This window comes from Rana temporaria, chromosome 6 (genome assembly GCF_905171775.1).
Source record: "Rana temporaria chromosome 6, aRanTem1.1, whole genome shotgun sequence".
NCBI classification, from domain to species: domain Eukaryota; kingdom Metazoa; phylum Chordata; class Amphibia; order Anura; family Ranidae; genus Rana; species Rana temporaria.
In genome coordinates this window covers 4,143,790-4,215,561 of record NC_053494.1, presented here as the reverse complement: position 1 = coordinate 4,215,561, position 71,772 = coordinate 4,143,790, and the positions used below count along the sequence as shown (strand labels likewise).

General features: G+C 45.2%; 3 protein-coding genes across 3 annotated transcripts; 2 read left to right on the top strand and 1 right to left on the bottom strand.

Moving 5' to 3' along the window:
- Window positions 1-3,803: 3,803 nt before the first annotated feature.
- On the bottom strand, window positions 3,804-9,988 carry LOC120942565. The gene is made up of 5 exons (XM_040355544.1): window positions 9,950-9,988; window positions 8,004-8,284; window positions 6,773-6,964; window positions 5,931-5,950; window positions 3,804-4,197 (listed from the first exon to the last, which is right to left on the bottom strand). The coding sequence occupies exons 2-5, from the start codon at window positions 8,257-8,259 to the stop codon at window positions 4,018-4,020; spliced, it is 648 nt and encodes a 215-aa protein (XP_040211478.1). The 5' UTR covers window positions 8,260-8,284; window positions 9,950-9,988; the 3' UTR covers window positions 3,804-4,017.
- An 11,874-nt stretch (window positions 9,989-21,862) lies between these two features.
- Window positions 21,863-44,322, top strand: LOC120942917. The gene is made up of 4 exons (XM_040355869.1): window positions 21,863-22,486; window positions 38,885-39,008; window positions 40,520-40,593; window positions 43,659-44,322. Exons 1-4 carry the CDS (start codon window positions 22,171-22,173, stop codon window positions 44,183-44,185), a joined length of 1,041 nt encoding a protein of 346 aa, XP_040211803.1. The 5' UTR covers window positions 21,863-22,170; the 3' UTR covers window positions 44,186-44,322.
- A 10,540-nt stretch (window positions 44,323-54,862) lies between these two features.
- Window positions 54,863-63,589, top strand: LOC120942564. The gene is made up of 4 exons (XM_040355543.1): window positions 54,863-55,318; window positions 57,794-57,917; window positions 60,668-60,741; window positions 63,060-63,589. Exons 1-4 carry the CDS (start codon window positions 54,952-54,954, stop codon window positions 63,566-63,568), a joined length of 1,074 nt encoding a protein of 357 aa, XP_040211477.1. The 5' UTR covers window positions 54,863-54,951; the 3' UTR covers window positions 63,569-63,589.
- The last annotated feature ends 8,183 nt before the right edge of the window (window positions 63,590-71,772 follow it).

Genomic DNA, 71,772 nt, shown 5'->3' with positions numbered 1-71,772 from the left:
TGTGCCCATGAATTGTCGCTACTATGCCCCATCAAATGCCAGTGTGCCCATATTTAAATTGTCGCTACTGTGCCCCATCAAATGCCAGTGTGCCCATATTTAAATTGTCGCTACTGTGCCCCATCAAATGCCAGTGTGTCCATATTTAAATTGTCGCTACTGTGCCCCATCAGATGCTGCCAGCCAGTGTAATTTGCCCCTTTTTGCTCACCTTTTAATACGATTTGGAGTGACCCCTCGTCTGGTGGTGGTGGAGCAGGGCAGTCTTCAGCCAGCCGGCTGGTCTTCTCTTCTGGTTCCGAACTTCGGGCCGCTCGGGCGGGAGGAGGAGGAGCCGGCATGGGCCCTGGAGGAGGTCAGACTGTCTGAGATGTCGCGGGCGGCGGGCCTGAAATTCGCTGCAGTGCAGGCAGCGGCGGGAGGTCGGGACGGACCGAATCCAGCTGGTGCTGAGCAGCCGAGGTCACTCACTGTCGCTGCTGGCCTGCGCTGGGCAGTGGGCTGGAGCGGGCTAGGAAGAGGTCGGAGGGCTTGGTCGTCTGCGCCGCGGTGGTAGGTGAGTGACTCACTTGTCTGACTCAGTCTGACCGTGTCCTGACGATGCTGAGCTGCTCTCTCTGCTGCGCTGCAAGAACCGCGGCTGGAGGAGGAGGAGAAGAGGAGGAGGTGGGGGTGGAGTCGGAGCCTCAGAGAGAGGGACACGGTGATGTCACTGGTTGCTACAAGCGGGGCGGCCCTAGCAACCAGTGATTTCAAACAGCGGCACTGCGGTAGTGAGTGTGGCAGGCTGGCAGGCAGTCCATGTTTGATTCCGGGACGAACTATTGTCCCGCATTGAAGGCTCCCGGGACACGGGACAAAAAGTTAAATTACGGGACGATCCCGGGCAAACCGGGACACGTGGTCACCCTAGTCTGCACCCTTGTATTTCAGGGGTGGTCTATCTCTTAATCTCTTCCATATCTCGGCCTTATCTTCATATAGCCAAAATCGTACTATGATAACCTTCTTGATCCCCTTCAGTCTGGATTTTGCCCTCTACACTCCACATAAACTGCTCTCCTAAAAATCACAAACAACTTATTAACAGCCAAAGCCAATTTACACTATTCTGTACTCCTGGAACTCTCTGCTGCCTTTGACATGGTGGACCACATCCTCCTCCTCCAAAAACTTTACTCCTTTGGTCTCTGTGGCCCGGATTCTCAAACGAGTTACGCCGGCGTATCTCCAGATACGCCGTCGTAACTCTGAGTCCGAGCCGTCGTATCTATGCGCCTGATTCTTAGAATCAGTTACGCATAGATTTGTATTAGATCTATTGTATTAAGTCTCTTACGCCATCTTAACTGCATATTTACTCTGGCCGCTAGGGGCGTATACGCTGATTTACGCCTAGAAATATGTAAATTAGCTAGATACGCGAATTTACGAACGTACGCCTGGCCAACGCAGTACGGATACACCGTTTACGTTAGGCTTTTCCCGGCTATATGAGGCATACATGCGGCGTACCAAGGTTAAGTATGGACGTCGTCTCCGTGTCTAATTTTGAAAGATTTACGTTGTTTGCGTAAGTCGTCCGTGAATGGGGCTGGACGTAATTTACGTTCACGTCAAAACCAATACGTCCTTGCGGCGTACTTTGGAGCAATGCACACTGGGATATGTCCATGGACGGCGCATGCGCCGTTCGTAAAAAGCGTTATTTACGTGGGGTCACATAACATTTACATAACACACGCCCACATCTTCCACATTTGAATTAGGCGGGCTTATGCCGGCCTATTTACGCTACGCCGCCGCAACTTACGGAGCAAGTGCTTTGAGAATACAGCACTTGCCCGTCTAAGTTGCGGAGGCATAACGTAAATAGGATACGTTACGCCCCCTCAAAGATATGCCGCTGTACGAGAATCTGGGCCTGTGACTGTACGGTTCTAATCCTACCTATCCCACTGCACCTTCTGCGTCACTTACAACGTTACTTCCTCCTCAGTTGTTTCTTTCTCAATCGGGGTTCCCCAAGGTTATGTTCTTGGGCTTCTCCTATTCTCGATCCACACCTTTCATGGCTTCAAATTCCATTTCTACGCTGATTACACCCAAATCTATCTCTCTACCCCTCATTTCACAACATCCGTCTCCTCACGCATCACCAATTTACTAACAGACATACAGTATCAGTATAATGTTTTATTCATTTTATTTTGGTATAGGTTTAGGTAAAAAAAAAATTGTGCCCAAGACATTTACTTAAAGCGTAACTCCATTTTTGTTGAGAAGAACACATTCCCCTCTGGGTGATCTCTGTACACTGCAAGGATTATAACAAACTTTGTTGTAGATTACTATAATTGTTACTCTGAAGTAATCCCTGTGTGTTTCTCTGTGCCTCTGTACTAAGTGGGTATAGTGGGAGTGGTTTCATAATTAACTGTCAGGTGTGCAGCTGCAGGGCACTAATGAGGAAAGCTGCTGGGCCTGCATCCCTTTATACAAATTTTATGCAGGGGGATGCAGGGGGATGCCTGAAATCTGACTTGTATCTAAGCCCTCATTCACACTGGGCGAATCCGTTGCCACCTCAGTGGGAGATCTCTTAGTTGATCTCAGGTGAGCCGGCAGATGACAGGTCCCTCCTTGCTCACTGAGCAGGGAGGGGTTTGGCTAGCTTCCGCTGATTCCTATGGAGAGATCGGACGAAAACGGACAGCATGTCCACTTTCATCAGATCTCACCCGATCCGATCCACCCGGACAGATGGCGAACATATCCTCATATGTCTGATTTTAGCGCATCGGACCGGATCGGATGTCAGCGGACATGGTCACCACTGACATCCGTCGCTCCATAGACTTGCATGGAGCGCCCGTTCACGCCTGCCGAAAAAACTGACAGGCAGACCTGAGCGGTCCGCCCGTGTGAAAGGGGCCTTAGGCAGACTTCTGGGAAAACTGGTGAGCCACACAAGCAGGAAATGATATTTTTGGGGAGTGGTCAGGACACACTCTGGGCCAGATTCAGGTACGACTTACGCTGACGTATCTTCTTATACGCCGCGTAAGTCCACGGATGCGCCGTCGTATATATGCGCCGTATTCTTGAAACCAGATATGCCTGAATTCTGGCTCCATCCGACCGACATAAGTCTCCTACGCCGTCGTATCTTGGGTGCATATTTACGCTGGCCGCTAGGGGCGCTTCCATTGATTTATGCGTCGAATATGTAAATGACCTAGATACGCCGATTCATGAACGTACTTGCGCCCCTCGCAGTAAGCTACGCCGTTTACGTAAGGCGTACGTCCGGCGTATAGTTATCCCTCATAAAGCAGGGGTAAGTCATGTTAGGGTATGGACGTCGGAACAGCCATCGGATTTTACGTTGTTTGCGTGAGTCGTACGTGAATGGGGCTGGGCGTAGGTTATGTTCACGTTGTATGCATTGAGCTGTCGTATCTTAGGGAGTATATGCAACGTGATTCTGAGCATGCGCCGTTCGTTCAGCCATTCATTTACATGGGGTCACACTTCATTTTAATACAACACGCCCACTACCTTCCTAATTTGAATTAGGCAGGCTTACGCCGGCCCATTTATGCTACGCCACGGTAACTTAGGGAGCAAGTGCTTTGTGAATACTGGTCTTGCCTCTCTATGTTACGTCGGCGTAGCGCAAATGAGATGCGCTACACCCGCTCAAAGTTACGCCGCTGTACCTGAATCCGACCCTCTGTGTACAGAACAACTCCAGGTAGCCATATTGCATTGCATTCTCAGAAAATTACAGTGGCTGCAGATTGAAAAGGAAAGGTAATTTTTAATAACATCCAATTACAATATGATTAGTGTTGCAAATTATATGTGCTGTATTATTTTTCCTTTATTTGCATTTTTTTCCCATGAAAGTGGAGTTACCCTTTAAGTTTATTTTCCTCCACCTGTTACCCATTCTAAACTTATATATACTGTGCATTAGTGTAGGACTTTCCATGGCCACCCATGTCTGCGGGTTCACGTTTTGGAGGTGGTGTTGGTGGTGAAATTCCAGGGACTCGCCGTAGTCGGAGGTACAGTACTCTGTTGGATCCCAAACGCAACCAGCGATATGATGAGAATAAGAAGGCCACAGGTAATTAAGGCCAGTATAATTAGACGATGGTGTTTGATAAGTATTTCTCCAAAGCGTGTGCACTGAAAAATAAGAAGTTTAATTGGGGTAAAACAACATGGATGGGGGAAAAGGGATCATGGGATGCCAAACTTGACTTGATAGAACAACACAGCTTCCTTCACTGAAAAATGGCAAATCCTTGACTGTATTCCCTCTGGAACAATATCAGTCTCTTTGGAATTTGCAGTAAAAGTTCCTCTTGTCGAAGCTCTGGGTACCCTTAGGCCCTGTACACACGACCGGATCTGTCCGCTGGGATTTATCCACGGATCCGTTCCAGCGGACAGATCCGGTCGTGTGTAGGCCCGAGCGGACATTTGTCCAGCCGACGGTTTTCCAGCGGATAAACATTTCTTAGCATGCTAAGAAATCTGTCCGCTGGAAACCTGTCCTTCGGACTTATCTGGTCGTCTGTACAGACTCACCGGATAAGTCCGTCCGATCCCCATCCCTCGCATGCGTCGAAATGATTCCAGGGTCGCGCACGTCGCCGGGTCATCGTCGCCGCGACGGCGCGGCCACGTCACCGCGGATGTTTTCCACTGGGATTTTGATCTGATGGTGTGTACAAGCCATCAGATCAAAATCCGGAGGAGAAATGTCCGATGGAAACGGTCCAGCGGACCGTTTCCATCGGATATCCTCTCGTGTGTACAGGGCCTTAGTGGAATTTAGCAAAGTCCCAAACATGAAGGAGCTCTATGTCCCCTTAACCTGGCTCCCTTGTAAAGTATCCCTGAGCAAGGGATTCGTTTTAGCTATGACACTGTCCCTGGAAAGCTTGCTGGATATTGTATCTGGCAGCCTTCTCCCTTGTTGACCCTGTAGGTGTAGAGGTTCTCAAACTGTCCCTTGAAACCTGCTGCTTTGGATAAGACTGCTGTTCAGGCCTCCTGCGGTCCAGGTCCTTCCATGCTTGCCAGAGTATCTTTTGGATGAGTCTGAAGGGTAGTGGAGATCCCTCTCTACAAATTCTCCCCTTCCTCAGCTCCCATCCTGGAGGCAGAGTCCTCTCAGCTCTGGGGTCCCCTCCCAGGCTCCATGACACAGCCTTAGCACTCCATCTTCCACCCAATCAAAGCACAACCATCCCAACTGGCCAGGCTCCACAATATTTATGGGCTGACCCAACCACCCTGCCGGGTCTCCTGCCTGGAGATTGGTCCGATTTCCATCAATATGCAGATCTCAGCCTCCTCACCTCCACAAACTAGCTTCTAGAATCTTCTCCAAGCTTTTAGAACCAAGTGAAGGTACCATAGGCCTGACCTGTTGAGCCCTCCAGCCTGACCTGGATTCTGAAGGGAAATTACACTAATCCTAACCTGGCTGGGTTGGGGCAGGGGATGAAGTCGCCCCCCATTGTCAGAGAGGAACTGACCTCCTCCATGTAGCACATGGCAAGTGACCTGGGCCCCCTTGTCACATTAGGTGTTCATTGGCTTGTCAGAGGCCTATCCTGTAAACAAGGAGAAGACATAGGGCCTTTCAAATGGAGGATCCCCAGCCATTAGCGGGTCATTGCTAATGGAGACCAGGAGAATGATGACCGAAAGATTTAGAACCTGCCATTCATTCACATTAGGCAGAAACAAAGTTCTGCCTGGGCTGTGGGCTGTCATTGGCCGGTGTGTTTAGGCCTTAGTCAGCCCTGTTCTGAAGAAGACCCCCTAGTGGCGAGTGTGGGTAAATCTGCCACAGTTGGCCCTACTTTCAAGCGCACACCTTGTACTGTATATTCTGATGTACTTACCGGCAGTCTTCTATTATGAGCTGTAACAAAGAAAAACAGACAATTAGAAATCTGTATCACAGAATATTTAGGAATATAATGGTCAGTGTCAGAATAACCACCATAACCCAATTCCAACCCAGATGAATGTCTTTTACTTCCCACATATACAGCAAATGTATATAGAATGCTGAATACTTGAGCAGACTGTTTAGCCATTGTCATAAATGTTAGGCTAAATGAGGATAAGCCGGATAATTGCTTAAATTGTTAGATAGATAGGCATGGCCTCTGGCAGCATTGTAGAGAAGGATACTTGCTCTCTCTGTGCAAGCAGTGGTCTCTCTGCAAAGATCACCCCTACAGCTATCCAATAAGCAAAGCTCACGTTGCCTGCTGACTAGAGATCTCCAATATGTCAGTCCTTGCTCTTGAGCGAGGGTTTAGCACAGGGGTAGGCAACCTCGGCACTCCAGCTGTGGTGAAACTACAAAACCCATCATGCCTCTGCCTCTAGGAGTCATGCCTGTGATTGTCGGGGTCTTGCAATGGCTCATGGAACTTGTGGTTTCAAAACAGTTGGAGGGCCGAGGTTGCCTACCCCTGGTTCAGCATCTAGGGAGGGACCAGGGTTTTATACAAAAGATATGGCTGCTTTCCAAAAACAAAACAATGTAAAGACTTTGCACACCTTTTGTTTTGAGGCCCCTTAGAATCTATAATGATATTTTAAACTGCAAATTTAATTGGGATTTACATATGAAATGTCATTAATTAATATGGAGCAGCAAGCATGTAAAAATGTGCATTGATCTGAGATGATGACCCAATAAAGCCCCAATGACCGGTTGATTTTGCTTTACCATTTATGATTCTTTTGATCTCTTTGAGATTCTTCTGGGAGTTTGGTGAATTTCTTTTATCGTGTGTAGAGCTGAATAGGAAGAAATCCCGGGCATATTGTCCAATGCTGGGCTGATTCTCCAGAATCCGGACCTTCTCCTCATCGCTGGCGTTTTCTACATCGTCAATTACCACAATCACATTCTCCCTCCCTGGAAATGCACAATACTTGATTACCACAATTGTACTTCATTCCCTGAACACAATTCATGGAGGTACAACAACGAGAGCATCACTTCTTCATTCGCATGCAAGCACTTTTCATACACTAAGCATTGGAAAGAACAAAAATGTGCCACTTTGGGCCTTCCATTAATTTGGATTGGGGCAACAACTGGGGTTTGCCGTTCACCTAAACTATTATTTATTGTAGGCTACCCCAGTCCCTAGCTGCTCCTGATGAGTGGAGCTATTCCACGAAACGCGTTGAGCATATGAACATATAATATAGCTGTCATGTCACAGTGAAGATGTTTATTACTATGGGCTTGATATTTTCTGAATCATCAATTGTATTTTACAGGGCACAGCGGCGAAGAAGGACACAGTGACATCAATGGGCATAGTGGCGACAATAGGCACAGTGGGGACAATGGGGACAATTGGCACAGCGGCATGAATGAGCACAGTGGCGACAATTAAAGGGCACAGTGACATCAATGGGCACAGTGGCGACAATTAAAGGGCACAGCGGTGACAATTGGCACAGTGGCAACAATTAATGGTACAGTGGCTGTGTTTGATGGCATGGCACAGTGGTGACAATTGATGGCACAGTGGCTGCGTTTGATGGCATGGCATAGTGGCTGCATTTGATGGGCACAGTGGCTGCGTTTGATGGCATGGCATAGCGGCTGCATTTGATGGGCACAGTGAGGCTGCAATTTTTTTTTTCGTTTTCGCCCCCCCAAAAATTTTGAGCACCAGCCGCCATTGGTCTCTGCCCAAGAATTGTCAAGTGCTGGTCGACATCAAGTGCCCGGCACAATAATCACAGCAGAAGGGGGGCAAGTGCCCCCTGCAGGCGGAAGTGTCAGATCACGAATATATACGTGATTCGGCACACAGCTGCCACTCTGCAGCAGTCAGCAAGTGGTTAAAAAGTGGTATTAAAAAAAAAAACTTTCTTAGAGTTTTCCTTGTTTTTGCCAAGACTACAGGAAGACTTTAATTAGCCGGATGTCGTCTCACCTAGTAAGATCGATAAAGCCTCCAACTCCTCGTCATACAGAGAGTCCCTCACGTCGGTCACATTCAATCTTCCTCTGTTCTTGGTGTGGTAGAGAACAGCCAATGAGCATTGACGGGCCTCGTGAATGTAGTCACAAGGGATGAAGACCGGACGGACATCTTTCACCAATGAGGAGTCCAGGAGGAAAGCAATCAGCCAATCATAGCAATCCCGGTGATCTCTGGAGAAGATTCCAACTAAAGCCTTCTGAAACATCCTCTGTCTGCTGCACAGAGACTCCCTGAAACCCAGATGTGGATGTTATTTAATTACAAAGTCCATAAGAGATGGTGAAGACAGAAGGCGTCCAATCACAGCGCCTGTCGTTTCAGCCAATCAGGTGACAGGTAACAGACCTGAGCACCTGATTGGCTGAGAGGCGGTTCAGTGTTAGGAAAGTGAATATTCATTTGCTTTCCTAACACAAAGCTGAGTTAACTGCGAGCGCCCAGCATGGCGCCCGCTGCTCACCTTTTTGAACGCCTATGAGAGCCTATGGCTCTAATCAGGTGCTTCCAAAAAATACCCCGCCGCTGTAATTCAGGTGCCCGGCGCCCGAAAAGGGGCCGGGCACCAGAATGGGGGGTGGCAGCGGCGACCTATCTATCTATGGTAATAGAGGGGTGGCAGGAGAGAGGTAAGTATAATTCTGAAAAAATACAAACCCCATACTTCTCTTTTAAAGGGGTTGTGTTATTTCACCTTAAAGCAGAGTTTAAGCTCTCCTCGTCCCCTTCCATGCCTCCTCCTCTGCCCCTAGGTGGCCCCTCCCTCTGGGCGATCTCCTGGGAGACGTGGCAGGTCCCAGGAGATCGCCTGTCCACTCCGACTCACGCCCGGCAGGTGAAGCCAAAAGCTGTCACGGCCGGGTGCCCAGAGTGGCAATGGAGGCGCCGGCGGAGAGGAGGGGGAGAGGAGCGACGCTCCAGGCGGCCGCATCAGTGGACCGTGGAGCAGGTGAGTGTCGGTTTTATGAAACGTCAGCAGCTACACTTTTTGTAGCTGCTGACTTTTAATAAACATAAAAAGCCTGGAACTCCCCTTTAATCAACGCTGTATCCCAGGCCTAGGGCAGCACTTTGCAGGGGGGCAGCACGGAAAGAGTCCCCGCCGGCTTGCGCTACACTATTAGTGTAGCGCCAGTCTTATGGGGTGGACTGGGCTGAGGGACAAATTAGTCTAGCGCCCCCAGAAAGTGGCCGCACTGCTTCCGGTATGCAGGCGGCCAGCATTCTGCAACAGTTTGGTGGGTGGGGGGGGGGCTGCTTCTATTTTTGACCCCCTTCGGCCCTCAGTCCCCACTCAAAAATGTCAGTGTCCCCACTTAAACAGCAAGGGGTGTGGCCTTGACAGGAAGGGGTGGGCCATCTTTAAAGTAGGGGGTGCACAGGTTTAGTCAGGCCTAGGGCAGCACAAAACCTAAATACACCTCTGCCTTTAATGAATCCTATGCATTAAGGTGAAAAAACACCTTGCAGTGTCCGGCCCCCCCAGCCCCCCCCCCCCCGTTATACTTACCTGAGCACCGAAATCCCATGGGCGCGATCCTGCGTCGCTCTCTCCATGGGTTCTAGGCTCTTCATTGGAATGATTACTAGCAGCGCAGCCATTGGCTCGCGGTGCTGTCAATTAAATCCAATGACGCGGGCGCCAGGGGGGCAGGGCCGAGTCATATACTATGGACGCCCAGTGTATGACACGGGAGCACGGCCACAAGGTAACCCCCTCGGGAGAGAGCTTACCAGAGGAGGTCATCTAATGCGGGAAGGAGCCACAAGAGCCACCGTGGGACCCCAGAAGAGGAGGATCGGGGCCACACTGTGCAAAATCTACTGCACAGAGGAGGTAAGTATGATATGTTTGTTATTTAAAAAAAGTCACAAACTATTAATATATCTTTACTTACCTGTCCACCACGGGTCGGGTTGTGTATTCTCTCCAGGTTTTTCTTCTTTCTTTCTAGAGATGATGACTTTTTTATCGGCGGTCTTTAATCAGAAAGTGAAAGCGGATCCTATTGGCATTATAGAAATAAAAAAACAGCGGCCAGTTGTCTCCCAGGTGTTCCTCCTACGACTCTACATTCTATTCCATCCTCCAATCACAGCACAGATTTACTGACATTTTGAGGCTGAAAAGAAAAGAATGTGGCTGGTGCGGTTCCCTCCCAGAGATATTTCCTCTATGTAAAGGGTCACAACGACTGCCGCCGTCTCATCAATACGTATGAGGAATGTCCTATTATTATAGCTCAGTCCTAGCTACGGAGGGCATTTAACCACTTTACCACCGGGTCAATTTTTGCACTTCTCTCCTTCATGTAAAAATCATATTGTTTTTGCTAGAAAATTAATCAGAACCCCCAAACATTATATATTTTTTTAGCAGACACCCTAGGGAATAAAATGGCGGTCATTGCAATTTTTTTTCTCGCACGGTATTTGCGCAATAATTTTTCAAACGCCTTTTTTTGGGAAAAAAACGGTTTCATGAATTAAAAAATAACAAAACAGTAAAGTTAGTTGTATAATGTGAAAGATGATGTTACGCCGAGTAAATAGATACCCAACATGTCACGCTTTAAAATTGCGCACACTCATTTAATGGCGCCAAACTTCGGTACTTAAAAATCTCCATAGGTGACGCTTTAAATTTTTTTACAGGTTACTATTTTCGAGTTACAGAGGAGGTCTAGTGTGAGAATTGTTGCTTTCGCTCTAACGCACGCGACGATACCTCACATGTGGGGTTTGAACGGCGTTTACATATGTGGGCGGGACCTGCATGCGTGTTCGCTTCTGCGCGCAAGATAACGGGGACAGGGGCGTTTTGAAAAAAAAAAATTGTATTTTTATTTTACTCAATTCTTTTCATTTTTACACTTATTTTTACATTTATTTTGTGATCACTTTTATTCCTATTACAAGGAATGTAAACATCCCCTTGTAATAGGAATCAGTGTGACAGGTCCTCTTTATGGAGAGAGGCGGGGTCAATAAGACCTTCCCCTCCCCCAACATCTCTCCCCCAGGTTTACAAGTATGAAATCGGTGAAAAAAAATCACAGATCACATGCTGACAGCCGCGATTGCGGCTTTGTTTACTTTTGGGTACCGGGCGTGACGTCATAACGTCGCGCCCGGGCCTCTGACCGTCATAGAGATGACTGGTGACCATCTGGTCACCAGTCATCTCTATGCTTCCCAGCCAGCGCCGACCGATTCGATCTCCGGGCCCCCGATGGCACGGGAGAGTCCGGAGAAGCACCGGGAGGGGGGGACGTCCCCTCCCGCTGCCTATAATAACGATCAAGTGGCGGGATCGCCACTTTGATCATTCTTATCGTGCGCAGAATCGGTGGCTGAAGACGGCGCTATCTGAATGATGCCTCTAGCTGCTCCCATCATTCAGATATCACCGCACAAAGCCGAGGACATCCCAGGGACATCCTCGGTTGTCAAGAGGTTAAAGGGCATGTACCCCCCAACAACCAACTTCTCATGTTCTCTCCCTCTTGGTCTGTTACAATCTACACTCACCGGCCACTTTGTTAGGTACACCGGTTCAACTGCTCGGTGACGCAAATTGCTAATCAGCCAACCACACGGCAGCAACTCAATGCATTTAGGCATCTAGACGTGGTGAAGACGATTTGCTGAATTTCAAACCGAGCATCAGAGTGGGGAAGAAAGGGGATTGAAGTGACTTTGAACGTGGCACGGTTGTTGGTGGCAGACGGGCTGGTCTGAGTATTTCTGGGATTTTCACACACAACCATCTCTCGGGTTTACAGAGAATGGTGGGGGGGGGGGAGAGAAAATATCCAGTGAGCGGCTGTTGTGTGGAGGAAAATGCCTTGTTGATGTCAGAGGCGAATGGGGCAGACTGGTTCCAGATGATAGTAAGTAGGATAGGGGTTAATCCGCGCTTAGGATCTGGCCAGGCTAGTATAAATGACAGTAGATACTAGACAAATGTCTAATCAAGTCCGGGAAAACCGATAGATAAATTAATCAAAATAATCAGAATAATCAAAATATTCAATAATCAGGCTGCAGCCCCCCAAAAACAAATCCCCATAGGAGATAGTAAAAGATTAAATGAACGTATGGAGGGGTGGTGGCGCTGCCCTACCTGCAACTGGGCACAGCAATAATTGTGAACAGTAACCCAAATGGGTGTGAGGTAACGTGTAGTGATCAGTACAGTAAGTGAAAACAGACCTGTATTCCGACAAAATATTAAGGTGAAAATACAGTATTAAATAAAATTAAATTAAATAAAATGCCCACCACATATATATGTGTTGTGGGGTGGGGGTATATAAAAATATCACTAGTAGGCTAAGAACTAGCCTGTGAAGGTTCCAATGTGCTATAAGTATAAATAAATAATACTAATAAAATACATAAGAATTATACATGTGACAAAAAAGAAGAGCATATAACAAAAATGCAAAATTGTGGTACTTGTAAAAAATATATATATATTGTAATAGTCCAATATTGTGCTTATATAGTACAGAAAAATATAGTCCAGCAATATGTATGCGGTGAAAAAGCTTATTGCAACAAATTTTGCAAAATATTAAATTTTCTTCATAAATTTTGGCCACAATTTATACTGCTACATGTCTTTGATAAAAATAACCCAATTTTTTTGGAAATTATTTGGTCTGTGTGAAAGTTTTAGAGTCTACAAGCTATAGCGCAAATCATAATAAATTATCACATCTGATCACACCTGATGTTTTGAAGGCCTATCTCATTTCTTGAGACCCTAACAAGCCAGGAAAGTACAAATTCCCCCCAAATAACCCCTTTTTGGAAAGTAGACATCCCAAGGTATTTAGTAAGAGGCATGGTGAGTTATTTGAAGTTGTCATTTTTTCCCAAAACACTTTGCAAAATTAAGATTTTTATTTTTTATTTAAAAAATTTCTCAAAAGTGTCATTGTAATTGCTTATTTCTCTCACATGGCATGTGCATACCACAAATGACACCCCAAAATACATTCTGCTACTCTTCCTGAGTAAAACGATACCCCATGTGTGAGACTTTTCCACTGCCTGGCCACATACCGATGCCCAACCTGCAGGGAGCGCCATCAGGGGTTTTAGGAGCATAAATTGCACATCTAACTAGTTGACAACCTATTACACGTTTGAAGGCCCTGGAACACCAGGACAATGGAATTACCCACAAAATGACCCCATTTTGGAAAGCTAACACCCCAACGTATAATCTATGAGGCATAATGAGTCTTTTGAACGGTTCATTTTTTTCCAGAAGTTTTTGGAATATGTGGAAAAAAAATGAAAACGCATTTTTTTTACACAATGTTGTCCATTGATAAGATATTTCCAACACATAGCATGTACATAGCAAAAATGACACCCCAAAATACATTCTGCTATTCCTCCTGAGTAAAACGATACCCCATGTGTGAGACTTTTTCACTGCCTGGCCACATACAGATGCCCAACATGCAGGGAGCGCCATCAGGGGTTTTAGGAGCATAAATTGCACATCTAACTAGTTGACAACCTATTACACTTTTGAAGGCCCTGCAACACCAGGACAATGGAATTACCCACAAAATGACCCCATTTTGGAAAGCTAACACCCCAACGTATAATCTATGAGGCATAATGAGTCTTTTGAACAGTTCATTTTTTTCCAGAAGTTTTTGGAATATGTGGAAAAATAATGAAAACGCATTTTTTTTACACAAAGTTGTCCATTGATAAGATATTTCCAACACATAGCATGTACATAGCAAAAATGACACCCCAAAATACATTCTGCTACTCCTCCTGAGTAAAACGATACCCCATGTGTGAGACTTCTACACAGCCTGACCACATATAGAGATCCAACATGCAAGGAACACCGTCAGGTGTTCCAGAGACACATAGCATGCACATACCAAGAATTACACCCCAAAATACATTATGCTGAGCAAAGCGTAAACAAAAGATTACCTTGGTAATAGTAGCGCAGTTCTACAGCAGGATAGCACTGGTCCAGGCAGCAGGCAGGGACTTGGTCAGCAACGTCCAGGCAGGGATACTGCAGGTGGTCAGTTCATGCAACAGGCAGAGGCATGATGGCATAGGTCCTACAGGCAGAAGGAGGGCCTCGTTCAGGACAGAATGGGGACAGGGGTAGAGGCTTCTCCCACCCAAATCTCTTTGAAGCCTCCGGGCAACCAGACCCTAATCTAGCATGAGAAAACAAAAAAGTTTTCTTCATCCAGAAAAACTTTTCTGGCGCCCCTCACATATGTGAGACCCCTGTGTTGAATCCCACTAGTCCAGTAGCAGGGTACAAGATCAGTCCAAGAGGCAGGCAAAAGGCATGGTCAAACAGTCCGAGGTCAGTTCCAGATCAGGCAGAGGCAGTACAGAATCGTTAGGCAGAAGAATGGTCGAAAAACAGTCCAGGGTCAATTCCAAATCAGGCAGCGGTATTGCAAAATCATTAGGCAGAAGGGTGGTCCAATAACAAGCCGGGGTCAGTTACAAAAGCAGGCAGTGGCATAAGGGGTGAGAAGGCAGGAACGGAGGATTACGTTTACCATACTAAACTAATACTTTAGTTTAGTATGGTAACGTTTGAAACAGTCAATTATACAGAGGCCTGGTTGCGAAGGACACTCTGCACAATAGTAAACTGTGTCCCGTCTGATTCCTGCACTGGTACACACTCTACATTTTTTTTGAGCTCGTCGGCCTGATGCTGTGGGAGGGACCTTATCCGGGAAGTGCCGTTCGGAGAGCCGACTTAGGACATCTGATCGGATGTGTTGGGGCAGGTCGTTCGGGAATATCAGGGAAGTGGTAATTTCCTCCAGGTAGCCAAGGAAGGGTAGGGGGTTTTGGGTTGATTTGCGGTAAACAACATGGGAGTTGTAGACGGCCAAATGAAAAAAATAAATTGCTACCTTTTTGTACCAATGGTACGTGCGTCTTGTGGCAAGGTATGGTTCCAACATTTGGTCGTTTAAGTCGACTCCCCCCATGAACAAATTGTAGTCCTGAATGCAGGTGGGTTTTTGGATGGTGGTGCCACGCCTTCTGCGGGTTTCAACAAAAGAATCGTTGTGGATGGAGGACAACATATATACGTCTCTTCTGTCCCTCCACTTCACTGCCAGAACCTCCTTGTTCCGCAGACTCGCCGATTCCCCTTTCTTCAGCTTTGTATTTACAAGGCTTTGCGGAAAGCCTTTCCGGTTCTTTCTGGCGGTGCCACATGCTGGCGTCTTCTTTTGGTGCAGGTTGTGGAACAGAGGAAGAGACGTATAGAAGTTGTCCACGTACAGGTGGTATCCTTTATCAAGGAGGGGGTTGATGAGTTGCCAGACAACTTTCCCACTTGATCCCAAGTAGTCTGGGCAATCGGGGGGATTCAGCTGGGTGTCCTTCCCTTGGTACACCAAAAAGGAATAAAGGTACCCTGTGGCTCGTTCGCAAAGTTTGTAGACCTTCACCCCATAGCGGGCCCTTTTGCTGGGTATAAATTGTTTGATTTTAAGTCGGCCACAAAATTTTACTAGGGACTCGTCGACACATACGTTTTGTTCCGGGGTATATATTTGGGGGAATAATTGCGAAAAATAATCTAATAAGGGGCGAATTTTGAAAAGCCTGTCAAAATTGGGGTCATTTCGGGGAAGGCACTGTGTATTATCATTGAAGTGGAGGAACCTCATGATTAGAAAATATCGGGATCTGGGCATTGTTGTGGAGAAAATTGGCATGTGGTAAATGGGGCGTTTTGACCAAAAGGAATGTTTTTCATTTTTTGGGTTGAGTCCCATGCAAAAAGTGAGGCCTAAAAAAATCCTGAACTCATCCACTGTAAGGTCTCTCCACTGGAAGGGACGGGCATAGGACGATGTGGGCTTGTTGGTGATAAACTGTTGGGCATATAAGTTGCACTGGGCCACAATGCTAGAAAGCAGTTCCTCAGGGAAAAATAAATCGAAAAATTGAATTGGGGAAAAATTGTCCGTGTTTACCTGGACTCCTGGCTGGGCAGTGAAGGGGGGAATGTTGGCTTCTCCGGAATTTGGAGGAAGCCACAGGGGGTACTGAAGGGCATAGGGAAGGCTGGCATGGGTCCTTGACCTTTGTTGCTGGGGTACTGCGGTGCTGGTGGATGGCAATTCGGTAGAGGTGGATGGCACGACGGTACTGGTGGATGGCACTTCAGTATCGGTGGATGGCATGTCGGTGCTGGTGGATGGCATGTCGGTGCTGGTGGATGCCACTGCCTCCTCACCAGAGCGCCTTCTTTTGGCGGGCTGACCATCTTCCCCCTCTGAGCCTGTCGCTGTTCCACTGGTGTAGATTGGCTCATAGTCTACGTCCGAATCCGATTGGGAATCAGAAACAGGGAGCTCCACATTGCTCTCATCAGGTGCAGAAATAATCTGAAATGCCTCCTGTAAGGAATAGCGACGTTTTGACATTGCTGGCGGTGTGTGTGTGGCACAGATGTACACTGAGGTGGCACAGATGGGCAGAGATGGGGACTGAGGTGGCAGAGATGGGGACTGAGGTGGCAGAGATGGGGACTGAGGTGGCAGAGATGGGGACTGATGAGGCTGCACAGATGTGTACTGATTGCACAGATGTGCACGGATGAGGCGGCACAGATGTGTACTGATTGCACAGATGTGCACGGATGAGGCGGCACAGATGTGCACGGATGAGGCGGCACAGATGGGCACTGAGGTGTTGCAGATGGGCCCTGATCACAGGTGGGCACAGGCGGTACTGATGGCACAGGCGGTACTGATGGCACAGGCGGTACTGATGGCACAGGTGGTACTGATGGCACAGGCAGTACTGATGGCACAGGTGGTACTGATGGCACAGGCGGGCACAGGTGGTACTGTGGCACGGGCGGTACTGATGACACGGGTGGTACTGATGGCACGGGCGGTACGGACGTTACTGATGGCACGGCGGTACTGATGGCACGGGCGGTACTGATGGCACAGGCGAGCACAGGTGGTACTGTGGCACAGGTGGTACGGTGGCACGGTGGCACGGGCGGTACTGATGGCACGGGCGGTACTGATGGCACAGGCGGTACTGATGGCACAGGCGGTACTGGTGGCACAGGCGGTACTGGTGGCACAGGCGGGCACAGGCGGTACTGTGGCACGGGCGGTACTGTGGCACGGGCGGTACTGTGGCACGGGCTGTACTGTGGCACGGGCTGTACTGTGGCACAGGTGGGCACAGGTGGGCACCAGGTGGGCACTGGTGGTACTAGGTGGGCACTGGTGGTACTAGGTGGGCACTGGTGGTACCAGGTGGGCACTGGTGGTACCAGGTGGGCACTGGTGGTACCAGGTGGGTACAGGTGGGCACTGATTGGGCACTGATTGGGCGCTGATGGGCACTTTTTTTTACTTTTTTTTACTTTTTCACTGTACTGTAAATAACTCACTCACTCTCTCCACACACGCGGCGTCTGTGTGTGGAGAGAGCGCCGGCAATGAGAGATGATCTCATATGTTTACATATGAGATCATCCGTCATTGGCTGTCCAGATCGCGCTGTAAATAGCCGCTGTGATTGGCTATTTACCGCGATCTGCGTGCGGCTGTATCCAGGGGACGCGGCGATGACAGTAGTTCCCCGCTGCGCGCTCGTGAGCGCGCGCGGGGAACGAGCAAAGGGGAGGCCGTAAAAACACGGCCTGTTAGGAATTTAGAGCCGCGCTGAGGCCGTACAAAGTCGTACGGCCGTCAGCAACTGGTTAAAAAAAAAATTGGGATATTTATTATAGCAACAAGTAAAAAAAAAAAATTTTTTTTTAAAATTGGCGCTCTTTTTTTGTTTATAGCGCAAAAAATAAAAACCGCAGAGGGGATCAAATACCACCAAAATAAAGCTCTGTTTGTGGGGAAAAAAAAGACGTCAATTTTGTTTGGGAGCCACGACGCACGACCGCGCAATTGTCAGTTAAAGCGACGCAGTGCCGGAAGCTGAAATTTCGCCTGGGCACGAAGGGGGTTTATGTGCCCAGTAAGCAAGGGGTTAAACTGATGATGGGGGGCGCTGATCTTCTACACCCACTGGTCACAGTCCGGCCCCCTAAACCCTGAAAGGACAGAAAACTGGCCCTGTGCTTGGAAAAGTTTGGGGACTTCTGTCTTAGGTGATGACAAATTTATGAATAAAAAGGACAATGGTGGAAATTTAAAACGACTCTGGTCCATAAGGGTTGTTCAGATTAGAGCGCTGGATGGTTTATTTGTGAAATCAGGCTGTCGCTGCCACCGTGTGGGGACCAAAGGTATTACTCAGGAGATAACATTGTCTCTTGTGGAAGATCGGAGAGCCGGGGAGTTTGGAAGTAAATTTAGGATAAATGATGAAATTGATAAATCCCAAAACAGTAATATAACTAGAGCAGGTTACTGTTTCGCAGCAGCAGTGTACATGAGGTCTAATGCCGCGTACACACGATCATTTTTCCGCATGTAGAAAAAACATAGGGCCAGATTCACAGCAGTAATACGCCGGCGTATCTACTGATACTCCGGCGTATTTTCAAATTTGCCGCGTCGTATCTTGATTTGGAATCCTCAAACCAAGATACGACGGCTTTTGGCATAGATCCGACAGGCGTACGCCTTCGGATCGTAGGTGTAATTCTCCGACGGCCGCTGGGTGGAGTTTGCGTCGTTTTCCGCGTCGGGTATGCAAATTATCTGTTTACGGCAATCCACGAAGGTACGCACGTTCGTCGCATTCTCTTACGTCGTCACTAGTCGGTTTTTCCCGTCGCAAACTTAAGCCTGCTATTTCATGGCTTAGATTTAGACCAGCCATGTTAAAGTATGGCCGTCGTTCCCGCGTCGAATTTCAATTTTTTTTTTTTACGTAAGATGTCCGGGAATACGAAACGACGTAACGCACGTCGCCGTTCAAAAAACACGTCGGGCGCCGTAATTTTGCGCAAAGCACGGCAGTAAATTTCCAAACAGAGCATGCGCAGAATGTTTGGCGCGGGAACGGGCCTAATTTAAATGGTACACGCCCCATTTGAATTAGGCGGGCTTGCGCCGGACGGCTTTACACTACGCCGCCGAAAGTTTACACGCAAGTGCTTTGTGAATCAAGCACTTACGCTGGAAACTTGCGGCGGTGAAACGTAAACGGGATACAATACGCCGCCGCAAATCTACATGAATCTGGCCCAAAGTTTTTCCAACTTCATCATTAAAACGACGTTGCCCACACACCATCGTTTTACAAAAATGCTCTAGCAAAGCGCGGTGACGTACAACACGTACGACGGCACTATAAAGGGGAAGTTCCATGCGGATGGCGCCACCCTTGGGGCTGCTTTAGCTGATTCCGTGTTAGTAAAAGACGATTCGCGCTTTTCTGTCAGTTACAGCGTGATGAATGTGCGATCTCCATTACGAACGCTAGTTTTAAAAGAAACGAGCGCTCCCATCTCATAACTTGCTTCTGAACATGCGCGGGTTTTTCACATCGTTTTAGCCCACACATGGTCATTTTTTACAACCCGAAAAACAACATTGTTTAAAACGTTGTTAAAAAATGCAGCATGTTCGAATTTTTTTTTTTGTCGTTTTTCAGAACCCAAAAAATGATGTGAAGCCCACACACCATCATTTTTAATGACGTTTTTTAAAAACAACGTTTTTTTTCATGCCGAAAAATTACCGCGTGTACGCGGCATAAGAGTTTTGAAAATGGGGGGTGGGACTTAAGCCTCGTAAACGCGTACGGGATTCCTGGCGGTAAAAAGAGAAACCCGAAAACCGGCTCGGTAATGTTTTCCCCCTACACACGGCCGTGTGTATGCTCCATTGCAGTGTTTCCCATAGGAAAACTGCCGGGTTAAAAACCACCAGGAATCCCGGCGGGAAAACTGCGATAGAGCATACACGCGGCGGGTTTTCCCGGCCAAAAGCTCTCATAGCAGTTTTCCCGACAGGAAAACCGGTGGTGTGTATGAGGCTTCACAGTAGCTCAATGTAAGGCACAATTTATGGCCTTCTATAACCCATGTGACCAAGATTCAATGGAACCCCCAAACACGCAGAACTCAAAGCGGAGTTCCAGGCTTTTTGGGCCAGATTCTCAGTCGAGATATGACGGCGTATCTCCAGATACACCGTCGTATCTCTGCGTTGCGCCGTCGTATCTATGCGCCTGATTCATAGAATCAGTTACGCATAGATATCTGTTAGATCCGACAGGCGTAAGTCTCTTACGCCGTCGGATCGTAACTGCATATTTATGCTGGCCGCTAGGTGGCGCTTCCGTCAAATTCCGCGTTGAGTATGGAAATTAGCTAGATACGCAAATTCCCGAACGTACGCCCGGCCGACGCAGTAAAGTTACGCCGTTTACGTTAGGCTTTTCCCGGCGTATAGTTACCCCTGCTATATGGTGGCGTAAGTGCGGCGTAACAATGTTAAGTATGGCCGTCGTTCCCGCGTCGAAATTTGAAAAAGTTACGTCGATTGCGCAAGTCGTCCGTGAATGGGGCTGGACGTCATTTACGTTGCGGCGTACTTTGGAGCAATGCACACTGGGAAATTCCACGGACGCGCATGCGCCGTTCGGGAAAAACGTCAATCACGTCGGGTCACACAACATTTACATAAAACACGCCCCACTGTTCCAAATTTGAATTAGGTGGGCTTACGCCGGCCAGATTTACGCCACGCCGCCGCAACTTACGGAGCAAGTGCTTTGAGAATACAGCACTTGCCCGTCTAAGTTGCGGAGGCGTAACGTAAATCAGATACGTTGCGCCCGGGCAAAGATACGCGATCGGACGTGAATCTGGCCCTTTATGTTTATTAAAAGTCAGCAGCTACAAAAGGTGGACCTGCTCCACGGTCCAGCGATGCGGCCACCTGGAGCGTCGCTCCTCTCCCCCTCCTCTCTGCCGGAACCTCCATTGACACTCTGGGCACAGCTTTCGGCTTCACGGCTGGGCACACACTGAGCACGCCCAAGTCGCGCTGCGCTCTCCTAGTGTACAGGCAATCTTCTGGGACCTGAAGATCGCCGGGAGGGAGGGGCCACCTAGGTGGAGAGGAGGAGTCGCCTAGGCAGCCTTTAGGCGTAAGCGAGGAAGTGGGACAAGAAGTCCCACCCAAAATGAAGCCCCCACTCCCCCCCCCCCAAAAAAAACATGACATGCCAAATGTTGCATGTAAGGAGGCAAGGAGTGCTTAAAGCGGGAGTTCACCTGAATTTTTTTTTTTTTAACATTAGATTGAGGCTCATTTTGTGAAGGGGAATCGCGTAGTTTTTTTAAAATCTAAGCCGTACTTACCATTGTAGAGAGCGATCTTCTCTGCCGCTTCTGGGTATGGGTCTTTGGGACTGGGCGTTCCTATTTTGATTGACAGTCTTCCGATAGGCTTCCGACGGTCGCATACATCGCGTCACGAGTAGCCGAAAGAAGCCGAACGTCGGTGCGGCTCTATACGGCGGCTGCGCACCGACGTTTGGCTACTTTCGGAAAATCGTGACGCGATGGATGTGACCGTCGGAAGCCTGTCAATCAAATAGGAACGCCCAGTGCCGAAGACCATACCCGGAAGCGGCGGAGAAGATCACTCTCTAAAACGGTAAGTACGGCTTAGATTTTAAAAAACTACCCGATTCCCCTTCACAAAATGAGCCTCAATCTAAGGTTAAAAATTAGCTTTTCGGGCGAACCTCCACTTTAAAGTGGAAGTTCCACTTTAATTAGCAGACTATCAAAGATACCAGTTGCATCTTGCCAGGTTTTAGGAGCCTGTTTTTCTTGAGTTGCCGGTGGTACTTTGCATATTATTGCTGCTCTTTGTCCTCTTTTATTGAGTATCGCAGCTACTAGTCCTCCTTCTCTCAGCAGGATACGAATCTACTTGTAGTTGTTAGTTACAAGATATTGAAGACTTCCCTAATCTTACACATTCCCTCAGTGCAAGCTTTGAAGATTCCTTTAATGCTCTGGGTAATAAACATTGGACTGCTGAACTTTTCCTGGTGTTCACAATATTTCACTCAGCTTCAGTAAAGCCGCATCGACCACCAACTCTACCAAGACGGAGACGCGACTATGAGCCACGCCGAGCTCAGAGACCTCATTGGAAGATTTTCTTTTCAGAAATGTAGGCGAGGAGGCCAAGGATTCAGGCGAGTTCTTCTGCAACTTTTTGGCTTCCTGGGTCACGGAAAATCCTCCTTTATAAATACCTGCAAGTATGTGTGGGAAGACGCGGGGTACAGCAACATCGCCAAGGCGTCTGATGATGACGAGGGCCACACCATGGTGAGAATTACCTATCCGCTTACGCAGACCATCACCCTTGTTGACAATCGGGGATTCTGCAAAATGGGAAGTTATGAGACTGGGGAAATTTTTGCTCAGCTTGGTAAGTTTACAAAACGAAATAGCTGTATGGGAAATGTGTTACAAAAATTGTATGGGCCAGATTCACAGAAAAAGTACGCCGGAGTATCTGCTGATACTCCGGCGTACTTTCAAATTTGCCGCGTCGTATCTTTATTTGTAATTCACAAACAAAGATACAACGGCATTTGGCTAAGATCCGACAGGCGTACGGCTTCGTACGCCTTCGGATCTTAGGAGACAATACTTCTGCGGCCGCTGGGTGGAGATCGCGTCGTTTTCCGCGTCGGGTATGCTAATTAGCTGTTTACGGCGATCCACGAAGGTACGCGCGTTCGTCGCATTCTCTTACGTCGTCGCTAGTCGGCTTTTCGCGTCGCAAAGTTGCGGCTGCTATTTAGGTGGTGTAACAATAGACAGCCCATGTTAAAGTATGGCCGTCGTTCCCGTGTCGAATTTCAAATTTTTTTTTTTTTTTGCGTAAGTTGTCCGGGAATACGAAAGTACGTTACGCACGTCGCAGTTCAAAACATTACGTCGGGGCACGGCGGGAATTTCAAAACGGAGCATGCGCAGTACGTCCGGCACGGGAGCCTAATTTAAATGGTCCCTGCCCCATTTGAATTAGGCGGGATTGCGCCGGACGGCTTTACGCTACGCCGCCGCAAGTTTACACGCAAGTGCTTTGTGAATCAAGCACTTACGATGAAAACTTGCGGCGGAGTAACGTAAAGGACATACGTTACGCCGCCGTAATTTTTCGTAAATCTGGCCCTATGTTTTTAGGGTAACTTCCATAACTAGATAGTGGGACACATTTCGGGGTTTTGTAGCTTGTTGGTAGTGCAAAATATTGAGTTTACTCCAAGACAGAAGTACGAGGGCTTTTCCTGCCCACTTTTATTCAAAGAAAGCAGAAGTTCACAAATGTATAGCTTCTCACATAAGGCGTTCTCATCATCAATACAACAGAGAATAATAGTCAAGCCTCCTGGTTCTCTTTGCAGCTCTACTGCTCAGTCCTCCTGCCTTGGTCCTCCAGACCATCTGGCATAAGGTGACCAGATTTTTTAAATGAAATCCAGGGGCCATATTTTTTTTACTACCGTGTTTCCCGGAAAGTAAGTGAAAAATAGAAAATAGAGGGCGCTAGGCCCATACAAATAATTGTATATTGCCGTGAACCAATCCAATGGGATTGGCAATTTAATTAACAATCTCTAATAAATAATTAAATAAAAATATATAAATAAATAATATACTAAAGTCCCATATATTGCAGACAGCGCTGCACATTCGCAAACAAAGTGAAAAGTTCCAATGTGATCAATGTGAATATATAAATCTTCAAAAATATAAAGGAAATTGTTGCAGTCCAATATGTTCGTTTGTGATTTTCTTTAAAAGGAGAGAAAGTGCCACCACCGCTCTATATAACTTCAATTCCACCCAAGGTGCTTGAGTTTAAATTGCTCTTACCAGAGCTAGTTGACCAGTTTAATGAAAAAGTGGTCAAACTAGCTTTTGCAGGATTGTGCCTGCGCACATAGGGATATAGACAACCAATAGACAGATCCAGGAGCTCCACATGGGATACGTTATGCAAGAGAAGAAAGCCAGGAAAGCCAATAGCGTAATAACGTTTATTAAAAGTATTAAAAAACACATAAAAACAGCCAAATGGCCTCTTACTTCCAAGGGTGCCCACCCGGCACTGAGGCTGCGGACTTGTCACCGACAAAAATGCGGTTTCAATTGTGGGATTCCGAAAGGGGGAGGAAGCCGCCGCTGTCTCGCCACCTATTGATCCTTACCGACACTCCACAGCGCAGGGGGGACGTCACGTGACCAGGTCTGCCTCCGACGTACGTTTCGTTATCCTAACGTCATCAGGGGGGCGTACCTGGTCACTAAAGCATCATGGTATATGTAGTCTAAAGCGAGCCGGTCATTGGTCAAAAACAAATTCAATTTTGGATTCAGCCTCGGTGCCGCGATCGCATACACAGATAAACAGTACACTTATAAACAGGTTCTACATTTGGGATTCTATAATTAAAGGTACATTTTGCATATAGATTTATAAAAAAACTCATAGAGCCCCGCAATTTGAACCCAAAAGGACACAGCACGGAAAAAAGCAAGGTTTAAACTGAACCGCTCCTCTCGCATCCCTCCGGATGTGCACAGTCATTATATTATTTCAGATGGGATAAAAAAACTTGCAATAAATTGATCAAAACATTTTTTAGAATAAATCATGGCCTATATAGGGCAAGAGATAATATATGAGTCCTATACAACCATAGATATGGACGTTATCAACAAGTAGAATAAGTGCACAAAGATATAGAAACAAGGGGGAACCTAAGCAAAGAGACTTCCCTTGACTCCCTCTGGGAGTGCATCTTACATCCAGCTTCCCACTATAAATCCAATATTAACTTATAAAAATAAAAATAAAATTTCCAACCTAGGGAAATTTGTGATACAAGATGATCACATATTCTTGATAAATATGTGAATAAATAAAAAATATATATATGTGTAGAAAAAATACAAAATTTAGCAAACATTTAATTAGAACATTATAAAAATATATATTGGATATATGGTGATGAAACAGAGAATTAGATCTTAAAAAAATTCTCGGATTGTATTAGGCTAGAAAATATAGGGTTAGTCATCAGTCAAAAAACAGTTGAGATCAAGTTCAACGTTTAGTCCTGATGGTTGCATGGTACGTAATTTGTGTACCCATTTCATTTCGTTTTGAGAAACACTCCTCAGCATGTGTGTACCTCGCCAGTTTCTATCAATTTTGTCTATACCATAAAATGTGCAAAGACTAGGATTACTATCATGATGGCTGGCGAAATGTCTAGACACACTGTGGTTAGGAAAACTGTTTTTTATATTCTTTAGATGTTCATTAATACGGATCTTTAATTGGCGTGTGGTTCTTCCCACGTACTGTAAATTACATGGGCATTCGATCACGTATGTGACGTGATCAGATCCACAGGTGATAAGGGGTTTGATTTTAAACGATTCCCCCGTCACATTTGATCTAAACTCCGTTTTTTTCTTTTTATCACCAGAATTACGTGTAGTTCTACAGGCCTTGCATCTTGTGCAATGATGGAAACCTGATCCATCCAAGAAAGTAACCAACTTCCTTGGTGGATCAGGAACATTGGGAGCAATTTTGTTCCTCAAGCCTGGAGCTCTTTTGTAAATAAATTTTGGCACTTCTGGGATGGATGTGATGAGATCTCTATCCTTTCTCAAAATGTGCCAATGGCGTTTAAAAACTGATTCAACCTGGCGATATTGCCTATGAAACCCAGAAATGAAAGGTACTTCGTTTTTATACTCTTTCTTTGGTTTAGGAACCAACAGTGATTGTCTGTCCAGAACTGCCACTTGGTCATAAGCTTGTTTTAATGTTGCTTCAGAGTACCCTTTCTCTAAAAATCTAGTGGTCAGAAGCTTGGCCTGTGTCTCAAAATCTTCTGCAATATCACAATTTCGTTTTAGCCTCATAAATTGTCCTTTAGGGACTGCCCCTATCCAAGATGGATGGTGGCAACTGTGGGTGGGTACAAACCCATTCCTATCTGTAGGCTTGAAATAAGTAAGCGTTATAAATTTAGAGCCCTTCTTTTTAATCGTGAGATCCAAATAGTTTACAGAGGACATACTGGTTTCGGCTACAAACGTGAGGCCATACTTGTTTTTGTTCATCTGCGTTATAAAGATCTTTAAATCCTCTTCAGGACCCTCCCAAAAGAGGACAATGTCATCGATATATCGCTTATAGAATTTCAATGACTTGGGTCGATTTGCAAAAATTGTTTCGTGTTCCCACTTATTTAAAACAACATTCGCAACGCTAGGTGCATATCGTGCACCCATGGCTACACCACCAACCTGATTATAAAACTGATTATTTGCCCAAAAATAATTATTTTTCATCGCTAATTCAAGTCCTCTTATTAAATAATTGGTTTGTGCCTTTTTAAGCTTAGAAAACTTGTTTAGAGCCCATCGAAGAGCAACCAAAGCATCAGTATGTCTGATATTAGTGTAGAGTGATTCGATATCCACCGTTACCATAATCGTTTGCTCTGTTGCTGGTAAGGTTTGAAGTACCAATATCAAATCTCTACTATCTTTTAAGTATGATGGACTCTGTGAAACCAGTGGCTTGAAGAAGCCATCAAGGTACTCTCCTAGCCGAGAGAACAGGGAACCTATCCCACTGATTATGGGTCTACCTGGGGGATTCACCTTATTCTTATGGATCTTAGGTAGAGTATATAGGACTGGAATCCTGGGCGCATGCAAAACAATGTAATCAGCTTCTTTAGGGTTTAGAATACCTCTTTCGAGTCCCTCATTAGCCCAGACAATCAACAAATTGCTGAGCCTCAATGTGGGATCGCACCCAAGAAGCTGATACGTTTTCCTATCATCTAATTGATTTTGCATTTCTTGATAGTAATATTCTTTTTTGAGAATCACGAGGCCACCGCCCTTATCAGCCGGTCTAACCACGATATTTTTGTTACTTTCTATTGTTTTTATGGCTTCTCTGAAGTGTTTTGAGGAGTTGGAAGGCACAACTTTTAAGTCACGTATATCATCTTGGACTAAAGTCCGAAAGACTTCGATATAGTGATTTGAACCTCGATGCGGATTAAAGACAGACTGATTCCTCAGACTACTATGGATAAATTTTTCTGGGCTTTTGGGTCTAGATTCCTGGAGATTATTTGCAAAGTGTTTTTTAATATTAAGTTTCCTAATGTGTTTCTCTATATCGATATAGACTTCAAATTTGTCGATATCTTTATTTGGTGCAAACTTCAATCCCTGTTGGAGAACTTCTAATTCTGAGTTAGAAAATTCTACTTCTGCCAAATTAAAAATCCCCTCACTTATTCTAGCCTTTTTCTTTTTCTCTCTCCCTCTTCCTCGTCGTCCTCTCTTTCTGAATATTCTTTTTGGGGAAGGGGGGATCTGGGGGGGATACGATACGTATCCTTCCACCCCCTCCCATCTCCCCCCCCCTGGTGCTGATTGTAATAAGGTGCAGGTCGACCTCGAAAATTACCCCTATGGCCCCCCCGAGGGGGTCTGGGTGGATACTGTGGACGATAAGGTTCATAGTAATAATGATCCGGACCTCTATCATCAAGGGGGCCGAATCTATTATAGGTATCTATTGACTGAGGATAAGGATGACCATAGGCATTAGGAGGAGGATAGGTAGAGGGTTTGTAGTAAGGGGTCGATGGTTTGGAATTATTTTTGATAGCTGATTTTTTTGGGGTGCTGGATATTTGTACTTTTTTCTTTTCTACATTTTTAGTAGGCTGGGAGGGAAGCTCTCCATCTAGACTGATCTCATGAGAATCACTTACTCTGAGAGTGTCTTGCCATTTATAGACCTTGTTCTCTTCAAAATCTTTTACATCCCTCTGATATTTCTTTAGTTTTTTAATTTTAATTTCACTGTCATATTTAGATAAGTGTACTTGTAAAAGTTTAGATTTTTCCAAATATTCACTATTGGCAACAAATGGCTCCATTTTTTTCTTAAGGTCTGCGATTTTAGAATCCAGAAGTACGTTTTTGGCTTTACGTCTCCGGACCATAAGCTGCATGAGCTTCTGTTCGCAGGCATTGAAAAATTGGTACCATTCTTCTAATGATTGTAAACTGTCATTCCCATCATTGGGACCGACATCCCATCTAAGGCGCCTGGGGGTGAGATTTTTGCTTATATATAATTCAAACGAAGCAATGTCCCACCAAACTCTGATCTGTTTCTCCATATCAAATTGTAATTCTTTAAAACCCTTTTCTAGATCAATATTGGGACTTGGGGTTTCTTGAAAGATTTCTTCTAAATTAATATGGCGTTCTCTCATAAAATTGAAAACGTCCATGGCTGCGTGAAGATAAGGTACAAAAATGAAAAATTCTTGAGACCTAGTAATGTGTAAAGTGAGAAATTCCGCGCCTAAACATTAAGTTAATAGATAATATAAGCTGCTCCTCATAAACAATAAAAATTGTAAATATGTGAAAAATAGAAAATAGAGGGCGCTAGGCCCATACAAATAATTGTATATTGCCGTGAACCAATCCAATGGGATTGGCAATTTAATTAACAATCTCTAATAAATAATTAAATAAAAATATATAAATAAATAATATACTAAAGTCCCATATATTGCAGACAGCGCTGCACATTCGCAAACAAAGTGAAAAGTTCCAATGTGATCAATGTGAATATATAAATCTTCAAAAATATAAAGGAAATTGTTGCAGTCCAATATGTTCGTTTGTGATTTTCTTTAAAAGGAGAGAAAGTGCCACCACCGCTCTATATAACTTCAATTCCACCCAAGGTGCTTGAGTTTAAATTGCTCTTACCAGAGCTAGTTGACCAGTTTAATGAAAAAGTGGTCAAACTAGCTTTTGCAGGATTGTGCCTGCGCACATAGGGATATAGACAACCAATAGACAGATCCAGGAGCTCCACATGGGATACGTTATGCAAGAGAAGAAAGCCAGGAAAGCCAATAGCGTAATAACGTTTATTAAAAGTATTAAAAAACACATAAAAACAGCCAAATGGCCTCTTACTTCCAAGGGTGCCCACCCGGCACTGAGGCTGCGGACTTGTCACCGACAAAAATGCGGTTTCAATTGTGGGATTCCGAAAGGGGGAGGAAGCCGCCGCTGTCTCGCCACCTATTGATCCTTACCGACACTCCACAGCGCAGGGGGGACGTCACGTGACCAGGTCTGCCTCCGACGTACGTTTCGTTATCCTAACGTCATCAGGGGGGCGTACCTGGTCACTAAAGCATCATGGTATATGTAGTCTAAAGCGAGCCGGTCATTGGTCAAAAACAAATTCAATTTTGGATTCAGCCTCGGTGCCGCGATCGCATACACAGATAAACAGTACACTTATAAACAGGTTCTACATTTGGGATTCTATAATTAAAGGTACATTTTGCATATAGATTTATAAAAAAACTCATAGAGCCCCGCAATTTGAACCCAAAAGGACACAGCACGGAAAAAAGCAAGGTTTAAACTGAACCGCTCCTCTCGCATCCCTCCGGATGTGCACAGTCATTATATTATTTCAGATGGGATAAAAAAACTTGCAATAAATTGATCAAAACATTTTTTAGAATAAATCATGGCCTATATAGGGCAAGAGATAATATATGAGTCCTATACAACCATAGATATGGACGTTATCAACAAGTAGAATAAGTGCACAAAGATATAGAAACAAGGGGGAACCTAAGCAAAGAGACTTCCCTTGACTCCCTCTGGGAGTGCATCTTACATCCAGCTTCCCACTATAAATCCAATATTAACTTATAAAAATAAAAATAAAATTTCCAACCTAGGGAAATTTGTGATACAAGATGATCACATATTCTTGATAAATATGTGAATAAATAAAAAATATATATATGTGTAGAAAAAATACAAAATTTAGCAAACATTTAATTAGAACATTATAAAAATATATATTGGATATATGGTGATGAAACAGAGAATTAGATCTTAAAAAAATTCTCGGATTGTATTAGGCTAGAAAATATAGGGTTAGTCATCAGTCAAAAAACAGTTGAGATCAAGTTCAACGTTTAGTCCTGATGGTTGCATGGTACGTAATTTGTGTACCCATTTCATTTCGTTTTGAGAAACACTCCTCAGCATGTGTGTACCTCGCCAGTTTCTATCAATTTTGTCTATACCATAAAATGTGCAAAGACTAGGATTACTATCATGATGGCTGGCGAAATGTCTAGACACACTGTGGTTAGGAAAACTGTTTTTTATATTCTTTAGATGTTCATTAATACGGATCTTTAATTGGCGTGTGGTTCTTCCCACGTACTGTAAATTACATGGGCATTCGATCACGTATGTGACGTGATCAGATCCACAGGTGATAAGGGGTTTGATTTTAAACGATTCCCCCGTCACATTTGATCTAAACTCCGTTTTTTTCTTTTTATCACCAGAATTACGTGTAGTTCTACAGGCCTTGCATCTTGTGCAATGATGGAAACCTGATCCATCCAAGAAAGTAACCAACTTCCTTGGTGGATCAGGAACATTGGGAGCAATTTTGTTCCTCAAGCCTGGAGCTCTTTTGTAAATAAATTTTGGCACTTCTGGGATGGATGTGATGAGATCTCTATCCTTTCTCAAAATGTGCCAATGGCGTTTAAAAACTGATTCAACCTGGCGATATTGCCTATGAAACCCAGAAATGAAAGGTACTTCGTTTTTATACTCTTTCTTTGGTTTAGGAACCAACAGTGATTGTCTGTCCAGAACTGCCACTTGGTCATAAGCTTGTTTTAATGTTGCTTCAGAGTACCCTTTCTCTAAAAATCTAGTGGTCAGAAGCTTGGCCTGTGTCTCAAAATCTTCTGCAATATCACAATTTCGTTTTAGCCTCATAAATTGTCCTTTAGGGACTGCCCCTATCCAAGATGGATGGTGGCAACTGTGGGTGGGTACAAACCCATTCCTATCTGTAGGCTTGAAATAAGTAAGCGTTATAAATTTAGAGCCCTTCTTTTTAATCGTGAGATCCAAATAGTTTACAGAGGACATACTGGTTTCGGCTACAAACGTGAGGCCATACTTGTTTTTGTTCATCTGCGTTATAAAGATCTTTAAATCCTCTTCAGGACCCTCCCAAAAGAGGACAATGTCATCGATATATCGCTTATAGAATTTCAATGACTTGGGTCCAGCACCCCAAAAAAATCAGCTATCAAAAATAATTCCAAACCATCGACCCCTTACTACAAACCCTCTACCTATCCTCCTCCTAATGCCTATGGTCATCCTTATCCTCAGTCAATAGATACCTATAATAGATTCGGCCCCCTTGATGATAGAGGTCCGGATCATTATTACTATGAACCTTATCGTCCACAGTATCCACCCAGACCCCCTCGGGGGGGCCATAGGGGTAATTTTCGAGGTCGACCTGCACCTTATTACAATCAGCACCAGGGGGGGGGAGATGGGAGGGGGTGGAAGGATACGTATCGTATCCCCCCCAGATCCCCCCTTCCCCAAAAAGAATATTCAGAAAGAGAGGACGACGAGGAAGAGGGAGAGAGAAAAAGAAAAAGGCTAGAATAAGTGAGGGGATTTTTAATTTGGCAGAAGTAGAATTTTCTAACTCAGAATTAGAAGTTCTCCAACAGGGATTGAAGTTTGCACCAAATAAAGATATCGACAAATTTGAAGTCTATATCGATATAGAGAAACACATTAGGAAACTTAATATTAAAAAACACTTTGCAAATAATCTCCAGGAATCTAGACCCAAAAGCCCAGAAAAATTTATCCATAGTAGTCTGAGGAATCAGTCTGTCTTTAATCCGCATCGAGGTTCAAATCACTATATCGAAGTCTTTCGGACTTTAGTCCAAGATGATATACGTGACTTAAAAGTTGTGCCTTCCAACTCCTCAAAACACTTCAGAGAAGCCATAAAAACAATAGAAAGTAACAAAAATATCGTGGTTAGACCGGCTGATAAGGGCGGTGGCCTCGTGATTCTCAAAAAAGAATATTACTATCAAGAAATGCAAAATCAATTAGATGATAGGAAAACGTATCAGCTTCTTGGGTGCGATCCCACATTGAGGCTCAGCAATTTGTTGATTGTCTGGGCTAATGAGGGACTCGAAAGAGGTATTCTAAACCCTAAAGAAGCTGATTACATTGTTTTGCATGCGCCCAGGATTCCAGTCCTATATACTCTACCTAAGATCCATAAGAATAAGGTGAATCCCCCAGGTAGACCCATAATCAGTGGGATAGGTTCCCTGTTCTCTCGGCTAGGAGAGTACCTTGATGGCTTCTTCAAGCCACTGGTTTCACAGAGTCCATCATACTTAAAAGATAGTAGAGATTTGATATTGGTACTTCAAACCTTACCAGCAACAGAGCAAACGATTATGGTAACGGTGGATATCGAATCACTCTACACTAATATCAGACATACTGATGCTTTGGTTGCTCTTCGATGGGCTCTAAACAAGTTTTCTAAGCTTAAAAAGGCACAAACCAATTATTTAATAAGAGGACTTGAATTAGCGATGAAAAATAATTATTTTTGGGCAAATAATCAGTTTTATAATCAGGTTGGTGGTGTAGCCATGGGTGCACGATATGCACCTAGTGTTGCGAATGTTGTTTTAAATAAGTGGGAACACGAAACAATTTTTGCAAATCGACCCAAGTCATTGAAATTCTATAAGCGATATATCGATGACATTGTCCTCTTTTGGGAGGGTCCTGAAGAGGATTTAAAGATCTTTATAACGCAGATGAACAAAAACAAGTATGGCCTCACGTTTGTAGCCGAAACCAGTATGTCCTCTGTAAACTATTTGGATCTCACGATTAAAAAGAAGGGCTCTAAATTTATAACGCTTACTTATTTCAAGCCTACAGATAGGAATGGGTTTGTACCCACCCACAGTTGCCACCATCCATCTTGGATAGGGGCAGTCCCTAAAGGACAATTTATGAGGCTAAAACGAAATTGTGATATTGCAGAAGATTTTGAGACACAGGCCAAGCTTCTGACCACTAGATTTTTAGAGAAAGGGTACTCTGAAGCAACATTAAAACAAGCTTATGACCAAGTGGCAGTTCTGGACAGACAATCACTGTTGGTTCCTAAACCAAAGAAAGAGTATAAAAACGAAGTACCTTTCATTTCTGGGTTTCATAGGCAATATCGCCAGGTTGAATCAGTTTTTAAACGCCATTGGCACATTTTGAGAAAGGATAGAGATCTCATCACATCCATCCCAGAAGTGCCAAAATTTATTTACAAAAGAGCTCCAGGCTTGAGGAACAAAATTGCTCCCAATGTTCCTGATCCACCAAGGAAGTTGGTTACTTTCTTGGATGGATCAGGTTTCCATCATTGCACAAGATGCAAGGCCTGTAGAACTACACGTAATTCTGGTGATAAAAAGAAAAAAACGGAGTTTAGATCAAATGTGACGGGGGAATCGTTTAAAATCAAACCCCTTATCACCTGTGGATCTGATCACGTCACATACGTGATCGAATGCCCATGTAATTTACAGTACGTGGGAAGAACCACACGCCAATTAAAGATCCGTATTAATGAACATCTAAAGAATATAAAAAACAGTTTTCCTAACCACAGTGTGTCTAGACATTTCGCCAGCCATCATGATAGTAATCCTAGTCTTTGCACATTTTATGGTATAGACAAAATTGATAGAAACTGGCGAGGTACACACATGCTGAGGAGTGTTTCTCAAAACGAAATGAAATGGGTACACAAATTACGTACCATGCAACCATCAGGACTAAACGTTGAACTTGATCTCAACTGTTTTTTGACTGATGACTAACCCTATATTTTCTAGCCTAATACAATCCGAGAATTTTTTTAAGATCTAATTCTCTGTTTCATCACCATATATCCAATATATATTTTTATAATGTTCTAATTAAATGTTTGCTAAATTTTGTATTTTTTCTACACATATATATATTTTTTATTTATTCACATATTTATCAAGAATATGTGATCATCTTGTATCACAAATTTCCCTAGGTTGGAAATTTTATTTTTATTTTTATAAGTTAATATTGGATTTATAGTGGGAAGCTGGATGTAAGATGCACTCCCAGAGGGAGTCAAGGGAAGTCTCTTTGCTTAGGTTCCCCCTTGTTTCTATATCTTTGTGCACTTATTCTACTTGTTGATAACGTCCATATCTATGGTTGTATAGGACTCATATATTATCTCTTGCCCTATATAGGCCATGATTTATTCTAAAAAATGTTTTGATCAATTTATTGCAAGTTTTTTTATCCCATCTGAAATAATATAATGACTGTGCACATCCGGAGGGATGCGAGAGGAGCGGTTCAGTTTAAACCTTGCTTTTTTCCGTGCTGTGTCCTTTTGGGTTCAAATTGCGGGGCTCTATGAGTTTTTTTATAAATCTATATGCAAAATGTACCTTTAATTATAGAATCCCAAATGTAGAACCTGTTTATAAGTGTACTGTTTATCTGTGTATGCGATCGCGGCACCGAGGCTGAATCCAAAATTGAATTTGTTTTTGACCAATGACCGGCTCGCTTTAGACTACATATACCATGATGCTTTAGTGACCAGGTACGCCCCCCTGATGACGTTAGGATAACGAAACGTACGTCGGAGGCAGACCTGGTCACGTGACGTCCCCCCTGCGCTGTGGAGTGTCGGTAAGGATCAATAGGTGGCGAGACAGCGGCGGCTTCCTCCCCCTTTCGGAATCCCACAATTGAAACCGCATTTTTGTCGGTGACAAGTCCGCAGCCTCAGTGCCGGGTGGGCACCCTTGGAAGTAAGAGGCCATTTGGCTGTTTTTATGTGTTTTTTAATACTTTTAATAAACGTTATTACGCTATTGGCTTTCCTGGCTTTCTTCTCTTGCATAACGTATCCCATGTGGAGCTCCTGGATCTGTCTATTGGTTGTCTATATCCCTATGTGCGCAGGCACAATCCTGCAAAAGCTAGTTTGACCACTTTTTCATTAAACTGGTCAACTAGCTCTGGTAAGAGCAATTTAAACTCAAGCACCTTGGGTGGAATTGAAGTTATATAGAGCGGTGGTGGCACTTTCTCTCCTTTTAAAGAAAATCACAAACGAACATATTGGACTGCAACAATTTCCTTTATATTTTTGAAGATTTATATATTCACATTGATCACATTGGAACTTTTCACTTTGTTTGTGAATGTGCAGCGCTGTCTGCAATATATGGGACTTTAGTATATTATTTATTTATATATTTTTATTTAATTATTTATTAGAGATTGTTAATTAAATTGCCAATCCCATTGGATTGGTTCACGGCAATATACAATTATTTGTATGGGCCTAGCGCCCTCTATTTTCTATTTTTCACATATTTACAATTTTTATTGTTTATGAGGAGCAGCTTATATTATCTATTAACTTAATGTTTAGGCGCGGAATTTCTCACTTTTCCCGGAAAGTAAGACCGGGTCTTATATTAATTTTGTCCACAAATAACACACTAGGGCTTACTTTCGGGGTAGGGCTTATTTATTTACGGAGTGTACAAATTTTAGAAAGATTCTGTGTCCCCCTGTCACCCCCCCCCCCCAACTGTCAGGTCAGGAGTCATTACGGTATTTTGAGAAAGACATCTCGGCACTGTATAAGGTGCAGTACCATAGAAAATACATTTTACCATAGGGTATACAGCTTCCTGGTGTACCGGTATTCACCTGCTCTTCTTTCGTCATCCGGGAGGAGAGAGTGAGAGAGAAGAGATCCCGCTGACGTCAGTGTGCTCCGCGGGATCGGGCTGAAGACGTCAGGCGGGAGGAGAGAAGGAGAGAGAAGAGCCGAGGCCACCTGTCATCGGCTCGCTCCGTGCAGTAAGAAGGGACGGGCTGAAGATGTCAGGGGGGAGGAGAGGAGGAACGAGAAGAGCCGGCCCGCTGCTTACAGTAAAGAGGGATGTGATGCAGACGAGGCGAGAAAAAGTGTGACAACGCTGAAGGTTGGCCTAGGCAGGAAAGGAGTGAAAGTGTCCAGTATTGAAGTATTTAAAAGTCCCTCATTATTCCCCCAAGCCTTAAGCCTCCTACACACGGTCGGATTTTCAGCGGAGAAAGCATAGGGCTTTTGTCCGAAGGGCGTTAGCCATGAACTTGTCTGGTATACAAACAGCAAACAATTGTCGGGCAACAAACACAAAACTAGGTGGTTTTTCAGCTCTTTAGCGCCACCCATTGGGCAACTTCTGCTAAGGTTGTGTTATGGTGAGAATTGCTTCTGAGCATGCGTGTTTGTACTTTGTATTTTTGTCCGAAGAACTTCTGTACACAGGATCGGATAATCAGACAACACACATTTGTTGTCGGAAAATTTTAAAGCATGCCATCCAACATTTTTTTGGGGCGGAAACTCCGACAATTGTCCGATGGAGCGTACAAACAGTCGGATTTTCCGACAACAGCCTGTCATCACACAATTCCCGTCGGAAAATCCGATCGTGTGTACAAGGCTTTAGGCCGGGTTCACACCTATGCGAATTGAGTGCGGCTTAAACCGCATCCAATACGCAGAACATTTCTAAATACATTTAGCCAGATTCAGGTAGGGCGGCACATCTTTGAGGCAGCGTATTTACGCTACGCCGCCGTAAGTCAGAGAGGCAAGTGCTGTATTCACAAAGCACTTGCCTCCTAAGTTACGGCGGCGTAGCGTAAATGGGGCCGGCGTAAGAGCGCCTAATTCAAATGAGGATGGGGGGCCTGTTTTATGTAAATTACTTGTGACCCGATGTGATTGACGTTTTTTACGAACAGCGCATGCGCCGTCCGTGTACATATCCCAGTGTGCATTGCTTCAAAGTACGCCGCAAGGACGTATTGGTTTCGACGTGAACGTAAATTACGTCCAGCCCCATTCACGGACGAGTTACGCAAATGACGTAACATTTTCAAATTTCGACGCGGGAACGACGGCCATACTTAACATTGGCTACGCCACCTAGGGGGCAGCTTTATCTTTACGCCGGCATACCTCTTACGGAAACGGTGTATCTTTACTGCGATGGCGCACGTACGTTCGTGATTTGGCGTATCTAGTCATTTGCATATTCTACGCCGAACTCAACGGAAGCGCCACCTAGCGGCCAGTGGAAATATTGCACCCTAGGATACGACGGCGCAGGCCGTCGTATCTTAGCTAGGTTTAAGTGTATCTCAGTTTGAGCATACACTTAAACTTACGACGGCTTAGATTCCGAGTTACGTCGGCGTATCTACTGATACGCCGGCGTAACTCTTTGTGAATCCAGCTAATTGTTTTTAATGAGGCTGGTTCACATATGTGCGATGCATTCGCACTGCGCATTGCCGAAAAAACGTGTGCTTATTTTAGGCATTGCGGTGCGGCTCAGGTGCGAATTCAGGCCCATTATCTTCTATGGGTGTGCAGCTGATTCGCAGATGTGTTCATTTCTCTTCAGGATTTGTCTCATTCAGCTCAATACACTTCCCCCCTCCCCCTCCCCTCTCCCAGCTAATCTGCAGCTAAAACGGAGATGATCTGCTGAACACTTCTCTTATCTCTCTGCAGAGATAAGAGAGCTGACATTTGCACCGCACAAGTGTGAATCCGGCCTAACACTTACTGCACAGCCAACCCTCAAAGTCTCTCCGCTGGGCCCATCCATCCGTGGGAACCGAAGTCTACATTAATTTCTCAACAAGGCAAGTAAATGTAAAGCCTCGTACACATGACCGGTTTTCTCGGCAGGAAAACTGCCAGGAGAGCGTTTGACTGGGAATCCCGGGCCGTGTGTATGCTCTCTAGCAGTTTTTGCCATCCGGAAAACAGATGGGAATCCCGACGGGAAAATAGAGAACCTGCTCTCTATTTTCTCGTCGGGTATCCCGGGCAGAGTGTTTCCTGCCCTGTATGGGTTAAAAACCGCCCATGTGCGGTAGCATACAAGGTTAGTGTGGGGTGTAGCAAGATGGCGGCGACGGCATTGACTGTGACGAGACTCCGGTTTATCGTCGTCGATGACATCACCGCATTCTTGTCATTCAAAAGAACGGCAGGATTTTTTTGTGCCCGTGTGTATACACGGCTTTTCAAGTCAAGCCTGCCAGGAATCCCGTCGGGAATACCAAGGTTTTTTTCCCGACAGGATTCCCGGTTGTGTGTACTGGGCTTATGCCGCGTACACACCATCACTTTATGTGATGAAAAAAAACGACACTTTCTGTGAAGTAAAAAATGACGTTTTTGAAACTTCAATTTTCAAAGACGAAGTTGCCTACACACCATCGTTTTTCTCACAATGTTCTTGCAAAGTGAGGTTACGTTCACCACGTTTTTCCATTGAAGCTCGCTTCATAAGTAGCTTCTGGGCATGCGTGGATGAAAAAACGTCTTAGAAAACGACGTTTTTTGCTACACACGGTCAATTTCTGTGAAGTAAAAAGTGCACTTTTGAAAAACGACACATAAAATTGAAGCATGCTTCAATTTTTTTTGGTCGTTTTTTACAAGACATAAAACGACGTTTTCCCCCACACACAGTCAATTAAAGTGACGTTTTTAAAAACGTCATTTTTTTTCATCACATAAAGTGATGGTGTGTACGCGGCATTAGACTTGGGGAAAGTGCCAAAAGGAAGGTGGGAGGAACCTGCACCTTGACCTTCCTTCAAAACATAAATATTATTATCTAGTGAAATATAAGGAGATAAGATTAATCCGGTGCGTGACGCCTCTCTCTCCATCTTGTAGGGAATCTTCTTCCCCTGGACACCCCGGTGGAGTGGAATGAAGGATTCGGACTTGCAAACAGAATTGTGAAAGCTGAAAATTTGGTGAAAGTATCAGATTTTATAGTTCCGATATTCGTATACAGGTGAGACCGATAAAAAGAGGGAGGTAATTGAAAGTGACCAACCAGGTCAGGAGTGATTTCTGATTTAAGTAAAATCCATTCTTCTAGGCTGATACAAAAAATATAGGATTTAAAGAGACCCTGTCATAACTTATTAAAACATTATTTTTGAATAAAGATTACATGACTAAAATATATATATATATATATAACAATACAATATAAATTCAGGGTAAGGTAGGGTGGGGCTTTGAGTGTGCCCTCGTGGAGTATAAATAATGATTTATAACATACCGTATTTATCGGCGTATACCGCACACTTTTTTGCCCTGAAAATCAGGACAAAATCGTGGGTGCGCGATATACGGCGATACCCGCTTCCCACGCCGAGTTTGAACCACTGCGCCGGCATATACTGAACGCAGTACACTCGGGTATAGTCGAGCAGGCTCGGCTTCTCTCGCGGTCACGTCCTGGACGTACAGGACGCACATTTTTTTACAGGAATGCGGGTCCACTTTAGGGGTGCACGCTATATGCCAGAGCACGCAATACCCCGATAAATACGGTAGTTTAAAAAGAATATAGAAAAACTTTATTTGCCATCCATGGATGTTGATTTTAAAATCTATTGCAATCCAAGAATTTACTATTTCCTGGGTCCAGGGTGTGCAGGTCCTGGTATGAAGTGTCAGAGATGTGGCCTACGCGTTTCACGGGAACTCCCGCATCGTCAGGGCCTCAAAAATAATGAAAAAATGGTATCTGCAATTTGCTGCTGGTGAACAGTGGTGGACATTGTGACAGACCCAACTGGGACAGATATAATTGCCAAGGGGCTCAAGCAAGTACACATTTTCACAGCCTCCCCCTTTATTTAACTAATGAACAAATACAAATAATTATTTAGTAGGTGTTGATTAACAGCTAGAGAGAAGTGAGCCATGTCCAAGTCTATGTGACAGTGGCATGGGGACTTGGTAGCCATCTGGCCATCCATCTAGTATAAATGGACCCTTAAACCACAGAAGGTCCTAGTACACAAACAGTGAGTCTGCCCCCTGTGTGTGTGCCATAGGTTATACCTGAGTCTACCAATGAGTTACATATATAAATATGTATGTATACATGTATTGGAGATATGTTGTGTTCTTTTTATTCATGCTTATTAAGACCCCATTCACACCTGAGCGTTTTGTAGCTTGAAGGCTGAAGGGGAAAAAATCTATTATTCTCTATGGAGATGGTTCACATCTCCACTCCAAAAAACGCCTGAAGCCAGAAGTTCAAAAACGCCTGAAGCTCAAACAAGTTCTGGGACTTTTTTTTAGGCGGATTTGGGCGTTTTTCTGCTTTTAACATTGGTGACCCTAGACCTGTCCAAAATCGCGGTAAAAAACCGCAGTAAAAAATTCAACAAAAATCGCTGCAAAACGCGGTAAAAAACGCCGCAAAAAATGCAGAAAATGCTACGCTCAGGTGTGAATGCAGCCTTAATGCTCAATGTGCTCCATAATACTCTTTATGTGCAGTGCGAAGAAAGGAATATGCGCAGAAGACGAGAACGAGTTGTTGGAGCTGATTGTCACAGCCAGAGATCTCACAGGTAATACGCCATACAATAACTAACTTCTAGGGGTTCAAAAATCTATGGGGGGGGGGTGCCTCCAAAGAATGGAACCTCTATACTCTTAGTTAAGCCATCAAATATCCACCGCCCAATGTTTAAAGCCTTATTTTTATACTTATACTTGATTAGCAGGAACACAAGATCTCTCTCTTCCTGTCTGACAGAACGACGATCTGCCTTGATTACATAAACAGACCGCCTTTCTGCCTCTCTTACAAACTACTGGCAAATGCCGGGGGCCATCGTGGCCACCGGGCCTGCTGATTGGCTCCCAATGAGTTCAATCACAGCAGGATCATGGCTCTAGCGGTGCACATGCGTGCCCCAGAGCCTACAATAGGAATCATGTACAGGTACGTGATTTTGCACTTGAGGACCACAGTAAATATCTGTGGGGTGGTCCTTAAGTGGTGAAGGGTTCTCCAGGAACTTCCGCTAGGAAGAATTATTCCTACAGTTCATGATGCATTAGCATGATTCATAAGTTGAAAAATATTTTATATAAAATATGAAGTAATAAGGTGTGTAGCATCCTCCTAGTGTAGATTAGTCTGCTAGGTAAATTTAGTTTGGCTCCCCTGTAGTCAGTGGAGCAGGGGTTGATTATTTAGGGCTGCTCAGTGTTTCACAGGTTGCTGCTCTGTTACTTCCCCCTGTCTTCTAGAAGATTCTAAGAACATAGTGGGATGAAGGAAGGAGCATGCAGCCTGATTAATTCTGACACTCTCGCCCAGAGGTCTCCAAACTGTGGCCCTCCAGTTGTTCAGGAACTACATTTCCCATCATGCCTAGTCATGTCTTTGATTGCTAGAGTTTTACAATGCCTCATGGGACATGTAGTTCCACAACAACTGGAGGGCCGTAGTTTGGAGATCTCTGCAGCCGATCCATGGGAAAGTGTGCCCAGTAGATGATAAGGGAGCTCATAAATACACGTGAACAGTAATTTTGGATCCAGTCCTGCAAGAAGAGACCCCCGTGCAGGAGTTCTGCCCCAGAAGAAGTCCTGATGAAGACACAGAGGTCCCAGCTAGTGTAGGTTTAGCTGGGGAAGCTATTTCCAGATCTGTGTCCTAGGATCAGGTCAGGTCTGAAGAAGCTCACTGAAGAGAGCCAGGATAAAGTTGGTGGGAAAGAGTCCAGCTGTCCAATAGTGGTGTGGGTCTGCATCTCCCTCACTAGGAAGAGCCTGGTGGTTATGGTCAGGAGGCAATCTATGATCCTGTGAGTAGATTCCCCAGTGCCGAGGAATAATGACCATGTGTAGGTGTTTTACTCTGGAAGGAGTACAGGTCACCAGCAGCATACAGATTCTTGCAGTCTAGTGGGGTAGCCAATGTTCCTTACCTCTATCCAATATCATAGCTCCCAATAAAAACACTAAAAAAGAAACCCCTAGACCAGTGATGGCGAACCTCGGCACCCCAGATGTTTTGGAACTACATTTCCCAGGACGCTCATGCACTCTGCAGTGTAGGTGAGCATCATGGGAAATGTAGTTCCAAAATATCTGGGGTGCCGAGGTTCGCCATCACTGCCCTAGACTGTTCTTTGAAGCCAGTGGAAAAAATGAAAATGGAGTGTACCTGGATGTGTGATCTCGAATGCCGCGTACACACAAACAGAATTTCTGACAACAAGCTTGATGGGAGATTGTTGTCGGAAACTCCGACCGTGTGTAGGCTCCATCGAACTTTTGATGTGGGAATTTTCGACAAGCAAAATTTGAGAGCTGTTTCTCAAATTTTCCGACAACAAAATCTGTTCGTGTAGACAATTCCGACGCACAAAATTCCATGCATGCTCTGAATCAAGTACGAGACGGGATCGCTCGGTCTGGTAAAACTAGCGTTCGTAATGGAGATAGCACATTTGTCGCGCTGTAACGGACTGAAAAGCATGAGGCTGAAAAGCGCAAATCGTCTCTCACCAAACTTCTACTGACACGACTGGTATTGAACTTTCCTTTTCTAGTGTCGTCGTACGTCTTGTATGTCACCGCGTTCTTGGCGATCAGAATTTCCGACAACATTTCCGACAACCGTGTGTAGTTTTGAGCCAACATCCGTCGAAAAAAATCCACGGTTTTGTTATCGGAATGTCCGATCGTCTGTACGCGAGTATAAATAGGACCAGGTTCACCAGCGGCTCCATACGGGGGGTGGTACAGGTGTATGTAGCATATTTGACACACAGGGAAAATCATTTTGGGCCAGATCCACAAAGAACTTACGCCTATTGATACGCCGCGTAAGTTCTACGATGCCCCGTTGTATCTTTGTTTTGTATGCACAAAACAAGATACAACTGAATGAGGGCTCGATCCGACTGACGTACGTCTTAGTACGCCGTCGGATCTTAGGTGCATATTTAGGCTGGCCGCTAGGTGGCGCTTCCGTAGATTTACGCGAGGAATATGTAAATTAGTTAGATTCGCCGATTCACAAACGTACGTCTGCCCAGCGCATTTTTTTACGTTGTTTGCGTAAGGCTTTTTTCGGCGTAACGTTACCCGTGGGTCTATGAAGCGTACGCAATGTTAAGTATGGACGTCGGGACAGCGTCGAATTTTCCGTTGTTTACGTTGTTTGCGTAAATCGTTCGCGAATAGGGCTTTGCGTAAATTACGTTCATGTCGAAAGCATTGACTATTTGCAACGTGATTTGGAGCATGCGCACTGGGATACCCCCACAGACGGCGCATGCACCGTTTAAAAAAAACTTCATTTACGTGGGGTCAAGATGTATTAACATAAAACACGCCCAAATATTAGCCATTTGAATTTCGCGCCCTTACGCCGACACATTTACACTACGCCGCCGTAACTTACGGCGCAAATTCTTTCTGGATACGGAAAATACGCTCTAAGTTACGGCGGCGTAGTGTATCTGAGATACGCTACGCCTGCCTAAAGATAGGCAGATCTTTGTGGATCTAGGCCTTTGTTACCAACCCCCCTACAAAATTTATTTTAGTTTTATCCTTGCAATAAGTAACAATCGTATGAGATATGATAATAACCAGTTCCTGTTTTATCCAGGGGTGTACCCAATCGTTGTTCTTACTTATAAATCCAGTGCAAAGACTAACCATGTGATAAGGAAATTCAAGACACTTGGAGTGGAGAGGATATTTGCCTTGGAAAATTATTCCCTCGAAGACCATAGAAAGTCGGCGTCAAAACACGAGGAAGTCCTGAGTTTCCTCTGTGAGGTTATTAAAGATGTGGAGTTCCAGGTGAGCCAGCCACGGGACCCCGAGGAGGAGATGACGGAGCGGAAGGCCTTTGTTCTTCGATATATTCACCACAACGATCTGAAGTTCCAGTTCCAGCATACAGAGATAGAGGCCCTCAGGGAACAGAGCAAGCTGGAGGACGAGCTGAGGCACCAGAGAGAACAACACGAGCAGAAGATCCAGGAGGATGAAAGAAAGCATAAAGAGGACATGAGGAGGCTGGAGGAAGAGTTCCAGAAATTACATGAGCAGCCTCAATCCTACAAACCTTCAACCTATAAAGATTCCAAATCCAAAAGGAGGTTTTCTAGGAAGTCATGGGAAGATTGAACAACGCCGACCATTCCAGTATTCAATAACACTAAAGTATTTTTATTTTTAAACCCAAGATGGGTACGCTAAAACTAAACAGTGGGGAAAAAAGTGCATGTGAAACAAAAATGCACTTATGGTGTGTCTCTGGTCCATCCCCCTGGGAAACAATCAGGTGTAATGCACACTCTAGCCAAAAGGCCCAGGGGACCCCTGTCCTCATGATCAGCGGAGTACTAGGTGAGGGGCTCTCCTGAAGGGAGACCACCTAAGAAAGGGTAAGAAGGAACCCAATGGCCACTCATCCTCCCCCTAGACTTTCAGACTTGAAGAGAAAAAAATAAATGAATACATATGCAAAAAATAAATAAAAGGTACCAGTGCATGTGGATTGGCTGGGCCTTGCTGCCTGGCAACAAAAATTACCACCTCACATAGGGTTGCCACCTTTTCTTCAAGCCAAACCCGAACACTTTAGCGGCACAGGGCACGTTTTTTCCCGTAGTATACACAATCGGATAATAAAAGACCTGGGGCACCTTCGGGTGCCTCAAGGACAGTGGTATTGCAGCTTGCTGCGGCAAACAGTGGGTGTGGCCAAACTGCTCTTGCTGACATCGTGGCTCCCCCTCAGTGATGCCAAACCTGCCCCCAGACAGCGGCCCGCATCTCCCGAATGGCAACAGATTTTTGTGTGACTACCTCAGTTACTTGGGGAGCCACAGCCCAGTCTAAATAACAAACAAACAAGATCCCAAACCCGAACTGTCCGGGTGAATCTAGGACAGGTGGCAACCCTAACCTCACACTTACCGGCAATTCCAAACTGTCAAAATAGAAATGTAAAAAAAGAAAAATTGTTCCTATTTAGGCCCTTATTATTTCCTTGGTTTACCTTAACCAGCCCTAATTATGTTCTTTACCTTCACCCCTTAGCTGATATTTTCCTGCTGTTTCTTTATATTTTATTTTTCTAACAATTCATAATTAACTTTTTTTTATCTGTATTCATTTTATTCCATTATTTTTTGTTGAACAAGAACAAAAAAAATAAAAAACAGCCTTTACGTAGTTTGTAAATAACTTTGCATTAGGTTGTACCAGTCATAATTTTAGTGTCATTTTTAAACAGGACACATTTTAGAATAAAATGTATACTTTATATCTACAGTCAATTTTTTGAGCTATCACTTCACAATTATGTGACACTTTGTGTTGGTCTATCACAAAAAATCCCAATAAAATACATTTACATTTTTGGTTGTAACATGACAAAATGCGGAACATTTCAAGGGGTATGAATACTTTTCAAGGCACTGTATGTATATATATATTTTTTTTTTCAATAAATTGTACTAAAAATAAAATAATTTTAACCCATGCATGTCAACTTTGACATGTGTTAGCAACACCCTAGAGAATAAAATGGCGGTTGTTGCAATACTTTCTGTCACACCATATTTGTGCAACAGTCTTACAAGCACACTTTTTTTGGAAAAAAATACACGTTTTTGAATAAAAAAAAAAGACAACAGTAAAGTTTTTTTTTACATTGTGAAAGATAATGTTACGCCGAGTAAATTGATACCCAACACGTCATGCTTCAAAATTGTGCCCGCTCGTGGAATGGCGACAAACTTTTACCTTTAAAAATCTCCATAGGTGACATTTAAAAAAATCTACAGGTTGCATGTTTTGAGTTACAGAAGAGGTCCAGGACTAGAATTATTGCTCTCGCTCTATCGATCGCGGCGATACCTCACTTGTGTGGTTTGAACACCATTTTCATATGCGGGCGCTGCTCACGTATGCGTTCGCTTCTACACGCAAGCTCGTCGGGATGGGGCGCGTTTACATTTTTTTTTTTATCATTTATTTTACCTTTTATTTTTTACACTGTTCTTTGAAAAAAAAATGTTGTCACTTTTATTCCTATTACAAGGAATGTAAACATCCCTTGTAATAGAAAAAAAAACATGACAGGTCCTCTTAAATATGAGATCTGTGGGTCAAAAAGACAGCAGATCCCATATTTGGACTAAAATTCAAAGTAAATAAATAAATGTCCCTTTAGGAGCTACAGTGGGTGTAGCCGATTTTGTGTTTCCAGCGCGATGTGATCGCGCTGGAAACCGGCGATACAAGGCTGTGCTCCTCGCGCTCGCCGCCCCATGAGATGCCGCGCATCCATAGGAATCCATTGTGGGTGGCGAGCGGGAGGAGCGACATAGCTCAGCGCTCGCTCCCGGCGACGGGGATCGCGGGTGTCAATCTCACCGTTAGCAGAGGCGAGATTGACACAATATCGGTGGCAGGTACAGTATGGGCGAAAGCAACGTTTTGACGTCGCTTCCGCCCTGCTATGGTATGGAGACGGGTGGGGGCCATCTTCCCCTCACTCATCTCCATACCAAGCGGGAGAGAGGACCCGATCGCCTCCGCCGTTACCGATGGCTCCAGTAAGCGCACGGGAGAGTGGCGGGAGGGGGGGCCCCGCCGCAGAGACCACCATTACCAGAAACTGGACCTCCCGCTGAAGAAGAGGATATCTGGGTTATGGCAGCTGGCTCATATATGCGACCCCATGGAAGAAGACCCACGGGGCTGCATATACACATATGCTTATCATTAAGGGGTTAAATATTGACAGAGTTATTGCCAAATGAACAAGTCCATAGAAGAAATGTAAAAAATGCTCTGATCCATATGGGGCGTACAGAACTGAAATGGTTAACCACTTCCCCACCGTAGGACGTCCATGTCCAAACAAGTAGTGTGGAAAGCCCCATGTAAGCTTCTTCACACCCTCCTCAATAAGGAAGTATCGTTATCCTTGTGTAGTGTAGATAATTGTTTTTTGATGGTTTTATAGCAGTTTCTTATCACATCCCTCAGGAATCTATATGACATTACTGCTGATAAATAGAATGAGTATGTGAGATTTAATAAAACATTACCGAAGTCATGTCCCAGGGGGACAATAGTAAAATTTAAGGGACTTAAATTGGGAGATGCAGACTTCCCCCACCAACGTCCAAGGAGCACATGGAAGGGCAACGCATAAAGACAAAAACAGAACATTCCTGTGACGGGAGTCACTTTGGGTGGGGGGTTGGTGGAACTCAGCTTACCCTGGAGAGCTCTGGAGGCTTCTTGTCCAGCTTCCCCGACCCCTCCTATGTGTAGATCACCCTGTGTCTCTAATAGGGGATCATGGTGAATGAGAACTCCACTATGACTTACCTCCCAACTTTTCAGCAATAAACTGCGGGACAATAAAGTTGTTATGGGGGGGAGGGGGGTGCCGCGGGATGCCAAAATTACAGTCACCGGTCACGGTTGTTGAGCGGGGGGCTGCGGACGGATGCCGAGAATACAGTCATCGGACACAGTTGTTGAGCGGGGGGCTGCAGGCGGATGCCGAATATACAGTCACCGGACACAGTTGTTGAGAGTGGGGGGCTGCAGATGGATGCCAAAAATACAGTCACCGGACACAGTTGTTGAGAGTGGGGGGCTGCAGACGGATGCCGAAAATACAGTCACTGGACACAGTTGTTGAGCGGGGGGCTGCGGACGGATGCTGAAAATACAGTCACCGAAAACAGTTGATGAGCGAGGGGGGGGTTCTGCTGCTGGAAGCTGGGGGGGACCTTGCTGCGCTTACCTCTGCTTTCCTCCTGCCATGCTCCGTGTGGCGAAGCGTGGGGAGGGGGTGGGGGACCTCGGACCTCCTCTTCACCTCTTCCATGCGGGAAGAAATTCACTCTTGCGGGAATCAGTTGGCAATGCGGGAAAGTCCCGCACAATCCGTGCCAGTTGGGAGGTATGCTATAATCTGTACTAGTCAGACTCAATGTTGTATATATGTATATATTGTGTGTTGTCTCATGCTGTTGTGGACTTTTTGCTGGGATCGTTTAGGGTGTGACTGTATTTTATTGTTCTATTGTGGCTGTCTGCCTCAACTATTATGGGATGTGTAAGTGTGTTTGCTGTAAGGAAAGAGGGAGGGGAGATTCCTCCAGCAGCCCCCTACTGATAAGACTGTTTACTGATGAGAAGTTTGAACACACCTGACCTGTGTGTCCATTGTCATTGGACAGTTTAACACGCCCTGTTTCCAAGGGTGGGGGGAAGAGGCTCTGAGTTCTTTATCTGTTTCCATGTTTGATAATAAATGTGTTTGTTGTTTGACACTCTACACCAGTGTTTTTCAACTCCAGTCCTCAAGGCACCCCAACAGGTCTTGTTTTCAGGATTTCCCTCAGATAAAATGGCTGTGGTAATTACTAAGGCAGTGAAACTGATCAAATCACCTGTGCAAAATAATGGAAAGCTTGAAAACATGACCTGTTGGGGCGCCTTGAGGACTGGAGTTGAGAAACCCTGCTCTACACTATGTTGCGCATGGTGACTGGGTGGGCTAAAGAGCCTTGGATAGTGCTGGTTCTGGACAGAGGAAGCATTGACGGCAGACAAAGTCCGGTTTGAGGATGGGGGTTCATCACAATTCCATAGCTCAACTCGCCAATCAGTCTGCTGACCAACCAGATTAACCTGTCCAACAGTCTACGTTTAGTTGGCACGCATTTGCAAATGAGAAACACCAGTGAGCTTCTCCAGACCCAACTTGATTCCTGGACTTGAACTTGCGAATCGCCCTCACACCTAAGCCTAGCTGTTACCTTGATGTCTTCACAAAGGCTTCTCTAGCCTCCTGCAAAGGGGTCTCCCCCCAGCAGGACTGGACCCTGGAAAAACCGCACCCTGCTGCCCAGGCACTCTCTTCAACCTCCGGACAAGCCTCCTCAGGGATTGGCTACAGTCCCATAAATATTCAGGCAGCTTGTTCTGTCCTTCCTCCCACTATACAGTAAAACCTTGGTTTGAGAGCGTTTTGCAAGACAAGCAAAATTCCTTAATACATTTTGACATGATATACAAGCAATGTCTTGATATAAGAGTAGCGTCATGTCACAACGGATTATAAAAGAGAAGAGAGGAGCCTCTAAGTGTAGCAATATGGTTACATTTAATGAAGGTGCAACATTTAGCAACTCACATGGTTGACGAATTAAAACAGACACATCTAAGTATGCAGGGATCTGGGGTAAAGCTGTCCACATACACCGTCCTCCTCAATGCCATCGATGTTGTCCCTTCCACGAGCGGTTCAAGCCTCACTTTCAGATCGCTCTACTGCAGGGTAGTCTTCCTGATCACGATTGCAGACTGACTTTGGCAAGAGCCGGCGGTGCGGGGGACGATCTATGTGGATCGCTTTACCCCGGATCCCTGCATACTTAGATGTGCCTGTTTTAATCATCAACCATGTGAGTTTCTAAATGTTGTACCTTTATTAAATGTAACCATATTGCTACACTTAGAGGCTCCTCTCTTCTCTTTTATACTCTGGAGCTCCTGCTGGATTTTGCTTCTAATGCCCTTACATTGGAATCCATGCTTCTGGTGCCCTGCATGTAGATTAGGGGCCGGACACATGGATTAGGGGAGTGGCGCCCCTGAGCCCTATATGGATGGGCCGCCACAGGGTTCAATCTACCCCCAGCTGCATGTACACAAAGGGATAGGGATTCTTGTAACATCATTGACCCAATATGGCCACATTAGTTTAATGCCATTGACCTAAAATAACCACGTTGCTGTATTAGGTCAATGATGTCATGATCACCCCCTCCCCGTTGTGTAATTGGAGCCATGGGGCTATTAATGTCCCAACCACTGCTGATTGGCCCAGGAATGATGGCTTATTTCCAGGTTCAGCAGAACCCACGTTCATCACTAATGCACACAGTGCTGTATACCACGCCAAGCGCTCAGATTTCAATGTGACTCAATGAATGGACGAGCTTTTACAGTCTCACAATCCACGTGTTTCCTTTCTCCAACCGTAAAAGTCTTATTACCCGGGTAATTGTATGAGAGGGAGGCGATCGTTTAAATTGGGTGGCATTGGGTTATACAAACATTGATCTAGTTTACAATTTGTTTAACCTAAAATCTGGCATGACGCTTTAACGAGTCACCTCTGCGAATACTGGTAGTGTGGTAATAACGTTTTCTCCACGCGTTTTACGAGACCCTGGAGTCAGACTAAGTCCTGGCAGTCAAACATTGTCTTCTTCACTAATAAAAACTTTCTGAAGGGAAAAGGACATAGTGATTGTTATGAGTATAAACCACATAGCGACCGGCACACACACATAAACGTCTACACAATAGCACGGCAGGCAAATGGACGCACCCGCACGCCCGCCGCATGCATCGTGAGTGCCTTTCGCAGGTCACGGGAAATCGATGTTCCTGGGCAGCCCGCGATTGTGGTCGGCAAAGGCAGAACAGGGCATTCCCCTGTTCTAAACCAGACATCTCCCCGTTCTGCCAAGTGACATGTCACTGATCTACTGTTCCCTGTGATTGGGAGCCGTGATCAGTGTTGTGTCACTAGTAGCTCCTCCCTCCCACAGTTAGAATCACTCCCTAGGACACACTTAACCCCTTCAGCGCCACCTAGTGGTTAACCCCTTCACTGCCAGTGTTATTTTCACAGTAATCAGTGCATTTTTATAGACATAAATGGTCCCAAAATAGCACCAAAAGTGTCCGATGTGTCCGCCGTAATGTCGCAGTCATGATAAAAATCGCTGATCGCCGCCATTACTAGTAAAAAAAAAACAATAATAATAAAAATGCCATACATCCATTCCCTATTTTGTAGACACTATAACTTTTGCGCAAACCGATCGATAAACGCTTATTGCAATTTTTTTTACCAAAAATATGTAGAAGAATACGTATCGGCCTAAACTGAGAAAAAAAATATATTTTTTAAGAAAAAATTGGGTATATTTTTTATAGCAAAAAGTAAAAAATATTGCTATTTTTTCAAAATTGTAGCAAAAAATAAAAACCGCAGAGGTGATCAAATACCACCAAAAAAAAGCTCTATTTGTGGGGGGAAAAAATTACGCCAATTTTGTTTGGGAGCCACGTCGCACGACCGCGCAATTGTCAGTTAAAGGGACGCAGTGCCGAATCGCAAAAAACTGCCTGGTTTTTGGCCAGCCAAATGGTCTGGGGGTTTGGTGAATATATGTCTGCTATTAGGAAAAATACGTCTCTTATCATCTCAAGAGATATTAACTACATTAGTGAGGGCCCAATAAATTCCCAACTACAACCCTATTTAAAAAAAAAAATTACATTTTTAAAATAAAATATAGAGGCCCGGATTCTCGTACCTCGGCGCATAGTTATGCCGGCGTAGCGTATCGAATATACGCTACGCCGACGTTGCGCAGAGCAGCGAGCACAGTATTCACAAAGCACTTGCTCCCAACGTTGCGGTGGCGTAACGTAAATTCTTTGGCGTAAGCCCGCCTAATTCAAAGTAGGTGGAAGTGGGCGTGATCCATTTAAATGAACCGTGACCCCATGCAAATGATGGGCCGAACGAACGGTGCATGCGCCATCCCATGGACGCATCCCAGTGCGCATGCTCAGAATCACGTCGGAAATACTTCCTAAAATACCTTGAATCACTGCCTACGACGGGAACGTAATCTACGCCCAGCCCTATTCACGTACTACTACGTAAACAACGTAAAATACGACGGCTGTTCCCTGGTCCATACCTTAACATGACTTACACCTGCTTTATGAGGCTTAACTTTACGCCGGACGTAAGCCTTACGTAAAACGCGTATATTAATGCGCCGGGCGCAAGTACGTGCGTGAATCAGCGTATCTCACTCATTTGCATATTCGAATAATCGTAAATCAATGGCAGCGACCCTTGCGGCCAGCGTAAATATGCGCCCAGGATACGACGGCGTAGGAAGCCTATTTTCAGGCGTATCTTGTTCTATGGGCATGGCGCATAGATACGTCGGCTTAAGTGCTACGAGAATCCGGGCTAGAATCTTTTATGCATACGTGATTCCTTTAAAGTCCTCTATTTTCTAGTTAGGGTTTTTGTACACAAATTTCTTAGGATGCGGTACCAGACATTACACATCTAAAGCCTCGTACACAAGGCCGCTTTTCCCCCCGACGGAAAAACGGTAAGGAGAGCTTTTGGCCGGGAATCCCGACAGTGTGTATGCTCCTCCGCAGTTTTTCCGACGGACAAAAAAAGAGAACCTGCTCCCTTTTTTCCCGCCGGGATTCCCGACTGACTTTTTCCTGGCAGTTTTTGCAGGTAAGTATAATGCCTCGTACACGCGACCGGTTTTCCCGTTGGGGAAACTGCCATGACAGCTTTTGGCTGGGAAAACTGGCCGTGTGTATGCTCCGTCGCAGGAAAACTGCCCGGAATCCCGGCGGAAAAAATGAGAACATGTTTTCTTTTTTCCCGCCGGGATCCCCGGTGGTTTTTAACCCGGCAGTTTTCCTGCGGTGGAGCATACACACAGCCAGGTTTCCCGACCAAAGCTCTCGTGGCAGTTTTCCTGTCGGGAAACCCGGTCGTGTGTAGGGGGAAAAAGCAGGTTCTCAGTTTTCCCCTTGGTTTTCCCAGCGGACTTTTTACCACCGGGAAAACCGATCGTGTGTACGAGGCATAACATGATTTTCTTGCTCTTTCATTTTATCTTTAGTATCGCTTCAAACTGAATCCATCACCATCCAAATATCCGGATCAAGCAGGTAATGCATCACACACCAAGGCCTAAAAAAACAGAACACCTGCCTGAGACCAAAGCCATGGAGCTGATATTGTGTACAGGAAATGTAACTTATTTATTCATTTAAACTGCGAAACTCTTTGATCCGTGTCCCATCATGTGTCAGGAAGGGGGAAACAAGCTTCAGAAAATCCTGCAGTAAATGGTTTACAATCTGCTATATGGTCATTGAGCTTTGTCCTCACATCTTAAAGGGGTTGTAAAGGGAATTTTATTAAATAACATACATGATAACTTACCTGCTCTGTGCAAGGTTTTTACACAGAGCTGCCCTCATCCTCCTCTTCTCAGGTTCTCCAGCAGCGCTCCTTAGGGCTTACACTCTATTGTCCCTCCACAGTTACACACCAATAATAATCAATAATAGAAATAACAAGAGAATAATAATAATTATTATTATTATTATTATTTACTCATTGTTCACTTAGAAGTGAAAAACTTTTCTTAAAGCGGGATTTCACCCGAAAAACAATTTTTAACATTAGATAGAGGCTCATTTTGTGAAGGGGAATCGGGTGTTTTTTTTTAAGTCTAAGACCTAGTACACACGAGAGGCCAATTGGTGGATTTTGATCTCATGGTTGTACTAACCTTGAGATCAAAATCCGCGTGGAATTCCCTCCGCGGTGACGTGTCGCGCCGTCGCCACGATGATGACGCGGCGACGTGCGCGACGCTGTAATATAAGGACTTCCACGCATGCGTCGAATCATTACGACGCATGCGAGGGATGGATTCGGACGGATTGATCCGCTGAGTCTGTACAGACCATCGGATCAATCCGCTGGACTAGATTCCAGCGGATCGATTTCTTAGCATGCTAAGAAATTTTGATCCGCTGGAAAACCATCGGCCCGAAAAATATCCATGGATAAATATCCACTGGGTTGTACACACCAGCGGATCTATCCGCTGAAAGTGATCCGCGGATAAATTCCAGCGGATAGATCCTCTCGTGTGTACGGGGCCTTAGCAGTACTTACCGTTTTAGAGAGCGATCTTCTCCGTCGCTTCCGGGTATGGGTCTTCGGGACTGGGCGTTCCTATTTGATTGACAGGCTTCCGAAAGGCTTCCGACGGTCGCATCCATCGCGTCACGAGTAGCCGAAAGAAGCCGAACGTCGGTGCGGCTCTATACGGCGCCTGCGCACCGACGTTCGGCTACTTTCAGGAAATCGTGACGCGATAGATGCGACCGTCGGAAGCCTGTCGGAAGACTGTCAATCAAATAGGAACGCCCGCTCCCGAAGCCCATACCCGGAAGCGGCGGAGAAGATCGCTCTCTAAAATGGTAAGTACGGCTTCGATTTAAATAAAAAACTACCCGATTCCCCTACACAAAATGAGCCTCAATCTAATGTTAAAAATGTACATTTCCGGGTAAACCTCCACTTTAACCACTTGCCGACCGCTGCACGCCGATATACGTCGGCAGAATGGCAGCGGTGGGCAAATGGGCGTACCTGTACGTCCCCTTTAATTTTTCGGGGCTAGTGGGTCCCGCGGACTCCATGTCTGCCGGTGTCCCGCAATCCTGACACGGAGAGACAGAACGGGGGAGATGCCTATGTAAACAAGGCATCTACTGATCCCTGTCATCAGGAGCAGAGATCTGTCATGTTGTTGTGAGACCCCTCCCCCTACAGTTAGAATCACTTCCTAGGACGCACTTAACCCCTTTGATCGCCCCCTAAGGTTTAACCCCTTCCCTGCCAGCGTCATTAATACAGTAATCAGTGCATTTTTATAGCACTGAATGGTCCCAAAAAAGCGTCAAAAGTGTCCGCCACAATGTCGCAGTCATGATAAAAATCGTGATTTTTGTATCTGTCCTAATAATTAGCTGTAAAGGCACTTTGTATATCTGAAGGAACTGATAGGAAGCAATAAGGATATAACCAGCGAACAAATGTCTTGCATTAAATCTTGCACATTGACCTGGGCGGGGGCTCATACGAGGAAATTCCATCTCAGAGAATACTCTAGATATACGATCAGAGAAGAGATGAGCATTCAGTGATTTTAGTGTAGTCAGGTTTAGAAGGAGGCATTTTCCTTCCTGTGTGCTCTTCAGACATGTCTGGAAATTTCCGGCCACCTCTACCTGGCTATAAGCCCAAGCCTCAGTCCCCGACGAGCGATCCCAGGCAGTTCATCCGAGACTTCAGCTTCCATAACTGCAAACTGGGTAACCAGGGCTTCCAGAGACTCCTGATACAGGTCTTCGGCTATGCCGGGCACGGCAAGTCCTCGTTCATTAACACCTGTAAGATTGTGTGGGAAAACTCATCCTACAACAACTATACGAAGGCGTCAGGATCACAAGGGGGAGACACGATGGACCGGCGCACCTACCAGCTGACGGAAAACATCATCCTGGTGGACAATCGCGGGTGTTCTGCTATGAAAAGCCATGAGAAAGGAGAGATATTTGCCCAACTCGGTAAGTGTGACACATGGGGGGGGGGGGTTAATAAAAATAATTTACAGAGCTATTCATCCTAAAAAAACTGTACTTTCGTTCTAAGTGAAGGGGCAAAATCCAATGTTAGTAGGCCATTCTCTCTACAGTTTGGATGGTTTTTTCGACCATAAATATATCAGGAAAATACCGCAATATGGTCACAAGTTGGAATTGATGATTATAGGAAATAAATATGAATTCACTATATCTGCCATTGAGAACAATTTGATTGTTCTCCATGATTGATATCAATGATAACATAAAAATGATAAAAATACATAGGGGCAGATCCAGAAAGCTATTACGCCGGCGTATCTCTTGATACGCCGCGTAATTTCAAATTTTGCGCGTCGTATCTTTGTTTTGTATCCTCAAAACAAGATACAACGGCATCTCGGCTAGATCCCACAGGCGTACGTCTTAGTACACCGTCGGATCTAAGCTGCAATTTTTCGGCGTCGAGCATGCAACTTAGCTAGTTACGGCGATCCACGAACGTACGAGCGGCCTGCGCATTTTTTTACGTCGTTAGTTAAAGCTGCTGTTATGAGGCGTACTCAATGTTAAGTATGGCCGTCCTTCCCGTGTAGAAATTTGAAATATTTACGTCGTTTGCGTAAGTCGTTCGCGAATAGGGATTTGCGTAGAATGACGTCACCGTCGGAAGCATTGGCTTGTTCCGGGTTAATTCCGAGCATGCGCACTGGGATACCCCCACGGACGGCGCATGCGCAGTTAAAAAAAACGTTGTTTACTTCGGGTCACGACGTATTTACATAAAACACGCCCCCATTACATCAATTTGAATCCCGCTGCAACTTACGGCGCGAATTCTTTGAGGATTCGAAAAAAAAAATAAGTTACGGCGGCGTAGTGTATCTTAGATACGCGGCGCCCGGCGGAAGATTACGCGCAGGTAAGTAGATCTGCCCCATAAGCTCTAACAAATGGCTAACCCAGTATTGCCTCGTACACATGAGCATGTTTTCCGACGGGAAAACTGCAAGGAGATCTTTTGGCCAGGAATCCCGGCCGTGTGTATGCTCCCTCGCAATTTTTCCAACGAGAAAACGCCGGACAAAAAAAGAGAACCAGCTCTCTTTTTTACCGTCGGGATTCCCGGCGGACTTTTCTACGCCAAAAAAATGGTGTATTTTGCAGTTTTTCCATCGGAAAAATTCCGATGGAGCATACACGCGGCCAAAGCTCTCATCTGAGTTTTCCCGTCGGGAAAACCTCTTGTGTGTACGGGGGAAAAGTTACCGAGCAGGTTCTCGCCCCCCCCCCCCCCCGGGATTTCCGACTGATTTTTTTCCCTTCGGAAAACCCGCACGTGTGTACTAGGCATTTGGCCTTTTATAGAAAGGAAATGGAGTTATCAATTCCTTTAAGCTATTGGTTTCTGTAACTCCTCTGACCAGGGAAAAGGCCATGCACTAAATATTATAGACTGTTCTTTACTTTTGATGGTGAACCTGCAAACTTTTCAAACAAAAATTGGCAAGTCGTCAACTTCGAAAATCCTGGAGATTCATCCCAATTTGAACCTAACCCTCATCCTTGGTGATAATAGTTTTTCCTCCGAATAGAATGCTAGATGTTTAAATTCCACCTCAAGGTAACTGGAAAAACAATCACTCCTTATGTGTGCTTTATATATTCTGGGGCAGATCCACAAAGATCTGCACCGGCGCAGCGTATCTGAGAAACGCTACGCCGCCGTAACTTACTTGGCTTTGGTTTGAATCCTCAATGAATTTGCGCCGTAAGTTACGGCGGCATAGTGTATCTCTTGCGGCGTAAGGGCGCGGAATTCAAATGCGGCGGGTAGGGGGCGTGTTTCATTTAAATGAAGCGCGTCCCCGCGCCGAACGAACTGCGCATGCACCGTCCCTAAAATTTCCCGCCGTGCATTGCGCTAAATGACGTCGCAAGGACGTCATTGGTTTTGACATGAACGTAAATGGCGTCCAGCCCCATTCACGGATGACTTACGCAAACGACGTAAATTTTTAAAAATTAGATGCGGGAACGAAGGCCATACTTAACATTGAGTACGCCACCATATAGCAGCTTTAACTATACGCCTGAAAAAGCCGAACGGAAACGACGTAAAAGAATGCGATGGCCGCTAGTACGTTCGTGGATCGTCGGAAATAGCTAATTTGCATACTCGACGCGGATTACGACGTGAACGCCACCTAGCGGACGCCGAAAAATTGCATCTGTGTTAGATCCGACAGGTTTACGTCTTCGTACGCCATCGGATCTAACACAGATGTCGTCGTATCTTGTTTTGGGGATACCAAAACAAAGATACTACGTGCAAAATTTGAAATTACGCGGCGTATCAAGAGATACATTGCGTAATTTCTTTGAGGATCTGCCCCTATCAGTATATTTAGCGGCTTAAAATGTTTTTGGAATGTTGAATTTTTAGTTTTTTTTCTTCAGCAAATCTGATGCCTTTAAACATGAAGGTTGATTGGTGCCAGGGGTTTAAGTTGGCAGATAGAATTGTGGAAGCCGAGCCCCTGGTGCAGCCATCGGATTTCATTTCCCCCATATTCGTCTACAGGTAAGAAGATATCATCTTTGCATCTGTACATTTGTTTTAGATTGTAAATTGTCCTAGTTTTAGATATTATCAGGTTTATTTACGTACCAAAACCGGAGAGTGCAAAATCAGGCTCACTTGTTCATAGAAACCAATCAGCTTCTAACCTCAGCTTGTTCAATTAAAGAGGAAGTAAACCCACTTTTACAAAACAAAACAAAAAATCACCTGCAAGAAAACGTCATAAGAGGGTAGTATGCATAGCATAGTACATTATGTAATACTCACCTCAGACCGAAGCCCCTGCAGCCTTCCTTGTACACCGCTCGGGCGGCCGCCATCTCTCCCGGGGGTTACTACTGAGTATCGCAGCTCCGGCGAGTCACGGCATGGCCTCCTTTAGGAACGGCATGATCGATGTTGCTAAAGTGCGCCTTCGCCGTTGTCTACGGCGCAAGCGCCGCAGACATCGGCGCCTGTCGTTTTTGTAAATATCTCCTAAACTGTGGAGGTTTAGGCAGGGCCATCTTAATAGCATCATGGGCCCCTGGGCAAAGTAATGCTCTGGGGCCCCTACAATGGAGACATTGCAGGTAAACAGATATCAAGTAGGTAGGGAGCAGACAAGCGGAGCTTCCCCTTTTGGGTGGAGCTCCACATTAACTACACGAACAATCATTCTGTACAGCAAAGAAACAGTAAAGTAACAAAGCTGTCGTATGCGTTCCAGCATGGAACGCATTATGGCGCTGAAATCGCCTACCATTACAGAGAACAGGCGGCGCAATGGCGCCTGTTACACTATCAATCCCTCTCCCATCCACCTAAACTCACTACCCCAATCTGTCCAGCTATCTCCAACTCTATCCCCTTTTAGGGCGATCCCTGAAAACTCATCTCTACAGGGAGGCTTATCGTGCCTTTGGTTAATAACCAAATCTTCTATTTCTCCCATCAGTTCATCCCTCACAGTTACTGCCTTTTGTTCCACCAGCCCCTCCTTATAAGTATGTAAGCTCCCATGACCAGGGCCTTTCTAACCCTCTTGTATTAAATTGTATTGTCACTGTAATGTCTCCCTTTATATATACACACAAACTGTTGGCACTACAAGGCTACAAGGGCGAGTTCCGAGGGTGGTGATAAATGGGGAGTACTCGGAATGGTCAGGGACCCTGGACCGCTTCCTATTTAGTTTGTTCATAAATGACCTGAAGGATGGGATAAATAGTTCAATCTCTGTATTTGCGGACGATACCAAGCTAAGCAGGACAACAACTTCTCTGCGGGATGTGGAAACCTTGTAAAAGATCTAAAACAAATTAATGGGGCAACTACATGGCAAATGAGGTTTAATGTAGAACAATTTTAAATAATGTCTTTGGGTGGCAAACATATGAATGCAATCTATACACTGGGGGGAGAACCTCTGGGGTAATCTAGGATGATAGGTGATGATAGGCTCAGCAATGACATGCAATGCCAAGCTGCTGCTAACAAAGCAAACAGTATTTCCCCGACTTGTTCATTCCCCGACTTGTTCATTCCCCGACTTAGTTGGGGTAGGCGGTACACCTTGGTGGGGGTGGGTCAGCCACGCCCTGTGACCTTTGACCTCTGGGAACCCGCCTTCTGAGTCCTAGCCATATTCTTCAATGGGAAACCCTAACCCCTAACCCCTAACCCTGACCCTAACCCTAACCCCTAACCATAACCAATAACCCTAACCCCTAACCCTGAGCCGAACCCTAACTCTAACCTTAACCCTAACCCCTAACCCTAACCCTGAGCCGAACCCTAACCCTAAGCCCTAAACCTAACCCTAAGCCGAAACCTAACCCTAACCCTAACTGACCTTTGACCTATGAACTTTAACCCAGAGATAAAACGATAATTCTCCCGCTCTACAAGACTCTGGTCCGGGCGCACCTGGAGTATGCCGTCCAGTTCTGGGCTCCAGTCCTCAGGAAGGATGTACTGGAAATGGAGAGAGTACAAAGAAGGGCAACAAAGCTAATAAATAAACTGGAGGATATTAGTTATGGGGAAAGGTTGCGAGCACTGAACTTATTCTCTCTGGAGAAGAGACGATGAGAGGGGAGATGATTTCAATTTACAAATACCGTACTGGTGACTCCACAATAGGGAGAAAACTTTTTTGCGGAGGGGAGTTTAACAAGATACGTGGCCACAAATTAATAATAATAAAAATAAATAAAAATAATAAAAATAAAAAATATAAAAATTAAAGAGGTTTAACCTTAAACTGCGTAGAGGGTTCTTTAATGTAAGAGCCTTAAGGATGTGGAATTCCCTTCCACAGGCGGTGGTCTCAGCGGGGGGCATCGATGGTTTCAAAAAACGATTGGATAATCACCTGAACGACCACAACATACCGGGATATACAATGTAATACTGACATATAATCACACACATAGGGGGACTTGATGGACTTGTGTCTTTTTTCAACCTCGCCTACTATGTAACTATGTAAATCCTGAATAATAATAATAATAATAATAATAATAATAATAATAATAGCAAGAAAGAAAGAAACATTGACGGGTTTCAGTTATTCAAAAAGAAAAATAAGAAACAGTGACAGGGGTATGAACCATTAAATAAAAGAAAGAAAACTGACGGGTTTCAACCATTCAACAAAAAAAGATGGAATCCAAAAATAAAACTAAAACATATAAATAGATCTGAAAAATTCAAAGCAATGCCTTAAATAATGCAAATCCCTCTCTATGGTTTTGTCACCTTTTTAGCATTGGCCATGCTCCAAATCCAGATGAAAAACAGGAGCTGAAAGAGATTCTAAAGACTTGCAGAGAGATGACAGGTAAGTGAGATTTGGGGGTTACTATCAATCCGTGGCAGTGAATGGGTGAGTGGGGGTCGCAGACGCAGGAGAGAAGAGTGAGTGTTCAATGGCGAACTGTAATTTCAGGGAGGAGCGACTTCACCCATAAGCTCCAATGGATGTGGGCGCTCCCTCCTCTTCCCTGCAGCTGCTGACACAGGGAGATGGATCATATGATCAGACTGGAGTAGCCTGAAGATAGGTAAGCATGTACTTCTTTCTCAGGCCTCGTACACACAACCGTTTTCCATCAAGAAACTTGGTGGGAGAGCTTTTTTGCCGAGGAAAGCGGTCGTGTGTACGCTTTTCATCGAGGAAACTGTCGAGGAACGAACTCAACGAGGAAAAAAGAGAACAAGTTCTCTTTTTCCTCGTCGGGAGTCTCAATTTCCCTGTCGTGTTCCTCGTCGGGCTGGTTTTCGACGAGAAACACGTTGGTGTGTATGCTTAGAAACCCGCGCATGCTCAGAATAAAGTACGAGATGGGAGCGCACCTTCGGTAAAAGTAGCGTTTGTAATGGCGATAGCACATTGGTCACGCTGTAACAGTCTGAAAAGCGCGAATCGTCTCTCACCAAACTTTTACTTAACACGCAGTAACATGAGATTAGCAAAAGCAGCCCCAAGGGTTGTGCCAGTGGAATGGAACTTCCCCTGCCGGTGTATGTGTTCTACGTCACCGCGTTTGAGAACGAGGAGATTTGGTCTTGACTGTGTGTACGCAAAGAAAGCTTGTCAAATTTCTCCACAAGCCTGACAATTAACTCGTCGAGGAAAACGATGTTTCATTTGCGACGAGTTCCTCGGTCGTGTGTACGAGGCCTCACACAAGTTAGTCAGCAGGGTGTAATGCCGCGTACACATGATCGAGTTTCTCAGCGGTGAAAATACCGCCAAAATACCAGACGGGAAATCCGAGGACCTGCTTGGTCCATTTTCCCCACGTACACACGGCCGGTTTTCCCCACAGGTTTTCTCTTGGTTCGAGAAAACTGGCCGTGTGTAGGCTCCCTAGCATTGTTTCCCTATGGGGGAAACTGCAGAGGAAAAAACTGCCGCGAATCGCGACGAGAACAGTTAGAACATGTTCTAAATTTTCTCGTCGTGATTCACAGCGGGTTTTCTGGTCGGGAAAACTGCTGGAGAGCCTACACACGGTCGGTTTTCTCGTTGGGAGCCTACACACGGTTGGTTTTCTCGTCCAAGAGAAAAAACATGACAGTTTTCCAGACGAGAAAACTGATGCTGTGTACGCGGCATTAGAAGGGGAGATGGAGCATTTTTAACATTAGTTAGATTTATTCCAGAATTCTACTTTTATGGGTAAAATTTGGAGTATTCATTATCCTCTACCCTGGAATTTTTTTTTTGGTCCCAAAAACAATATTAATGTTAATGGTAACCCTTTCCCTTATGCAAACCTTAAAGTCTAAGGGGCAGATCCACATACATCTGTGTGGGCACAGCGTATCTGAGATACGCTACGCAGCTGTAACTTACTTTGCAATTCTTTGAATCCTGAAAGAATTTGCGCCGTAAGTTACGGCGGCGTAGTGTATCTCTTGCGGCGTAAGGGCGCGGAATTCAAATGCGGCGAGTAGGGGGCGTGTTTCATTTAAATGAAGCGCGTCCCCGCGCCAAACGAACTGCGCATGCCCCGTCCTTCAAAACTCCCAGGGAGCATTGCTCCAAATGACGTCGCAAGGACGTCATTGTTTTCGACGTGAACGTAAATGGTGTCCAGTCCCATTCACGGACGACTTACGCAAACAACGTAAAATTTTCAAAATGATACGCGGGAACGACGGCCATACTTAACATTGAGTACGCCACCAGATATAAGCTTTAACTATACGCCGGAAAATGCCGAACGGAAACAACGTAAAAAAGTGCGACGGCCGCTCGTACGTTCGTGGATCGTCGGAAATAGCTAATTTGCATACTCGACGCGGATTACGATGGGAACGCCACCTAGCGGACGCCGAAAAATTGCATCTAAGATCCGAAGGCATACGAAGACGTCCGCCTGTCGGATCTAACCCAGATGCCGTTGTATCTTGTTTTGAGAATTCAAAACAAAGATACGACGCGGGAATTTTGAAATTACGCCGGCGTATCAGTAGATAGGCCGGCGTACTTTCTTTGTGGATCTGCCCCTAAAGGTAATCTTAACCCTTTTCATTTATAGCACAAAAAAAAAAAAAATTGGTGATTGACTACCACAAAAAGAAAGCTCTATTTGTGTGGAACAAAAAAATGATACAACTTGATATTTCCACTCTCTTTTTTCCATGCAGGTGTGGAGGCAATCGTTCTTCTCACACACAAGTCAAAAGGAAACTTGGAGCGGGCAGAAGCCATGTTTAAGGACATGGGAGCCAAACACGTGTTTTCCCTTGAAAACTACACCCCAAAAAATCAGTCCAGATCTATGGAGGTCCACAACTCCGTGATGAAGTTTTTATACGAGGTAGTCCAGGACGCTAAATTCCGCGTGGACTATACACGAGATCCACAGAAGGAGATGACGGAGAGGAAAATCTTTGTACTGAATTACATTCACAACAAGGGGGTGGAAGCCCACATCCAGAAATTAGAGGGGCAGAAAGCCGCGGAGAACGCCAGCATGGAACGGACCATGAGGGTTAAAACGGAAGAGGCAGATAAACAAAAGCAAAAAGACCAAAAAGAACACGAGGAGAAGATAAGGCAGCTGGAGGCCGAATTTGAAAGGCAGAGACTGCGAGATCAGTTTGAACATGAGCAGAGGATGGAAAAACTTCAACGAGGGCGGAAAAAAAAATGAAGTCGCCATCAAGAGATGTTGCTAAAGGCTTGAACTATTGATTGCCTGTTATCGGGAGGATAGAAAAGTAAAACTGAGAGGCCCGGATTCACATACATCGGCGCATATTTATGCCGGCGTAGCGTATGGAATATACGCTACGCCGGCGCAGCGCAGAGAGGCAAGCACAGTATTCACAAAGCACTCGCTCCCACTCGCTGTTAAATCTACGCTGGGTTTCCAAGGCGTAAGCCGGCGTAGGTGGAAGTGGGCGTGAGCCATGCTAATGAGGCGTGACCCCATGCAAATGATGGGCCGAGCGCCATAAAGATACGAAAAACGAACGGCGCATGCGCCGTCCCGTGGACGTATCCCTGTGCGCATGGTCAGAATTACGTCCCTAAGATACGTCGAATCACTGCCTACGACGTGAACGTAACCTACGCCCAGCCCTATTCACGTACTACCTAAACGACGTAAAATACAACGGCTGTGTTCCCTGGTCCATACCTTTGCATGAGTTGTGCCTCAAATATGGGGAATAACTTTACGCCGGACGTACGCCCTACGCAAACTGCGTATATAATGCGCCAGGCGCAACTACGTTCGTGAATCGGCGTATCTCCCTCATTTGCATATGTGCATAGAAAATCTATGGGAGCGGCAAATGCACCCACCCTAAATATGCGCCCACGATACGCCGGCGTAGGCAAGTTACGTCGGTCGTAGGAAGCCTATTTTCAGGCGTATCTAGTTTTGTGGGCACGGCGCACAGATACGACGGCGCATATTTGCACTTACGCGGCGTATCTCGAGATACGTCGGCGTAAGTGCTACGTGAATCCGGGCCAGAGTTTTAATTTTGCCAAATCGTTGGCCGAAATAAATTTCCTCAATGGTGAAATGTATCAAAATATATGGACAAGAACAAAATAAATAAAAAGCATTTTAGTGATCACAAAAAGTTGTGATTATTGTCTGAATGGGATCCAGTGCAGGTTTGTTTAAGTTGTTTTGTTTTGTAGTATTTTGTTTTTGAAATAAGCAGTAAAAATGTATTAAATAAAAAAATATATATAAATATTGCATTTGTACAGTCATCTTATTTCTGTATTATCTACCTACAGTACATATTAGCCCATTTATTCTGTATCCATAATGATTTTGGTTGATTCAAATGCTGAGTATAACCTTAGGCCCGGATTGTCGTACGAGTTACGCCGGCGTATCTCCAGATACGCCGTCGTAACTCTGAGTCCGAGCCGTCGTATCTATGCGCCTGATTCTTAGAATAATTTACGCATAGATTTGTATTAGATCCGACCGGCGTAAGTCTCTTACCCGTCGTATCTTGACTGCATATTTACGCTGGCCGCTAGGGGCGTGTACGCTGATTTACGCCTAGAAATATGTAAATCAGCTAGATACGCCAATTCACGAACGTACGCCCGGCCGACGCAGTACAGATACGCCGTTTACATTAGGCTTTTCCCGGCGTAAAGTTACGCCTGCTATACGAGGCATAGATGAGGCGTACCATTGTTAAGTATGGACGTCGGCCCAGCGTCAAATTTTTCAAGTTTTACGTCGTTTGCGTAAGTCGTTCGCGAATAGGGCTGGGCGTCATTTACGTTCACGTCGAAAGCATTGGCTTCTTGCGGGTTAATTTGGAGCATGCGCACTGGGATACTTTCACGGACGGCGCATGGGCTGTTCGTAAAAAGCGTCATTTACGTGGGGTCACATTAAATTGACATAACACACGCCCACATCTACCACATTTGAATTAGGCGGGCTTATGCCGGCCTATTTACGCTACGCCGCCGCAACTTTGGTTTGAGAATACGGCACTTGCCTGTCAAAGTTGCGGAGGCGTAACGTAAATAGGATACGTTACGCCCGCACAAAGATGCGCGATTCTACGTGAATCCGGGTCTTAGAATCTAGGGTAGCCAGAAAACTATACACAAAAGAAAAAAAAAAGCGCAAAGCTTATTATAAACCCAACATAATCATGTGCAATAAATATGCAATGTAAAGAAATAGTTCATATATAAATAAAAGTCTAAAATAGTGACATATAGAATTATTCTGTAAGTGCCAAGAAGCAGGTAGTTATCCTCCACCACCTTCTATACAATCACCAGAAACTGAATAAAATGAATCATATAATATATACAATCCACCCAGAAGGATCCACAAACAGTCCTGCCAGAAATAGCGATTCTCTGTATTAACAGCTTCAACCCCGGGAATATTTTACCCCCTTCCTGACCAGAGCACTTTTTACAATTTGGCGCTGCGTTGCTGTAACTGACAATTGCGCGGTCGTGCGACTAGGCATCCAAGCAAAATTGGCGTCCTTTTTCCCCCACAAATAGAGCAGTCTTTTGGTGGTATTTGATCAACTCTGCGGTTTTTATTTTTTGCGCTATGAACAAAAAAAAAGCGTAAATTTAAAAAAAAATATATATGTTTTTCTTTTTGCTATAATAAATATTCCCAAAAGCTTTTTTTTGAACCGCTTAACCCCTTCAATACCGGGCTTTTATACCCACCTCCATACCGGGCCTATCCTGGCACTTCTCTCCTACATGTACAAATCATCATTCTTTTGCTAGAAAATTACTCAGAACCCCCAAACATTAGGGAATAAAATGGCGGTCATTACAACTTTTTATCTTGCACGGTATTTGCGCAATAATTTTTCAAACGCCTTTTTTTTTTAAAAAAATGGTTTCATGAATTAAAAAATAACAAAACAGTAAAGTTAGCCCAATTTTTTTGTAAAAGATAATGTTACGCCGAGTAAATAGATACCTAACATGTCACGCTTTAAAATTGCGCACACTCATGGAATGGCGCCAAACTTTGTTACTTAAAAATCTCCATCGGCGATGCTTTAAAATTTTTACAGGTTACCAGTTTAGAGTTACAGAGGAGGTATAGTGCTGGAATTGTTGCACACGCTCTAACGCACGCGGCAACACCTCACATGTGTGGTTTGAACGACGTTTACATAGGTGGGCGGGACTTACGTGTGCATTCGCTTCTGAGCGCAAACTACCGTGGACAGGGGCGTTTTAATGGGTTTTTTTTACTTCTTTTTTTTTTTTTTACACATTTGTTTTTCGATCGCCTTTATTCCTATTACAAGGTATGTAAACATTCCTTGTAATAGGAATGGTGTGTGACAGGTCCTCTTTATGGAGAGATGCGGGGTCAATACGACCTTCCCCTCCCCCAACATCTCTCCTCCAGGCTGGAAAGCATGAGATCGTAAAAAAAAAATTCACAGATCTCATTATTACTAGCCGCAATTGCGGTTTGTTTACTTACGGGTACCCGGGTGTGACGTCATCACATCGCGCCCGGGCCTCCCGCGGTCATAGAGATGACTGGTGATCATCTGGTCACCAGTCATCTCTATGCTTTTTTTTTTTCTCTCCCTTGTACTTGTCTTGTTTGTATCTATAAATGTGATGTACACTGTCTTCGACGGAAGTCGAATGTATATGTAAGTGATGTGAAGAAATATACGGAAAATAAAAATAAAGAATTATTCAAAAAAAATAAAAATAAATTCAAATCTGGATGATGTGGGCGTGTTTTATTTAAATTTCATGTGACCCGCGTATTTTACTATTTTTTTACGAACGGCGCATGCGCCGTTCGTGAAAGAATCCTAGTGCGCATGCTCGAAATTACGCCGCAAATCATCATTGCTTTAGACGTGAACATAACTTATGTACAGCCCTATTCGCAAACGACTTACGCAAACTTCCAAATTTCAAAACGACGGCCATACTTAACATAGGATACCCCTCATATAGCAGGGGTAACTTTACGCCGGAAAAAGCCTAACGTAAACGACGTAAAAAAATGCGCCGGGCGGACGTACGTTTCTACCTAATTAGCATATTCATCGCGTAAATATACGGAAGCGCCACCTAGCGGCCAGCAAAAATATGCAGCCTAAGATACGACGGTGTAAGACACTTACGCCGGTCGGATCTTATGGAAATTTATGCGTAACTGATTCTATGAATCAGGCGCATAGATACTACCCCGCACACTCCGAGTTACGACGGCGTATCCGGAGATACGCTATTGTATCTCTTTTCTGAATCCGGGCCACTGTCAATATAGTGTAGTGTTTCAGTCAAGGGAAAGGGGTGCTGTGTAATGTAAAGGGGTCCAGAGCTGCGAGGTGCTGTGTAATGTAAAGGGGTCCAGAGCTGTGAGGTGATGTGTAATGTAAAGGGGTCCAGAGCTGTGGGGTGCTGTGTAATGTAAAGGGGTCCAGAGCTGTGGGGTGCTGTGTAATGTAAAGGAGTCCAGAGCTGTGAGGTGCTGTGTAATGTAAAGGGGTCCAGAGCTGTGAGGTGCTGTGTAATGTAAAGGGGTCCAGAGCTGCGAGGTGCTGTGTAATGTAAAGGGGTCCAGAGCTGTGAGGTGCTGTGTAATGTAAAGGGGTCCAGAGCTGCGAGGTGCTGTGTAATGTAAAGGGGTCCAGAGCTGTGAGGTGATGTGTAATGTAAAGGGGTCCAGAGCTGTGGGGTGCTGTGTAATGTAAAGGGGTCCAGTGATGCAGGGTGCTGTGTAATGTAAAGGGGTCCAGAGGTGCAGGGTGCTGTGTAATGTAAAGGGGTCCAGAGCTGCGAGGTGCTGTGTAATGTAAAGGGGTCCAGAGCTGTGAGGTGATGTGTAATGTAAAGGGGTCCAGAGCTGTGAGGTGATGTGTAATGTAAAGGGGTCCAGAGCTGTGAGGTGCTGTGTAATGTAAAGGGGTCCAGAGCTGCGAGGTGCTGTGTAATGTAAAGGGGTCCAGAGCTGTGAGGTGCTGTGTAATGTAAAGGGGTCCAGAGCTGCGAGGTGCTGTGTAATGTAAAGGGGTCCAGAGCTGTGAGGTGATGTGTAATGTAAAGGGGTCCAGAGCTGTGGGGTGCTGTGTAATGTAAAGGGGTCCAGAGCTGTGAGGTGCTGTGTAATGTAAAGGGGGCCAGAGCTGTGGGGTGCTGTGTAATGTAAAGGGGTCCAGTGATGCAGGGTGCTGTGTAATGTAAAGGGGGCCAGAGCTGTGGGGTGCTGTGTAATGTAAAGGGGGCCAGAGCTGTGGGGTGCTGTGTAATGTAAAGGGGGCCAGAGCTGTGGGGTGCTGTGTAATGTAAAGGGGTCCAGAGCTGTGGGGTGCTGTGTAATGTAAAGGGGTCCAGAGCTGTGGGATGCTGTGTAATGTAAAGGGGGCCAGTGATGCAGGGTGCTGTGTAATGTAAAGGGGTCCAGAGCTGTGGGGTGCTGTGTAATGTAAAGGGGTCCAGAGCTGTGGGGTGCTGTGTAATGTAAAGGGGTCCAGTGATGCAGGGTGCTGTGTAATGTAAAGGGGTCCAGTGATGCAGGGTGCTGTGTAATGTAAAGGGGTCCAGTGATGCAGGGTGCTGTGTAATGTAAAGGGGTCCAGAGCTGTGGGGTGCTGTGTAATGTAAAGGGGTCCAGAGCTGTGGGATGCTGTGTAATGTAAAGGGGGCCAGTGATGCAGGGGGCTGTGTAATGTAAAGGGGTCCAGAGGTGCAGTTGTGGAGAGGGCGTACACAGTAGTGACAAAGAGATATTGAAAGATGCAGGGGGCACAGTGGGGTGTTTTTACATTTGGGGGGGGGGGGTGCTTTTAACCCCGGCTAGCGGTCGGTGAAAGGGTAAAATGCGACTGTGTATCGCCGCTGCCGAAGTGCGCCCCCCCCCCCTGAATTTTTTTTTAGCGGACGCCCATGGTGGGGAACTCAACTTCTGATGGTGGATTGTCTCTTAACATCGAATGTAAGGGGGAGGGGATGCGCTGGACATCTAATCTTACAGATACAACCGACCCTTTTGAGGACAATCATAATGCTGATGCGGCCCACCATGAAATTGAGTGTGACACCCCCTGGTATAGAACGTTAAACGAAATCTTAAATGGTATTTTCCCCATTCTGTTTCAACTTTGTTGTACACTGGGCTGGGTTGTGTGCTAGGACTAGGTGCCAAATCAATTTGCAGCGGGCTAATGGAGAAGATTGTCTGAAGACTCCAATATTCAGAAGTAGACCAGGAGAACACGGCAGTGATAAAGCAACATGAGGGAACTTAGACACGGTCAGAAGTCTACACATTTTTTCTATAAAACCTTTCTTTTACTAAAAAGAAGCTGGACACAGCAGATCACAGAATGTGGTAAAGGGCCAATCCCATTAGGCCTTTACCATGTAGGGTGACCATGTGTCCCGGATTGCCCGGGACAGTCCCGCATTTTGCAGGTCTGTCCCCGTCACATTCATTCCAGGACAATACAGTGTCCTGGAATGAAACTGACACAGCCCCCCCCTCCCCCCCCGGGCCAATCTGATTCCCCCAAAAAAGGCCGCCACATCACCGCTTTACTCACTGACAGTACTTGTCCTGACCGGGGATGCCTGGAGGAGCACAATCCCCGCCCCCTGCTTGTGATTGGAGAAACATAAATCCCGCCTCTTGTGTCCAGTCACTGTGCTGTGATTCGTTACAGCACAAGCTGATTTTTCGGAAGGGAGGGTGTCCCTGAATGGTAGTTTGGAAATGTGGTCACCCTATTACCATGTGATTAGCATTTCCTTTCCTCAGTTCCGTCACTGTGTAAGGAAACAAAAGCCTATAACTGTCTATCCTGTGACAGGGCACGTCCACACTGATAATCAGGGCACTGATCATTAGTACCTTGATTGTCAGAGCAATCCTATCAGTGCCAATCAGTGTCCATAAGTTCAGCGTATCAGTGCCCATCAGTGCTGCCTTATTAGCGCAGCCTCTTCAGTGCAGCTACATCAGTGCCTTCTCATCAGTACCCATCTGTGCAGCTTACCAGTGCCCATCACTGCCACCTCATCATTGCAAATCAATGTCTTTTAGTAAATAACCCCCTAATGCCGCGTACACACGATCGATCAAACCGATGAGACCGGTCTTATGGACCGTTTTCATCGGTTAACCGATGAAGCTGACTGATGGTCAGTCGCACTCACACACCATAGGTAAAAAAAACGATCGTGTCAGCACGCGGTGACGTAAAACACAACGACGTGCTGAGAAAAATGAAGTTCAATGCTTCCAAGCATGCGTCGACTTGATTCTGAGCATGCGTGGATTTTTAACCGATGGACGTGCCCACTAACGATCGTTTTTTTTTCTATCGGTTAGGAATCCATCGGTTAAATTTAAAACAAGATTGCTTTTTTTAACCTATGGATAAATAACCCATGGGGCCCACACACAATCGGTTTGGTCCGATGAAAACGGTCCATCAGACCATTCTCATCGGTTTAACCGAGTGTGTGTACGCGGCCTTAGAGTTTAAAGGGTTAATTAGAGTTTAAAGGGGGTTGTAAAGGTTTGTGTTTTTTCACAAACCTTTAGGTGAAAAAACTTCTGCGGAGACACGCTCTCCCTCTCTGCACGGGGTCCTGGCTCTTGATAGGATAGATTGACAGCAGCACAGCCATTGGCTCCCACTGCTGTCATTTAAAATCCAATGACGCGTGCTCCGGGGGGCGGGGCTGAGTCCGGCATTCGTGTCTATGGACGCAAATGCTGGACTCGGGAGCGCACCCCGCAAGGTAAACCCCCCCAGGGGAGCGCTTCGCCTAGGGGGTTATCTCTAAGAGGAGGAGCCGCGAGAGCCGCCTGGGAACCGCAGAAGACGAGGTGCACAGTGGAGGTAAGTATGACATATTTGTTATAACAAAAAAAAAGATGAAGACTTACAATCACTTTAAAGCTTTACATATTATTACATATTATAGATGTACACCCCGAAGGGTGCGTTTCCTCGGTTGGGACTTTGGGTTGGAAAGACTAAGGCCCGGATTCACATACATCGGCGCATATTTATGCCACCGTAGCGTATCTTTTATACGCTACGCCAAAGCAGCGCAGAGAGGCAAGCACTGGATTCACAAAGCCAGTTCTGCCAAATCTGCGCTGGGTTTCCTAGGCGTAAGCCGGCGTATGTGGAAGTGGGCGTGAGCAATGCAAATGAGGCGTAACCCCATGCAAATTATGGTCTGAGTCTCAGACAGATACGTATAATGAACGACGCATCCCAGTGAGCATGCTCAGAATCTCGTCGGAACAACTGCCTAAGATACGTCGAATCACTGCCTACGGCGTGAACGTAACGTACGCCCAGCCATATTCACATCCAACGTAAACGA

What these genes read in the sequence shown, in the direction of transcription:
- LOC120942565 (XM_040355544.1), bottom strand. Translation starts at nt 8,259, where the DNA reads ATGTTTCAGAAGGCTTTAGTTGGAATCTTCTCCAGAGATCACCGGGAT. An exon ending in GATCAAAAGAATCATAAATG is followed by an intron (nt 5,951 to 6,772) that starts GTAAAGCAAAAT and finishes TCTTTGTTACAG; the next exon opens with CTCATAATAGAAGACTGCCG. An exon ending in CTCATAATAGAAGACTGCCG is followed by an intron (nt 4,198 to 5,930) that starts GTAAGTACATCA and finishes CTTATTTTTCAG; the next exon opens with TGCACACGCTTTGGAGAAAT.
- LOC120942917 (XM_040355869.1), top strand. Translation starts at nt 22,171, where the DNA reads ATGAGCCACGCCGAGCTCAGAGACCTCATTGGAAGATTTTCTTTTCAG. An exon ending in GGAAATTTTTGCTCAGCTTG is followed by an intron (nt 22,487 to 38,884) that starts GTAAGTTTACAA and finishes TCCATCTTGTAG; the next exon opens with GGAATCTTCTTCCCCTGGAC. An exon ending in CACAGCCAGAGATCTCACAG is followed by an intron (nt 40,594 to 43,658) that starts GTAATACGCCAT and finishes TGTTTTATCCAG; the next exon opens with GGGTGTACCCAATCGTTGTT.
- LOC120942564 (XM_040355543.1), top strand. Translation starts at nt 54,952, where the DNA reads ATGTCTGGAAATTTCCGGCCACCTCTACCTGGCTATAAGCCCAAGCCT. An exon ending in AGAGATATTTGCCCAACTCG is followed by an intron (nt 55,319 to 57,793) that starts GTAAGTGTGACA and finishes TTTTTTCTTCAG; the next exon opens with CAAATCTGATGCCTTTAAAC. An exon ending in GACTTGCAGAGAGATGACAG is followed by an intron (nt 60,742 to 63,059) that starts GTAAGTGAGATT and finishes TTTTCCATGCAG; the next exon opens with GTGTGGAGGCAATCGTTCTT.